Source organism: Rana temporaria, chromosome 9 (genome assembly GCF_905171775.1).
Source record: "Rana temporaria chromosome 9, aRanTem1.1, whole genome shotgun sequence".
Classification (NCBI taxonomy): domain Eukaryota; kingdom Metazoa; phylum Chordata; class Amphibia; order Anura; family Ranidae; genus Rana; species Rana temporaria.
In genome coordinates this window covers 80,842,302-80,914,390 of record NC_053497.1, presented here as the reverse complement: position 1 = coordinate 80,914,390, position 72,089 = coordinate 80,842,302, and the positions used below count along the sequence as shown (strand labels likewise).

At 42.9% G+C, this 72,089-nt stretch overlaps 2 protein-coding genes and 1 pseudogene across 2 annotated transcripts; 2 read left to right on the top strand and 1 right to left on the bottom strand.

Moving 5' to 3' along the window:
• Window positions 1–17,817: 17,817 nt before the first annotated feature.
• On the bottom strand, window positions 17,818–32,810 carry TMEM185A (transmembrane protein 185A). Its single transcript, XM_040323797.1, has 7 exons — window positions 32,658–32,810; window positions 30,286–30,462; window positions 25,398–25,608; window positions 23,830–23,913; window positions 23,507–23,683; window positions 21,618–21,741; window positions 17,818–19,809 (listed from the first exon to the last, which is right to left on the bottom strand). The coding sequence occupies exons 1-7, from the start codon at window positions 32,693–32,695 to the stop codon at window positions 19,565–19,567; spliced, it is 1,056 nt and encodes a 351-aa protein (XP_040179731.1). The 5' UTR covers window positions 32,696–32,810; the 3' UTR covers window positions 17,818–19,564.
• Window positions 32,811–37,706: 4,896 nt separating this feature from the next.
• On the top strand, window positions 37,707–64,886 carry IDS (iduronate 2-sulfatase). Its single transcript, XM_040323796.1, has 9 exons — window positions 37,707–37,877; window positions 41,771–41,907; window positions 48,772–48,949; window positions 52,559–52,647; window positions 55,454–55,654; window positions 57,259–57,429; window positions 58,866–58,992; window positions 59,075–59,245; window positions 64,281–64,886. The coding sequence occupies exons 1-9, from the start codon at window positions 37,760–37,762 to the stop codon at window positions 64,766–64,768; spliced, it is 1,680 nt and encodes a 559-aa protein (XP_040179730.1). The 5' UTR covers window positions 37,707–37,759; the 3' UTR covers window positions 64,769–64,886.
• LOC120913665 lies at window positions 44,233–46,136 on the top strand (annotated as a pseudogene).
• Window positions 64,887–72,089: the final 7,203 nt, after the last annotated feature.

Here is a 72,089-nt window from a genome sequence, read left to right as displayed (position 1 = left end):
TAATGCATTTAGACAGGTTAGACGTTGTTTTAAAATGCTGGTAGATCATATCCATACAATTGGTTGACATGCGTTTTCCTGCACTGTCCTATTGATGGCTGAGACAGAGCATGAAAAACAAAATTTTGGCTTAAAGTGGAACTTCACCCAAAAAGATGCAGGGACCAAAGCCTGATGAAGAAATCGGGGAAGGTAAGTGTCCCATTATTTAAAGTCAGCAGCTATAGTTTTTGTATCTGCCGACTTCATTTTTGAACAATTGACTGGACGACCACTTGCCGACCAGCCGTCGCAGATATACTGCGGTAGGGCGGCTCTGTTGCACAAACCACCATACCTGTACAGCGGTTTGGTTAATAGCTATAGCTGGCGTGTGCCGATGTCCACCGGTCACCCGCAACTCACTCCACAGAGAGAAGCAGAACGGGAATCTGCCTGATGGGAGTACAGTACAATAGTCATCAGGAACAGCGATCTCTCTGTACTCCCAGTCAGTCCACTCCCCCCACAGTTAGAAACACCTCCCTAGGACACAATTAACCCCTTGATCGTCCCCCTAGTGTTAACCCCTTCCCTGCCAGTTTCATTTATACAGTAATCATTGGCTATTTTTTTGTAATTATTGGTGAGATACTCCCAATAGAAACATATCTAAAGGGATGCAGGCCCAGGAACATATCCCTAAAGGGATGCAGGCCCAGGAACATATCCCTAAAGGGATGCAGGCCCAGCAGCCTTCCTCATTTGTGCTCTGCAGCTGCCACAGCTGACTGAGAATTATGAAACCACTCCCATTAAACCCACTTAGTGCAGAGGCACAGACAAACACATATGGATTTCTTCTTTATAACAAAAAGGTAGGAATCTGCAACAAAGGTTGTTATAAAAAGTATATATATAAAATTATATTGCGCTAAACAAATCTAAGTGTATATATAGTGTGAATAGGCAGCCAACATACCAGTGGATAAGTGTAAACAGAAAAAAAGGAAATAAATGTAGCGCCAACACTATAAAGAAAAAAAGTAACCACTGAATGGTTATGAGGATGTGACCTCTATAGTGAGAATAGTATTAAGAAGACAAAATCTTATAGATTGATCTTAATAAATACCAGAGCTAGATTTAACTCTGAGTGCTAAAATATACTTAAGTGGCATATAAAAGCATACAAAAGAAAATTCTTATGTAATAAATGATTGTAAGTGTAATTAAACACAAAAAACACAAATAAACGTTCTGAAAAATCAGAAGGGGGGGGGGGGGGAAGGGAAAAAAAATGGGGCACTTCCAAAGCTTCCCCAGAAAACTGATAGTCACTTCAGTTCAAAAAGAACGCCTCTTCTATAACAATGGAGAATCCTTTCCCTCAGAAAATACGCATCTTCAATTCCTTGGCATATAAAAGTTAAGGTACCCTTACCAGCTTTCGTTGACCCACAGCTCACCATATGGTGGGTAGGTCCTCAAGGCTTATATATGCTGGCCGTCCTTCAGTTGCACCAATAGGTCGATGGATATCCCAATTCCGATGTTCCGGATGGATCCCAGGAGGAAAGTAGGTAACAGCAGCCAGAGGAACGTCACATAAGATGATAAGGAGGAGGAACTCCCGATTTCATAGGTGATATGAGAAAAGAGGGAAAAAACACCTCCTCATAGTGTAGAAATTTATTTAAAATTCTTGATCAAAGAATGTTTATAACAAACACAAGGAGATAGTCCAAATCTCATAAAAATGAAGTACACAGCAGGAAAATCGTCCACAGTTTAAAAAAGTAAAATTGTAAAAGGACCCAAACGATAAAGACACTCGTTCACCACGGCACATCAAAAGGAAAAATCCACAGCAGGCAGATAACATGAACTGGCACAGTATTGGTAATATGGATCAGACTTTTAACCGACCGGTTTCGTCTCCACAGACATCAACAGGGTTATAGAGCTGACCCACACATCTACCTGCGCCTATATATAGCCCTATGATTAGCTTACCTGTGATCTACACCTGACACTCTGTTCCCCTCGGGCGTGCGTTTCACTCACTGCTATTTCCTCTTCCTGCGTTCCAACCACCGGAAGTGGAACAAGAACGCGGCTGAGGATACCAATCGCAGTGCTGCGATGTATGACGTCATCTCCTCCCGTCCCACATGGCAACCTCTGTCCAATGTGAGGATGCGGGACAAGGGAATTGTTCCGCCCCCACCTGACAGCGAATCAGGGTCACAGACTGAACATCCATGAAACAACTCGCTGAGGGGGCTGGCGGTGATGCGCGCATAGTCAATTGGCCACGACGGTATGCGTGTCAGCTGACGTCGGGCGTGATGACGTATGCGTTCCATCTAACGCATCCCAGGGGAATCATTGATGAATGAGAGGCATGAGCTACAACTATAGACCTCTGTAGTGAAAACGATTCTTAAGCAATAAATATAATGCATAAGGTCCCCGGGATAGTGTATACAGATTGATCACAGGTAATATGCATCCCCAATAAATTGGTTAATACAAGCAATCATATTTGTATTAGATGTATGGTAATTTGTCATAAACATCCTCTATATATAAAAAATATAATAAATAAACACAAAGAAGGAGATAATAATGTATACTAATAAATAACCAGGATGGAGATTCATGATTGATTTATGAATGAGTTCACGTCCCACTCCACGTTAAGGCCGTGGGGCGTATAACTCTTTAGCTGGTATATCCAGTATACCTCTAACTTAGATACACCACGCGTACCTGGTTCACCTCTCCAATGAGGTACAAAGTGGTCTATAATTTGGAACAAAGTTCCCTCGACCTTCTTATTGTGGTGTTCCAAGTAGTGTCTTGGCACAGTGTGTTTAGGGTACCCCGCCAAAATCTTGGCAATATGTTCACCTGCCCTTGTGGAAAAGTTCCGTATGGTACGCCCCACGTACTGTTTTCCACAAGGGCAGGTGAGAAGGTAGACAACATACCGAGTAGCACATGTTGAAAATTGTTTAATGGGGAATTCAACCCCTGTAACAGTGGATCTAAAATTAATAGATTTCTTCTTGGTAATGTTGTATGTACACACCTTACACCTCCTGCATGGGTGATAACCCTTAGAGAGAGGGAAAAAAATGGGTTTGACTGGGGGGTCTGGAACATTTGGCGCGATCTGATTTCTCATTGACATTGCCCCTCGATATATTACAGATGCACTATTAGGCAGAGTAGGTCCTAAGGTGGGATCGCTCCTTAATACGTTCCAATGTTTTTGGATGATTGACCTAATCTGCCTATATTGCATAGAAAATGCAGTGAAAAAAGAGTTCCTAAACCTACTATCCTGTACCGTTTTGACTTTCTCTCGTGTCAGGGTGGCCCTATCAATCATTGAAATTCTTTCAATTTCATCCTGGATAAGATTCTCTGAGTATCCTTTATCTACAAAGCGATTCTTGAGAATCTTTGCTTGTTCTTTAAAGTCTGCCACATCAGAGCAATTCCGTCTAATCCGCAGAATTTGACTGCGTGGAACAGACTTCAGCCAGGAGGGGTGATGACAACTGTCAACTGGGATAAACCCGTTACGGTCGGTTTGTTTAAAGTGGGTTTTGGTTTGTAAACTGTTATTTTGTACAAAAATTTCAAGATCCAGAAAATTTATTTTAGAAGTGCTAGCCTCATATGTTAAGTTGATTCCAACCTGATTATCATTAAGATGACTCATGAAGGACTCCAACGACCCAAGGTCACCACGCCATAGGAGGAGGATGTCATCTATGTACCGCGCCCAGAGAACTATCTCCGGTCGGGCGGCAACACAGACGACATCCTCCTCCCATTTGGCCATGAAAATGTTTGCGAGACTGGGGGCAAATTTAGCCCCCATCGCAACTCCCTTGTGTTGTAAATAAAAATCCCCCGCATGCCAAAAATAATTATGCGTAGTCGCAAATCTGAGGAGATCCATTATAAACAATCTTTGCAGAATAGGGAGATCAGATGACCTATTGAGAAAACATTCCACCGCTTGGAAGCCTAAGTGATGGGCTATACTGGTGTAGAGTGAAGCCACATCAGCTGTGACAAGAATAATGTCACTAGTGTATATCACTTCCTCAAGTTTGGCAATAGTGTGCCTGGTGTCCTTGAGGTAGGAGGGAATGTTTTTCACTATGGGTTGGAGATGGAAATCAATGTATTTCCCCAATCTGGAGGTGACAGAGTTAATACCACTGATGATTGGTCTTCCTGGGGGACATGTGCTATGTTTGTGAATTTTTGGCAAGTAGTATATAACAGGGATACGTGGTACCCTAGGTATCAAGAAGCATCGTTCCTTGTTGTTAAGGATGCCTCTCTGTACTCCCTTCTCCACCAATTTCTTTAAGGAGTGGGTATAGCTGCTGGTAGGATTAGATGGTAACCTAACATAGGTCACATCATCCTCCAGTAGTCTTGACATCTCTGCGTTATAGGCAGATTTGTCAAGAACTACTATGCCCCCACCCTTATCAGCAGGGCGTATAACAAGGTCCTTTCTCTCACATAGGGATTTCAAGCCATTCTTAATATTGGGATCAGAATAAAACCTTTTTAAAGGTAATTCTTCTAGGTCCTTCAAAACCAGGTCTTTAAAGACTTTGATACTCGGTGCCAAAGGACAGGGAGGGTTAAAAAGGGAAGGGTTCGATAGACCCGTATGTTTAAAACCCGTTGTGTCCTCCGCAAGATTTGGTCTAGTTGGATTGGAAATGAAGTATCTTTGGATACTCAATTTTCTCGTAAATTTTTGTACGTCTATAAAGGTCTGAAATTTGTTAAGTCCCTTCGGAGGAACAAACTTCAGGCCTTTATCTAGAACTATTCTTTCAGCATCATTAAAGGTAGAGGTGCTTAAATTAAACACCCCAGTACCTGTTATGTTCTCGGCCTTTTTCTTCCGGGCGCGCCGCCCCCCTCTCGACCCCCGTTTGGTTCTCCCCCTTTGGGATGGTTGCCCTGTCCCTTGTGAAAATCCCCCGATTGGGTGTAATTAGGTTGAACCTGATTATAATTGTAGGGTGGTCTATCAAAATGATCCTCCTCTCTTTCTAAATATCCATAATAGGGGTCATAATGTCTGGGTGGGTAGTCCTTCCTAGGTGTGTATGGTCCACCCCCACCCCTGCCCGGTGTTCCATATCCCCTTGGAGGGTGATAATAGGATTCATTCCTTCTCCGAGGTGAATGATCATTAGTATGATGTTCACGGGATGGGTCTCTTGAGCGGTGTGAACCCCTTCTCGGGCCTTTACCTTTCCCCTTAGTCCTTGGGGGAGGACCCCCTTGGGACCGATTAGGGGTTCGAGGACCGGAATAATAACTATAACCAATATCTCTATTGGGGGGACCCGATGAGGGTATAGACTGAGAAAAAGTGAGAACTTTAGCCTCATTCGTAGATGGTTGGGAAACATCCATTTCCACACTTGAGGGGCCTATACCCACCCCAGTGTTCTCCTTATTCTGCCAACTAAAAATCGAATGGGATCCGTAGTCAGCAGAATCTCTTGTGTATTTTTTCTGTTTTTTATGTTTCTGTTCCCGCTCCTCTTTCTCCAGATGAATTTTCAAACTGGCAGATAAGGTGATGTACTCCGTGGTGGTTTTAAAGGGAATAAGTTTCTCCTTAATTTCTTTGATTTCTCTATCTAAATTGGACAGTCGGGTCTTTTTCCTATCGATTAAAAAATTTAAAAGGGATACCCCTTTAAGGTTAAAAAACTGGTACCAGGACTCAAGATCGGGATCTCCCTGTTGGGGGTGTACATCCCATCTTAACCCTCTAGGGACCATGTTCTCCTTAACGTATTGCTCCAGGAACGCCATGTCCCATTGGAGGTGGAGTTCCGAAGTCATTATGTTCTTAAGTCTCATAAAGAGACCACCCGTTTCTGAGTCTGTTTTCAGAACAGTGAATACACCTTCAGTGTTAAGAGTGCGACTAGTACGATAGTCGAACACATCCATTGTTGTATGGCAGCAATATATAAAAATCCAAGTGCAAAAAAGTATATATATAAAATTATATTGCGCTAAACAAATCTAAGTGTATATATAGTGTGAATAGGCAGCCAACATACCAGTGGATAAGTGTAAACAGAAAAAAAGGAAATAAATGTAGCGCCAACACTATAAAGAACAAAAGTAACCACTGAATGGTTATGAGGATGTGACCTCTATAGTGAGAATAGTATTAAGAAGACAAAATCTTATAGATTGATCTTAATAAATACCAGAGCTAGATTTAACTCTGAGTGCTAAAATATACTTAAGTGGCATATAAAAGCATACAAAAGAAAATTCTTATGTAATAAATGATTGTAAGTGTAATTAAACACAAAAAACACAAATAAACGTTCTGAAAAATCAGAAGGGGGGGGGGGGGGAAGGGAAAAAAAATGGGGCACTTCCAAAGCTTCCCCAGAAAACTGATAGTCACTTCAGTTCAAAAAGAACGCCTCTTCTATAACAATGGAGAATCCTTTCCCTCAGAAAATACGCATCTTCAATTCCTTGGCATATAAAAGTTAAGGTACCCTTACCAGCTTTCGTTGACCCACAGCTCACCATATGGTGGGTAGGTCCTCAAGGCTTATATATGCTGGCCGTCCTTCAGTTGCACCAATAGGTCGATGGATATCCCAATTCCGATGTTCCGGATGGATCCCAGGAGGAAAGTAGGTAACAGCAGCCAGAGGAACGTCACATAAGATGATAAGGAGGAGGAACTCCCGATTTCATAGGTGATATGAGAAAAGAGGGAAAAAACACCTCCTCATAGTGTAGAAATTTATTTAAAATTCTTGATCAAAGAATGTTTATAACAAACACAAGGAGATAGTCCAAATCTCATAAAAATGAAGTACACAGCAGGAAAATCGTCCACAGTTTAAAAAAGTAAAATTGTAAAAGGACCCAAACGATAAAGACACTCGTTCACCACGGCACATCAAAAGGAAAAATCCACAGCAGGCAGATAACATGAACTGGCACAGTATTGGTAATATGGATCAGACTTTTAACCGACCGGTTTCGTCTCCACAGACATCAACAGGGTTATAGAGCTGACCCACACATCTACCTGCGCCTATATATAGCCCTATGATTAGCTTACCTGTGATCTACACCTGACACTCTGTTCCCCTCGGGCGTGCGTTTCACTCACTGCTATTTCCTCTTCCTGCGTTCCAACCACCGGAAGTGGAACAAGAACGCGGCTGAGGATACCAATCGCAGTGCTGCGATGTATGACGTCATCTCCTCCCGTCCCACATGGCAACCTCTGTCCAATGTGAGGATGCGGGACAAGGGAATTGTTCCGCCCCCACCTGACAGCGAATCAGGGTCACAGACTGAACATCCATGAAACAACTCGCTGAGGGGGCTGGCGGTGATGCGCGCATAGTCAATTGGCCACGACGGTATGCGTGTCAGCTGACGTCGGGCGTGATGACGTATGCGTTCCATCTAACGCATCCCAGGGGAATCATTGATGAATGAGAGGCATGAGCTACAACTATAGACCTCTGTAGTGAAAACGATTCTTAAGCAATAAATATAATGCATAAGGTCCCCGGGATAGTGTATACAGATTGATCACAGGTAATATGCATCCCCAATAAATTGGTTAATACAAGCAATCATATTTGTATTAGATGTATGGTAATTTGTCATAAACATCCTCTATATATAAAAAATATAATAAATAAACACAAAGAAGGAGATAATAATGTATACTAATAAATAACCAGGATGGAGATTCATGATTGATTTATGAATGAGTTCACGTCCCACTCCACGTTAAGGCCGTGGGGCGTATAACTCTTTAGCTGGTATATCCAGTATACCTCTAACTTAGATACACCACGCGTACCTGGTTCACCTCTCCAATGAGGTACAAAGTGGTCTATAATTTGGAACAAAGTTCCCTCGACCTTCTTATTGTGGTGTTCCAAGTAGTGTCTTGGCACAGTGTGTTTAGGGTACCCCGCCAAAATCTTGGCAATATGTTCACCTGCCCTTGTGGAAAAGTTCCGTATGGTACGCCCCACGTACTGTTTTCCACAAGGGCAGGTGAGAAGGTAGACAACATACCGAGTAGCACATGTTGAAAATTGTTTAATGGGGAATTCAACCCCTGTAACAGTGGATCTAAAATTAATAGATTTCTTCTTGGTAATGTTGTATGTACACACCTTACACCTCCTGCATGGGTGATAACCCTTAGAGAGAGGGAAAAAAATGGGTTTGACTGGGGGGTCTGGAACATTTGGCGCGATCTGATTTCTCATTGACATTGCCCCTCGATATATTACAGATGCACTATTAGGCAGAGTAGGTCCTAAGGTGGGATCGCTCCTTAATACGTTCCAATGTTTTTGGATGATTGACCTAATCTGCCTATATTGCATAGAAAATGCAGTGAAAAAAGAGTTCCTAAACCTACTATCCTGTACCGTTTTGACTTTCTCTCGTGTCAGGGTGGCCCTATCAATCATTGAAATTCTTTCAATTTCATCCTGGATAAGATTCTCTGAGTATCCTTTATCTACAAAGCGATTCTTGAGAATCTTTGCTTGTTCTTTAAAGTCTGCCACATCAGAGCAATTCCGTCTAATCCGCAGAATTTGACTGCGTGGAACAGACTTCAGCCAGGAGGGGTGATGACAACTGTCAACTGGGATAAACCCGTTACGGTCGGTTTGTTTAAAGTGGGTTTTGGTTTGTAAACTGTTATTTTGTACAAAAATTTCAAGATCCAGAAAATTTATTTTAGAAGTGCTAGCCTCATATGTTAAGTTGATTCCAACCTGATTATCATTAAGATGACTCATGAAGGACTCCAACGACCCAAGGTCACCACGCCATAGGAGGAGGATGTCATCTATGTACCGCGCCCAGAGAACTATCTCCGGTCGGGCGGCAACACAGACGACATCCTCCTCCCATTTGGCCATGAAAATGTTTGCGAGACTGGGGGCAAATTTAGCCCCCATCGCAACTCCCTTGTGTTGTAAATAAAAATCCCCCGCATGCCAAAAATAATTATGCGTAGTCGCAAATCTGAGGAGATCCATTATAAACAATCTTTGCAGAATAGGGAGATCAGATGACCTATTGAGAAAACATTCCACCGCTTGGAAGCCTAAGTGATGGGCTATACTGGTGTAGAGTGAAGCCACATCAGCTGTGACAAGAATAATGTCACTAGTGTATATCACTTCCTCAAGTTTGGCAATAGTGTGCCTGGTGTCCTTGAGGTAGGAGGGAATGTTTTTCACTATGGGTTGGAGATGGAAATCAATGTATTTCCCCAATCTGGAGGTGACAGAGTTAATACCACTGATGATTGGTCTTCCTGGGGGACATGTGCTATGTTTGTGAATTTTTGGCAAGTAGTATATAACAGGGATACGTGGTACCCTAGGTATCAAGAAGCATCGTTCCTTGTTGTTAAGGATGCCTCTCTGTACTCCCTTCTCCACCAATTTCTTTAAGGAGTGGGTATAGCTGCTGGTAGGATTAGATGGTAATCATCAATGATTGGTAATCATCAATGATTCCCCTGGGATGCGTTAGATGGAACGCATACGTCATCACGCCCGACGTCAGCTGACACGCATACCGTCGTGGCCAATTGACTATGCGCGCATCACCGCCAGCCCCCTCAGCGAGTTGTTTCATGGATGTTCAGTCTGTGACCCTGATTCGCTGTCAGGTGGGGGCGGAACAATTCCCTTGTCCCGCATCCTCACATTGGACAGAGGTTGCCATGTGGGACGGGAGGAGATGACGTCATACATCGCAGCACTGCGATTGGTATCCTCAGCCGCGTTCTTGTTCCACTTCCGGTGGTTGGAACGCAGGAAGAGGAAATAGCAGTGAGTGAAACGCACGCCCGAGGGGAACAGAGTGTCAGGTGTAGATCACAGGTAAGCTAATCATAGGGCTATATATAGGCGCAGGTAGATGTGTGGGTCAGCTCTATAACCCTGTTGATGTCTGTGGAGACGAAACCGGTCGGTTAAAAGTCTGATCCATATTACCAATACTGTGCCAGTTCATGTTATCTGCCTGCTGTGGATTTTTCCTTTTGATGTGCCGTGGTGAACGAGTGTCTTTATCGTTTGGGTCCTTTTACAATTTTACTTTTTTAAACTGTGGACGATTTTCCTGCTGTGTACTTCATTTTTATGAGATTTGGACTATCTCCTTGTGTTTGTTATAAACATTCTTTGATCAAGAATTTTAAATAAATTTCTACACTATGAGGAGGTGTTTTTTCCCTCTTTTCTCATATCACCTATGAAATCGGGAGTTCCTCCTCCTTATCATCTTATGTGACGTTCCTCTGGCTGCTGTTACCTACTTTCCTCCTGGGATCCATCCGGAACATCGGAATTGGGATATCCATCGACCTATTGGTGCAACTGAAGGACGGCCAGCATATATAAGCCTTGAGGACCTACCCACCATATGGTGAGCTGTGGGTCAACGAAAGCTGGTAAGGGTACCTTAACTTTTATATGCCAAGGAATTGAAGATGCGTATTTTCTGAGGGAAAGGATTCTCCATTGTTATAGAAGAGGCGTTCTTTTTGAACTGAAGTGACTATCAGTTTTCTGGGGAAGCTTTGGAAGTGCCCCATTTTTTTTCCCTTCCCCCCCCCCCCTTCTGATTTTTCAGAACGTTTATTTGTGTTTTTTGTGTTTAATTACACTTACAATCATTTATTACATAAGAATTTTCTTTTGTATGCTTTTATATGCCACTTAAGTATATTTTAGCACTCAGAGTTAAATCTAGCTCTGGTATTTATTAAGATCAATCTATAAGATTTTGTCTTCTTAATACTATTCTCACTATAGAGGTCACATCCTCATAACCATTCAGTGGTTACTTTTTTTCTTTATAGTGTTGGCGCTACATTTATTTCCTTTTTTTCTGTTTACACTTATCCACTGGTATGTTGGCTGCCTATTCACACTATATATACACTTAGATTTGTTTAGCGCAATATAATTTTATATATATACTTTTTTGCACTTGGATTTTTATATATTGCTGCCATACAACAATGGATGTGTTCGACTATCGTACTAGTCGCACTCTTAACACTGAAGGTGTATTCACTGTTCTGAAAACAGACTCAGAAACGGGTGGTCTCTTTATGAGACTTAAGAACATAATGACTTCGGAACTCCACCTCCAATGGGACATGGCGTTCCTGGAGCAATACGTTAAGGAGAACATGGTCCCTAGAGGGTTAAGATGGGATGTACACCCCCAACAGGGAGATCCCGATCTTGAGTCCTGGTACCAGTTTTTTAACCTTAAAGGGGTATCCCTTTTAAATTTTTTAATCGATAGGAAAAAGACCCGACTGTCCAATTTAGATAGAGAAATCAAAGAAATTAAGGAGAAACTTATTCCCTTTAAAACCACCACGGAGTACATCACCTTATCTGCCAGTTTGAAAATTCATCTGGAGAAAGAGGAGCGGGAACAGAAACATAAAAAACAGAAAAAATACACAAGAGATTCTGCTGACTACGGATCCCATTCGATTTTTAGTTGGCAGAATAAGGAGAACACTGGGGTGGGTATAGGCCCCTCAAGTGTGGAAATGGATGTTTCCCAACCATCTACGAATGAGGCTAAAGTTCTCACTTTTTCTCAGTCTATACCCTCATCGGGTCCCCCCAATAGAGATATTGGTTATAGTTATTATTCCGGTCCTCGAACCCCTAATCGGTCCCAAGGGGGTCCTCCCCCAAGGACTAAGGGGAAAGGTAAAGGCCCGAGAAGGGGTTCACACCGCTCAAGAGACCCATCCCGTGAACATCATACTAATGATCATTCACCTCGGAGAAGGAATGAATCCTATTATCACCCTCCAAGGGGATATGGAACACCGGGCAGGGGTGGGGGTGGACCATACACACCTAGGAAGGACTACCCACCCAGACATTATGACCCCTATTATGGATATTTAGAAAGAGAGGAGGATCATTTTGATAGACCACCCTACAATTATAATCAGGTTCAACCTAATTACACCCAATCGGGGGATTTTCACAAGGGACAGGGCAACCATCCCAAAGGGGGAGAACCAAACGGGGGTCGAGAGGGGGGCGGCGCGCCCGGAAGAAAAAGGCCGAGAACATAACAGGTACTGGGGTGTTTAATTTAAGCACCTCTACCTTTAATGATGCTGAAAGAATAGTTCTAGATAAAGGCCTGAAGTTTGTTCCTCCGAAGGGACTTAACAAATTTCAGACCTTTATAGACGTACAAAAATTTACGAGAAAATTGAGTATCCAAAGATACTTCATTTCCAATCCAACTAGACCAAATCTTGCGGAGGACACAACGGGTTTTAAACATACGGGTCTATCGAACCCTTCCCTTTTTAACCCTCCCTGTCCTTTGGCACCGAGTATCAAAGTCTTTAAAGACCTGGTTTTGAAGGACCTAGAAGAATTACCTTTAAAAAGGTTTTATTCTGATCCCAATATTAAGAATGGCTTGAAATCCCTATGTGAGAGAAAGGACCTTGTTATACGCCCTGCTGATAAGGGTGGGGGCATAGTAGTTCTTGACAAATCTGCCTATAACGCAGAGATGTCAAGACTACTGGAGGATGATGTGACCTATGTTAGGTTACCATCTAATCCTACCAGCAGCTATACCCACTCCTTAAAGAAATTGGTGGAGAAGGGAGTACAGAGAGGCATCCTTAACAACAAGGAACGATGCTTCTTGATACCTAGGGTACCACGTATCCCTGTTATATACTACTTGCCAAAAATTCACAAACATAGCACATGTCCCCCAGGAAGACCAATCATCAGTGGTATTAACTCTGTCACCTCCAGATTGGGGAAATACATTGATTTCCATCTCCAACCCATAGTGAAAAACATTCCCTCCTACCTCAAGGACACCAGGCACACTATTGCCAAACTTGAGGAAGTGATATACACTAGTGACATTATTCTTGTCACAGCTGATGTGGCTTCACTCTACACCAGTATAGCCCATCACTTAGGCTTCCAAGCGGTGGAATGTTTTCTCAATAGGTCATCTGATCTCCCTATTCTGCAAAGATTGTTTATAATGGATCTCCTCAGATTTGCGACTACGCATAATTATTTTTGGCATGCGGGGGATTTTTATTTACAACACAAGGGAGTTGCGATGGGGGCTAAATTTGCCCCCAGTCTCGCAAACATTTTCATGGCCAAATGGGAGGAGGATGTCGTCTGTGTTGCCGCCCGACCGGAGATAGTTCTCTGGGCGCGGTACATAGATGACATCCTCCTCCTATGGCGTGGTGACCTTGGGTCGTTGGAGTCCTTCATGAGTCATCTTAATGATAATCAGGTTGGAATCAACTTAACATATGAGGCTAGCACTTCTAAAATAAATTTTCTGGATCTTGAAATTTTTGTACAAAATAACAGTTTACAAACCAAAACCCACTTTAAACAAACCGACCGTAACGGGTTTATCCCAGTTGACAGTTGTCATCACCCCTCCTGGCTGAAGTCTGTTCCACGCAGTCAAATTCTGCGGATTAGACGGAATTGCTCTGATGTGGCAGACTTTAAAGAACAAGCAAAGATTCTCAAGAATCGCTTTGTAGATAAAGGATACTCAGAGAATCTTATCCAGGATGAAATTGAAAGAATTTCAATGATTGATAGGGCCACCCTGACACGAGAGAAAGTCAAAACGGTACAGGATAGTAGGTTTAGGAACTCTTTTTTCACTGCATTTTCTATGCAATATAGGCAGATTAGGTCAATCATCCAAAAACATTGGAACGTATTAAGGAGCGATCCCACCTTAGGACCTACTCTGCCTAATAGTGCATCTGTAATATATCGAGGGGCAATGTCAATGAGAAATCAGATCGCGCCAAATGTTCCAGACCCCCCAGTCAAACCCATTTTTTTCCCTCTCTCTAAGGGTTATCACCCATGCAGGAGGTGTAAGGTGTGTACATACAACATTACCAAGAAGAAATCTATTAATTTTAGATCCACTGTTACAGGGGTTGAATTCCCCATTAAACAATTTTCAACATGTGCTACTCGGTATGTTGTCTACCTTCTCACCTGCCCTTGTGGAAAACAGTACGTGGGGCGTACCATACGGAACTTTTCCACAAGGGCAGGTGAACATATTGCCAAGATTTTGGCGGGGTACCCTAAACACACTGTGCCAAGACACTACTTGGAACACCACAATAAGAAGGTCGAGGGAACTTTGTTCCAAATTATAGACCACTTTGTACCTCATTGGAGAGGTGAACCAGGTACGCGTGGTGTATCTAAGTTAGAGGTATACTGGATATACCAGCTAAAGAGTTATACGCCCCACGGCCTTAACGTGGAGTGGGACGTGAACTCATTCATAAATCAATCATGAATCTCCATCCTGGTTATTTATTAGTATACATTATTATCTCCTTCTTTGTGTTTATTTATTATATTTTTTATATATAGAGGATGTTTATGACAAATTACCATACATCTAATACAAATATGATTGCTTGTATTAACCAATTTATTGGGGATGCATATTACCTGTGATCAATCTGTATACACTATCCCGGGGACCTTATGCATTATATTTATTGCTTAAGAATCGTTTTCACTACAGAGGTCTATAGTTGTAGCTCATGCCTCTCATTCATCAATGATTCCCCTGGGATGCGTTAGATGGAACGCATACGTCATCACGCCCGACGTCAGCTGACACGCATACCGTCGTGGCCAATTGACTATGCGCGCATCACCGCCAGCCCCCTCAGCGAGTTGTTTCATGGATGTTCAGTCTGTGACCCTGATTCGCTGTCAGGTGGGGGCGGAACAATTCCCTTGTCCCGCATCCTCACATTGGACAGAGGTTGCCATGTGGGACGGGAGGAGATGACGTCATACATCGCAGCACTGCGATTGGTATCCTCAGCCGCGTTCTTGTTCCACTTCCGGTGGTTGGAACGCAGGAAGAGGAAATAGCAGTGAGTGAAACGCACGCCCGAGGGGAACAGAGTGTCAGGTGTAGATCACAGGTAAGCTAATCATAGGGCTATATATAGGCGCAGGTAGATGTGTGGGTCAGCTCTATAACCCTGTTGATGTCTGTGGAGACGAAACCGGTCGGTTAAAAGTCTGATCCATATTACCAATACTGTGCCAGTTCATGTTATCTGCCTGCTGTGGATTTTTCCTTTTGATGTGCCGTGGTGAACGAGTGTCTTTATCGTTTGGGTCCTTTTACAATTTTACTTTTTTAAACTGTGGACGATTTTCCTGCTGTGTACTTCATTTTTATGAGATTTGGACTATCTCCTTGTGTTTGTTATAAACATTCTTTGATCAAGAATTTTAAATAAATTTCTACACTATGAGGAGGTGTTTTTTCCCTCTTTTCTCATATCACCTATGAAATCGGGAGTTCCTCCTCCTTATCATCTTATGTGACGTTCCTCTGGCTGCTGTTACCTACTTTCCTCCTGGGATCCATCCGGAACATCGGAATTGGGATATCCATCGACCTATTGGTGCAACTGAAGGACGGCCAGCATATATAAGCCTTGAGGACCTACCCACCATATGGTGAGCTGTGGGTCAACGAAAGCTGGTAAGGGTACCTTAACTTTTATATGCCAAGGAATTGAAGATGCGTATTTTCTGAGGGAAAGGATTCTCCATTGTTATAGAAGAGGCGTTCTTTTTGAACTGAAGTGACTATCAGTTTTCTGGGGAAGCTTTGGAAGGTTGTTATAATCCTTGCAATGTACATAGATCACCTAGAGGGGAATGTTTTTTTTCCTCAACAAAAGTACACTTACATGCCAAGAAGAAAACTTCTTTAATGACTTGGGTGTAGAAAGTGGGGAATATGCTGTGCTTACAGAGGACCCTGCATATTAAAGCGGAGGTTCACCCAAATCACAACCTAGATAGACAATTGGGCAAAGATTTTTTATTTTGACATTTAAATACCTAATTAAGAATTTCCGGGTTTCCCTCCCGCGGGAGTAGGCGTCTCCCCAGCGCCGTAGTGTTGTCTGGGAGTTTACGCAGTGTGTACTGGGAGCACAGTGTCGTGCTTCCCAAGAAACAACGCAAACGGCCTCCTTCGTGATCCCACAAGATTTTCTAGTAAGAAGCGAAGCGTGACGCCGGCGTAGCTGAAATCGGCATTTTAGAGAAGGGCATGCAGGTGAATATCGAATGCCATCACAACGGGGCGTGCACTTTCAATGATGCCGCGCATGAAGTGTTGACGGCGCTGCTCACCGTCAACACTGCTCATGCTCAAGATAGAGCGGTGAATGCCGGGAGATGAGCATTCACCGCTTCCAGGAAGTCAGTGCTTGTGGGCTTCACAATGCCCACAAGCAAAATGGGAAATGCCTAGATCGATTTTTTATAACTTACTCTTTTGCACGAAAACGGACAGGGGGTGTTTGCAGTCACAAAACTTGTGAGTATTACTTTCTAATGTTAAAAGCCATTGCATTAAAAAAAAAAAATTGATTTGCCGCACAACCTCCGCTTTAATAATATGGATGGTAATGATTAAAGCAGTAGTAAACCCGCATTAGCTTTTTATCATACATACCTGAAAGGCATAATGAGCTAGTATGAACCGCATACTAGCTCATTATGAAATACTTACCTTGGAACGAGGCGTGGGGAACTTACCTGGTCTACACCGAGGGAGATGTCATCTTGCCTCGGGGTGTCTTCTAGGTATCGCCGCTCCGGCGCTGTGAGTGTCTGGAGCGGCATTGTCGTCACTCCCGTGCATGCGCGCGGGAGACTTCTTTCCGGCAAGGTCCGGCGGCCGGGCCTTTAGCTAAGGAACCGCCCCCCTGCGCATGCGCCGCTGCAGTCAGCGACTCATTGCGGGGGGGAATATCTCCTAAACCGTACAGGTTTAGGAGATATTCTTTTTACCTACAGGCAAGCCTAGGTAAAAGTGGTAGTAGAGTTTACTACCACTTTAAACCAGTTCTCTGGAACTCTATGGATAAAGAAGCTGCTGCGGTGTCTCATTAGCAAGCCCATAGGGATCTAGGCTTCCTTTGTCATGCAGTGAATGTTTTATTTGTAAAATAAGGCTTGTATACATATAGTAATTTTTATATACAGGTGTGTGTATTTTATTTATGTGTATGTATATATATATATATATATATATAAAAAAAATGTGTGTGTGTGTAAAGCAATAGTGAATTTGCGCTTCCCCAAAAAAAAGGGTGTACTTATAAATAAACCACAAAAATCAAGGTGATAATAAAGGATTAAATTGGGTTAAGCAGGACAACACCTGCTAATTAACCTCAAATTATTCAGTGGTTAAAAATGTGAAATGGTAGAACAAAGGTGAGTGAAAAAAACTTCATAAATATTGGGACAGAGAAGACTCTGAATAGGTGCTGTAAAATAGGTATTGCTGGAATAGGCAGCAATAAACAGAAATAGTAAAAAGTGTAAAATATAGCGCAACCCCCAAAAAAATTATTAAGTGAACATATAAAACAACAATTAAAAAATTGAATATTGTGGGCAAACTAAATATATATATATATATATATATATATATATATATATACACACACACACACACACACACACACACACACACAACTAATTAAAATAAACAGTGAAATGTTTACTATAGGCAATACCTCCGCTTTACTATGTTCCATATCTCATCAGCTCCAGTATGTTTGTAAATAACAGTTCAAACACCAAAAGATCTTAAGACATTCAAAGAGTTTACTGAACACTTGCAACAGAAACATGTTAATAAAAGGTTGGCCAGTAAACTTTACAAGCAACACCGTTTCAGTGCATAATAAGTAACATTCAATTTGGATAGTGATTTTCTAGATCAGTGTGAAAAACAAAACAAAATAGAACAAAAACACAAAAAAAGTACTGGCTTTTCGTTTGTTGATGATACACATCCAACGGTATTTAAAATTATAAATGACAAATCTGGAAACATAAGCTTTATTTTTTTTTACAAACAAATCTTATTTAAAAAAATATTTTGTATTTAACAATTTATACTGTACACAAGTATAATTTGAACAGAATATATTACATTGCTAAAACAATTTTATAAATACTATACAAACAAGCAAGGCTGCAATACCTACAAAAAACTAAAAAAAAAAAATCCTAGGGTTAAGATTGGGTCAATGTCTGCTTCTCAAATACTACAATCTTTTTAAGTGTCATTAAAGGGTATTTCTACTTAGAGATGATCAATGAAAAACAAAATGTCATTACGGTCACTGACCCAAAACAATGCAGAAAAGGATTGGTGACTTTACTGGTGGAATACTACTCAAATAATCTTCCTTCATACCAAATTGCATCAAGATGCAGTCACCCATCAGATGCCCAGGGTAGATTGCAAGTTCTAAAGGCAGGCACATCAACAAAATGGATTTGCCAGGCTAAACTAAAGTTCCGTTTTGCTTTCTAAAAAGGGTGAAAGGTCAGTCCCTCGACCCAAAATGTATTTTATGAGCAAAAGCCATCTTCCTATTTATTGTTAAAATTCACTAGGTAGACTGAAGTCGTTTTTTTTACATATAATAGCACTCATGGAGTGTTTCATTTAAACTGGTTAGCAGCTCTAAATAGGGAGAGATACCCAGTCTAAGTGGTAAAAGCATGCCTCCGTTCAATTCATCCAGGCCATGCCCCCATCCTGTTTTTTTTCCTGCCCCTGAGGCGAAACATTTTGAGACATGACCTGGATAAATGAAGCTGATAATGCTTTTGTAACCACTCAGGCAGGGTGAAGCGTGCAGCAGCTGGCCTCTCTCTTCCCATTTCTACAGCATGCTTTGGGTCTGGACAAACCTTTCCCCAGTCAGCATCAGACCTTAACAGCCTGAGCGGGGTCCCCTAAGCATTTCTCGTAGGTTATGATTGGCTACTCTATTCAGTTTCTCTAGCAGGTGAAAAGTGGGGTCCTGGTTCCATGAAACGGGAGAGAGGCCAGAAGGTGATCCCCTAATTACTATTACAGAAGCAGTGCTCAGGTTTTAATAAATCAATATTTCATACATAAAAATACACTAGTGGTATAAAGTAGGTAATGCAAGAGTTTTGTCCAAAGCAGAAGGAGCCTTGCATAATAGCTGCACATCAAACACAAGAATAACCTTTACAGGTATGCCAAACAGCATTTCACAATAACATTAATTTATTCTCTTAGAAGTTCAAGCATGTAATGAATAGCTACATTGATCATCTGTTAGCTGAGCTGACATGGTCAGGGAGAGAAAATTGCAATGCAGCAGCACAGATATGTAATGTTATGCTGCATTTTAAAAATAAAGTTTTTAAAAACAAAGCAAAAGAAACAAAAATGAAGTAAGGTCAGTAGCATAGATAGTCTGGTCTCATTGTGAAGAGCTGCTTTTACCCTCGGGCTGGAAACAGGCAAGTGCACCTAGGCAAGTTCTTCATGTCTTGAAGTCCCTTTAATCTGGCATATCTATGTTCAGCTTGGGAGGAGGCACAACATATTTGCCCGGGCTTTGTGTAATTACTACGCCAGTCTTTTTTCGAAACATTGGGGCAATTTTGGGAGGTTCTGGTACAGGCGTTTCCTCTGCATCTTCACTGTCCTCATGATGAATATCATAGGATATATTGCCGTATTCCCGAAGGAAAGGGAAGATCTCTAGCAGGAACTGACAGAAGTCTTTCCGAATGCCAAACCACCCTGGAAAAAAAAAAATAGATTTGTTAGGAAAGTATTGGCTATACAGTACCCTATGCTCCAAATTGTGCTAAGGCACCTCAATCTAAGACAATCTAAAACTTTCTTATCAAATAGAATTTTTGTACTCCCCACACAATTCTTCCCTTGGAAGTTCATTGGGTGACACAGGAAGCCTAAGGCCCCTTTCACACATGCGGACCGTATGTCCGCTTTTTCATCCATCCATGTACAGATGAAAAGGGGACATACATTGATCCCTATGAGATAGCGGATGTTCTTCCGCTGACACCCGATCTCATCCGGGTCCGTAATCCTCCGATTCTGCAGACGAAGGAAAATCCTATTTTTCCCATCCGTCTGCAGAGCGAATCGGGTGAACACGGACAGACGGTCAGTGTTCATCTGATCCCCCCATAGGGGAGAGCGGAGAAAAGACAGGGCGGTCCCTGCACAGTGTGCGCGATCCGCCGTCTCAGCGGGATCAGTGTTGCCACTGATTTGATAATGTCAGTTTTTGTGCACTGGGATGCGTTCCAGATCATTTGTTTTTAATGGGCTAGTAATTGCAACGCAATGAGTGGCAGTGTGGACAAGCCCTTTAACCACTTCATTACTGGGCACTTAAACCCCCTTCCTGCCCAGACCAATTTTCAGCTTTCAGTGCTGATGCATTTTGAATGATAATTGCGCAGTCATACAACACTGTACCCAAATAATATTTCTATCAGTTTTTTTCCCCACAAATAGAGCTTTCTTTTGGTGGTATTTGATCATCTCTGCGATTTTAATTTTTTTTCGCGTTAAACAAAAAAAAAAATTTAGAAAAAAAAAAACAATATTTTTTATTTTTTGTTAGAATAATATCCCAAATTTTTTTTTAATATATTTTTTTCCTCGGTTTAGGCCGATACGTATTGTTCTACATATTTTTGTTAAAAAAATAAAAATAAAAATCGCAATAAGCGTATATTGATTGTTTGCGCAAAAGTTATAGCGCCTACAAAATAGGGGATAGATTTACAATTTATTTTTTACTAGTAATGGTGGCGAACTGTGAATTTTTTTGTCAGGCCTGCGATATACGGCGGACATATCAGACACAATTTTGGGACCATTCACATTTATACAGTGATCAGTGCTATAAAAATGCACTGATAACCCCTTTCCTGCCAGTCACATTTATACAGTTAACACTAGGGGGTGAGGAAGGGGTTAAATGTATTCCCTGGGTGGGGACTGACTGGGGGAGGTGACCGATGCTGTGTCCCTATGTACATGGGGACACAGCATCGGTCTCCTCTCTCCCTGACAGGATGTGGAGCTCTGTGTTACACACAGAGCTCCACCTCCCTGCTGTCACCGCCGATCGCGGGTACCTGGCGGACATTGCGGCCGTCAGGCACGCGCTTCGGCATCTCAGCGATGCGCCGGGCACAGTGTTTCCCCGCTGCGCGCCCGGGAAATGCACATAAAAGGACGTCCAGGGACGTCCACCCGGCAGTTGAGAGCCGCGCTGTGGACGTCTTTCGTCTATAGCGTGGCTCTCAAGTGGTTAAAGGACAACTTTACCTTTAAAAAGAAATAAATAGATGCTAAACATGTTACACTCTAAAAATGGGCGTAACATGAACCATGTTCACAAAGGTGAATTTATCCTTTAATGTCATGCTACCAAGCAATTTTAAAATAATTTGTATATCTGAACCCTAAAAAGGTTTACTTCAATTAGAAGGGTGCCGATCTAAAGCTTCACTATAGGCCAGGATTTTATACACTTAAAACGATTTGCTCTAATGATTACTACTCACAGTGATTGCCTCCTTTTTGCCCAAATGTTGTTGCCATCAGAGTGATTAAAGAAAGCCATAAAGGGACAAAGATTGGGATGTAGGAGAACAAGTTATGGTCATCTAGTCGATGTACAAGCAGAATCTAAAAGATAAATATAAAAACATATAAAATTATCAGTAAAAGTCAATAACCTCACCTTCTTTTGTCTAAACACAAGATAACACAAATGTGAACTGATAAAAAGTCAACTCGGCTATTCCAGGAGGAATAAACAAAAATATTCACCATCCAGTATAATTCAACCTGGAACACTTAAAGGATCGTCTAAGTGGAGGGCGCTACAGCACTGTGCACCCAGTGTAATGATGCTGAGGACAGTCCTGACATCACATCAGTGCAGCTCTGCATCACTGAGGACTGCCCACTACAAATGAAGGTCCAAAGAGCATTCAGAACATTACAGGATGATGGCCTGAGGAAGACCTAAGTTGGGCTTTAACATCAGCTGACTTTAAGGTAACCCTGTCAGAGAAACAGAGGCTCTGTAACAGCTGACCTATCTGTTATGAGATATAATGAATACTGAATACAAAATGATATACAAATAAATATGTGTAGAGTGCAAATTAATAAAGTCCCAATGTAAAGGGTGAAAGTCCACAACTGGTGAATATTGAACAGTCAAACGTAGAAATAGCATTGAAAATAGGTGAATCCACCACCACTGAGGTAAGAAAGCCGCTCCTCAAGAGGTACACCGGGAAGAAGAATGAGTATAAACACCCTTACCGGAAAGGATGGACCCCCTGTTAGGCAAGGTCGTATGCGCCTGCAGAAATAGCCCTTTGCGGGGTATCAGGATATCACAATCGTATGCGCCACTCCGCTCATATCGGTTCCTTACGGCTGTACAGATCGGACTCAGCATGCCGAAAAAAGCGAAAGAAAAACTTGAGATGGTGTAATACCGTAAACACTTCCTCGGTTTATTAAAAGAAAAAAGTAACACAAGTTCCGAAGAACTAATTTAAAATTGCCGGCAGAAAAAAATAATTAAAATAAAAACATACGCCCGTGCTTCCGGGGTCACGTTGAACGCAGTGACATCAGTGCGTGGCTCCGCCCTGACATGTTTCGTCATAAAAGACGTTATCAAAGGGCACGCTACGTTTTATTTTAATTATTTTTTCTGCCAGCAATTTTAAATTAGGGGGTCAATCCTTTCCAGTAAAGGTGTTTATACTCATTCTTCTTCCCGGTGTACCTCTTGAGCAGCAGCTTTCTTACCTCGGTGGTGGTGGTGGATTCACCTATTTTCGACGCTATTTCCATGTTTAACTGTTCACTATTCACCAGATGTGGACTTTCACCCTTTACATTGGGACTTTATTCATTTGCACTCTACACATTTAATTGTATATAATTTTTTATTCATTATATCTCATTGATTATGCATGTTTATTATCAATTCGTGTCATTAGATTTAATTTAGCGCGACCACATCCCCCCTTTTCCCCCCCCCTTTATAATTATTTCATGAGTATCGCATGTTTTTAGGTGTCGCAGCTTCGTTTTCACCAACACTTTTTCAATTTATTTACCTTTAGCGCAGTATAGTATTTTTTTGTAACTATCTGTTAAAATGCCTGGCGGTCATACTGACATTCTCGCTTCAATGTGCTGGCCCAGACCAAGAATGCAGGTTAGAACTTCTGTCTTTTCTCAGATACACCTTATCTGCGTATTTGTTTATAAGCCAGTGACTCAATGTATAAAACCCATTGGTTCAAAATAAGCAGGTAAGACTTACAATCCAGCATTTACATGCATTTGGGTAAATGGCATTTAAATGTGACCATATTAGCATTAGAAATATTTTTGTTTGCATTCTAAACATTAAAATTACCTCAAAAGTGAGCAACGGCACAACTATAGCCATCCAACTAACTGCCATGGTGATATGTGTCCGTCTTTGTTCGGCTATGACATCCATTGATCGCAAGAAAAGGACGGACCACACAATATAATACAAAACCACCAAACACAGGAAGGACATAAGAATCCAAAGAGGCACACACACCACCTAAATAGAAAACAAATGGTTAAATGACACATAAAAACTACCACATGCAACTAATTAAACCTCAGCTATCCAAGAATGTTTAAGCTGTTTCAGACACACATGGCTTAAATCAAAACTAAGGGGAAAAAAAAAAAAAAACCGCTTACCAGCCATGGCCAAGTGATGATGCCATCCAGTCTTAGTGCAATGAATATGAACTGCAATATATTAACAGAGCACAAGATCTCCAACTGCAAAAGAGGGGAAAACGGAAAGGTTTTCTATATCCAAATAAGTGTAGTGTGAGAGTTACTTTATATATATTCCACTACCCCCAATTATTATTACTATTATTATTATTAAGGTACTTCTATAGCGCTGTCAATTTACGCAGCGCTTTACATATACAATGTACATTCACATCGGTCCCTTTCCTCAAGGAGCTTACAATCTAAGGTCCCCAACTCACATTCATATACTAGGGCCAATTTTAGACAGAAGCCAATTAACCTACCAGCATGTCTATGGAGTCAATTGAGTGAAATACCATCTGTGTGGCCTTTCTCAGAACAACACAGCCACTTGTCATAATCTTCTCTGCTGGGCCTGTGCATGAACTTTACAATTTGTATTCAATCCTTTTCCGCTTACAGATGATCAGACATTCCGACAACAAAACTGTGGATTTTTTTCCAGCGGATGTTGGCTCAAACTTGTCTTGCATACACACAAATGTCGGAAATTCCGAACGTCAAGAACGCGGTCAAGTACAACACTACGACGGCACTATTAAAGGAAAGTTTAATACCAATCGTGTTAGTGGAAGTTTGGTGAGAGACGATTTGCGCTTTTCAGCCTTGTGCTTTTCAGTCCGTTACAGCGTGACGAATGTGCTATCTCCATTATGAGCGCTAGTTTTACCAGACCGAGCGATTCCGTCTCGTACTTGATTCAGAGCATGTGTGGATTTTTGTGTGTCGGAATTGTCTACACGAGATCAGAATTTACGAGAACGGATTTCGTTGTCGGAAAATTTGAGAACCAGCTCTCAAATTTTTGTTGTCGGAAATTCCGACAGCAAATGTCCGATGGAGTATACACACGGTCGGAATTTCCAACAACAAGCTCCTATCGAACATTTGTTGTCGGAAATTCCGAGCGTGTATACGCGGCATTAGACTTTGTGATACTGCCTTTCCAGGGTGCCCAAGAAAGCTTGTCTGGTCTGTGGAGAATTTTACGCCTCTAAATCATAATTAGCTAGATTTCTGGACTGCACGATTCTCTACACTGGAAAATGTAGGCAATATCTGAAACAATTTGTTCATTCTCATCCACAGGCGTTCTCCGGTAGTGGTAAAGGGTGACCTGGGGGGGGGGGGGGGGGCTGTTTTAGACAGGTCACCCTTTACCACTACTGGAGAAGGCACTGTCCATAAGAAATTCGGCCCCCCTCCTCCTTCCTCTGCCACCGGGCCAAATAGAAAATGCAGAGCGCTTTGCAGATGCGCAGTAGCAAACCGGTTGTCACTGCCGGCTTCCCTTACCAGGAATAGCGGAGACAGAAACCAATCAGAATATCGGCTGGGGTGCCGACATTGCGGGAACCCAGAACAGGCAGGTGACCCAATATTAAAATGTCAGCATCTACAGTATTTGTAGCTGTTGACTTTTTAATTTTAGGTAGAAAATAATTACATATAATGCTTTATACTACTAGTTCCATTCTACTTACTTCAAGAGAACGGTCATGTCGGAAGCCCCATACACAAGCAGCAACTGAAACTGGAGACACAAAGAATAGAGGCATAAAGACCAAGAGCCAGAAGTAGTGGTTTCCTCTCTCGATTCGATCACAGACAAGAACTTCAAACATTAGGAGCAGCAGGTGAATCCCCACCGCTATAAGCATTGCTTTAAACTCCACACAGGTTTCACCTTCTGCCCTGCAGAAACAGAGAGAAAAAAAAAACGTTACAGCAAACATCTGAAGAAGAACAAGACTGAACATTTAATGCATACTGAAAGATCCATTATAGAGAACACATCACATACAGTATTAGAAAAAACACTCAACTATAAAAACCGTGTGCTTGCCTGTTCTGACCAATGAATACTCTTATCTTTATACCGACTAGAGTTTAACTGGGTTCTGGTAATAGATAATAAAGTCCATCAAATTCCTCTCATCTTAGACATTAATATGGAAATCCATCTGTAAGCCCCGTTCACACCTGTGCGACTTGTCATGCAATTTGACCGATCCACATCGCATGACGATTTTACAGATTTTACCAGAAGTCTGCACTTTTGGTGAGATACTCCCAAAGGAAATCTCATCTAAAGAGATTCAGATCCTGCAATTTTATTCATTAGAGCTCTGCAGGTGCAGCAGCCGATTGATAATTACAAAACCACCCACATACAGATTCACTCTGAACACGGACTATAAAACTCCTCTTTATCGAGAATAACAAAAAGGTAGGAATCTGCAACAAAGCTGGTTACAATCCTTGCCATGTACATAGATCACCTGGAGAGTTAATCTTTAAGTTTAAAGAGCAATGTAGGGAACACATAATAAGAAAATGGGGCGAACAATCATCCGATTTACCTCGTTGTTTTACAGCAAATCGGAACCAATGAACGAAAATTCTTGTACGACAAAGGCTTTTATTTTCTGTTGTGGTTTATTGTTTCTGATCATGAGTAGTCTTTCTTTTCTGATTTTTCTTGTATGAAAATGGTACACATAAATCACTTGGAGGACCGCCGCACGCAGATATACGTCCAGAATGGCACGGCAGGACAGAAGGTCGTACATGTACGTCCCCCTTTAAGAGCCCAGCCGTGGGTCTCGCGACCCGGTCCTCTTCTCCTTGACCATCCACGCGGGAACAGCAGACCCGATCGCCGTTGGTGTCCCGCGATCGGGTCACAGAGAGGAAGAACAGGGAGAGGTAAGTGTAAACAAACCTCTCCCCGTGCTTCCTAGTGGGGCTGTCAGTGATCGTCTGTTCCCTGTGTTAGGGAACGACGATCAGTGACTTCACATGCTAAGCCACCCCCCCCCCCACCACCACACTTAACCCCTACAGCGCCCCCTGCTGGTTAACCCCTTCACTGCCAGTGTCATTTTTACAGTAACCAGTGCATTTTTATAGCACTGTTTGCTGTAAAAATGACTGGTCCAAAAATTATTATTGGATGTGGCACCTCATAGAGACACAGACCGATAAATTGCTCTTGGTCCCAAAATAGTGTCAAAAGTGTCCGATGTGTCTGCCATAATGTCACAGTCACGATATATATTAAAAAAAAAAAAAAACTGCTATTAATAGAAAAAAAGAATTTCTAATAAAAATGCCATAAAACTATCCCCTATTTGGTAGACGCTAAAAAAAAATTGTGCAAACCAATCAATAAACGCTTATTGTGATTATATATATATATATATATATATATATATATATATATATATATATATATATATATATATATATATATATATATATATATATATATATAGCAAAAAGTAAAAAAATATTGCATTTTTTTTCAAAAATTGTCGCTCTATTTTTGTTTTTTAGCATAAAAAATAAAAACCGCAGAGGTTATCAAATACTAGGGTTGTCCCGATACCACTTTTTTAGGACCGAGTACAAGTACCGATACTTTTTTTCCAAGTACTCGCCGATACCGAATACCGATACTTTTTTTTTAAATGTGTCCCCAAATGCAGCCATGTCCCCCCACAAATGCAGCCATGTCCCCCCCACATATGCAGCCATGTCCCCCCCACATATGCAGCCATGTCCCCCCCCACATATGCAGCCATGCCCCCCCCCACATATGCAGCCATGTCCCCCCACACATATGCAGCCATGTCCCCCCACACATGCAGCCATGTCCCCCCACACATGCAGCCATGTCCCCCCACATATGCAGCCATGTCCCCCCACATATGCAGCCATGTCCCCACACATATGCAGCAGGTGTAATGCTCTTTGCAATCTCCTGTAGAAAAAAAATAAAAAGTTGCACTATACAACAAAATATACGTGCATTTATTATTATTTTCCCCGAAAGGCAATTTAACCTTTTAAATCACTCACACATGCCTGGGTAGCCTAAATTAAGCCAATAGACACATTGTGAACAGATTGAAAGCAAAAATCATTTGAACACAGGTTATAATTTCATGAAATAAAACATTTCCTGTTCCTCATATGCCTCAGAAATTCCAACAGCAGAAAATCAAAGGGGATCACAGTCCCATACCATTGGACAACATTGGAAATCACATCTAGTACTGCAGGGTGACTGAAACATGTGAGACAGGTCTCCTCCTGTGTGTGTGTGTGTGTGTGTGTGTGTCAGCAGGCTGGGATCGCTACTATGGGGACAGATTGTATAGGAATGCATGGGGAGATCTTCACCTGTGATCAGTTTGTTTTTTCTACTTCTGTGTCACAATAGATGTCATCTATTGTGACACAGAAGTAGAAAAAACAAAACTGATCACAGGTGAAGATCTCCCCAAGCATTCCTATACAATCTGTCCCCATAGTAGCGATCCCAGCCTGCTGACACACACAGGAGGAGACCTGTCTCACATGTTTCAGTCACCCTGCAGTACTAGTATTACAGGTCACAGACAGACAAGCAACGAACAGATCATTACAGAGGAGCTATGTTGGCGGGGACCCCCGGCCTCCTGAGCGACACTGCAAGCTACGGCACCAGCAGATCCGGTCTGTGAGCGGCAATGGGGTGACTCCGGGTGTAGGACACGGCGCACTATTACCTGCCTGGGTGTCAGCAGAGCGGGGGGTGCTGGGATTGGAGGATTTCAGGAAGCAACATCTAGAATAATGCGCAGCCGGCAAAACCGCCCTGTCTGCTATTGGTGAGCACTGCGGATTAACCCGTGCGACGCCGCCACATTCTGCTGTCACATGTGCGGCATGGAATGGTTTACAGTGTGCGGGGAATATCACAGCTTTCATTTGAATAGCTGTAGTCTTTCCCGCGCGCCGCGTATAGACACTCCCCCTTGCTCTGGATTGGACAGTTCACCTGAGCAAGGGGGAGTGTCTATACGCGGCGCGCGGGAAAGACTACAGCTATTCAAATGAAAGCTGTAATGTTCCCCGCACGTAATAACCAAGCGGGGATGCGGCTGCGGCGGCGGTGGCGGCGGGGACGGCGGCGGGCGGGAAGTATTCTATTTCGGTATCGGGGGTATTTGCAGGAGTACGAGTACTCCCGCAAATACTCGGAATCGGTCCCGATACCGATACTAGTATCGGTATCGGGACAACCCTATCAAATACCACCAAAAGAAAGCTCTATTTGTGGGGAAAAAAAAGGACATCAATTTTGTTTGGGAGCCACGTCGCACAAACGCAAAATTGGCAGTTAAAACGACGCAGTGCCGAATCGCAAAACCTGGCCGGGTCTTTAAGCTGCATAATGGTCCGGTACTTAAGTGGTTAAACGAAAATCGATCATTCTGTTCCCGTAAGAGAAAAATTTGGGAGTTTGTCCCTTCGGGAATTTTCGTACGAAAAGTCATCAGCTTTTGAAAATTTAGTACACTATAAGAAAATCATACAAAAGTTCCTCAGACAAAAATGGTCGCCCGATTTTCTTATAGTGGATAATATAGGAGGTTGAATTGACTGCAGTTGCATAATTTTGCCCAGAGATTACTGAATGCGATGAAGCTTTATTTTGTAAAGATACCCAATAAGGTGCAAAAAACAAACAGCAGTTTTGCTTGCACATGATTGGATGACGGAAATCAGCAGAGCTTTACCACATTTGTTAAAGTGGAGTTCCACCCAAAAATGGAACTTCCACCTTTCAGAATCCTCCCCCCTTCGGTGTCACATTTGGCACTTTTTCAGGGGGGAGGAGGGAGCAGATACCTGTGTAATACAGGTATTTGCTCCCAATTCCTGGCATAGATCACTGCGGTGATCTATGTCACTTCCTGTGCCTACACTGTGCTCCCCCGCTGTCTTCTGTGAGACACACAGGTCCCAGAAGACGGCAGTGACCAGTGAGGATGCGCAGCCCGACTTGCGCATGCGCAGTAGGGAACCAGAAAGTGAAGCCGCAAGGATGGCGGTGGCAGCATCAGAGAGCCGAGCGACTGATCGGCTTCCGACATCGCGGGCGCCCTGGACAGGTAAGTGTCCATATGTTCAAAGTCAGCAGCTGCAGTATTTGTAGCTGCTGGCCTTTAATATTTTTTTTTTTTTTTTTAGGTGGACCGCCGCTTTAAGCTCTGGGGAAAATGAGTGCAATTGCACTTGTAACGGACACAGTCTATTCGCCTTTAGTAAATTAACCCATTGTGTTTATGCGCACTAAAATAGTGTAATTTGTAATGAAAACATGCATTTTGATAAATATGTGCACCAATACCATGTGACATAAAAAACTGCATCTGCCACCATTTTATTCTCCAGGGTATTTGCATTCAGGAAATATATAATGTTTGGAGATTTTAATTAATCTCCAGGCCTAAAACTGCACATTTTAAAAATGTATGCACAAGCAAAAACAAAAAAAGGCTCTGGTGGAACAGAAGTAAATAGCTGCTATTACAATACCTGTACTGAGGGTTTCGTGCCCATACTCCGGTCCCCACAGAGGCGCCAACAATTACCATTAGTTTCCATAGCCATATTGGTGCAAACACTGCCCAGTAGCTCCACTGTATAATACCATCAAGGCGCAAGGAGAGGAGAACAGAAAACAGCAACAAGCAGGCGTAGATGAGAAATTTACTGCAAAACAGAAGACAGTAAATATTACAGGACGACCGTTACCAGCAATATGGCGTATTCAATCCATGAAGACGAAGCAATGTCTCCTCTATAAAAACAAAGGAAGGCTTCTCTATTCTGCATCTCATTCACAACAGTTTTGTTTACATTGTGATCATGTGATGGCCCGACCGCTTTACCGCTAACACTAATCTGTTGTACCCAGTGGACACAGCGGTCACAGGAGCAGCGTGCCCATGTACATGTATGCAACTCTGCCTGATTGTGCCACTTGCCTGCCTGCAGCAAGTACTGTGGGTGGGACGGCAAAGTGGTTTAAACAAAACTACTACAAAGGATTTATAAAGGCTGCCGCTTACTTTCTGAGCCAAATTCTTGAGTACCAGTTTGACCCCCGCACTTCCCCCAAACTGATAGACTTCTCCATGCCAAGTTAATGCCCAGTAATATCAGGCATGAGGGAGCTTGTGACTCTCTACCTGTACCAACGATGCAGTGCCAGGTCTGTAAGATCTCTGGGCCCTCCCTGTGTGCTGTGGATCCTTCTGCTTCCTACATGATGAGGAGTGTAATATAGGACTGTCATTCCACCACAGCAAACTGATCTCTACAAGACACAGAGGATCTGTGCCAGTGCTTGCAGAATAAATCAGACCACCATACCATCTTCCTTCACCCCTTCCAGGGCACTAAGGCCCCCCTACATACTGGGCAACCAACCCCCTTCCCTCCATACCAGGGTACCCAGCTTCCCCCCCATGTCAGGGCACCCAGACCCCTTTTGCCCCTCCATACCAGGGGACCCAGCCCCCTTACCCCCCACATACCAGGGCATCCAGCTTCCTTTCCTCCATGTCGGGACACCCAGCCCCCTTCACCCCATACCAGGGTAACCATAACCAGTCCCCCATACCCGGGCACCCAGCTTCCTTTCCCCACGTCGGGGCACCCAGCCCCCTTCACCCCATACCAGGGTAACCAGTCCCCCATACTAGGGCACCCAGTTTCCTTCCCTCCATGTTGGGGCACCCAGCCCCCTTTGCTCCATACCAGGGCACCCAGCCCCCCATACCATGGCACCCAGCGTCCCCCCATACCAGGGCACCCAGCTTCCTCTCCCCCCCCATGCCGAGGCACCCAGCTTCCTTCTGCCCATGCTCGGGCACCCGGCCCCCTTCCAGGGTACCTGGCCCCTTTCCCCCCTTACCAGGGCACCCAGCTTCCTTCCCCCCATGCCAGGGCAACCAGCCCTCTTCCCCCATACCAGGGCACCCAAAAATCCTCCCCCCATACCAGGGCACCCAGATTCCCCCCCCCCATAGTTATTCCCCCCATGCCAGGGCAACCAGCCCTCTTCCCCCATACCAGGGCACCCCACATTCTTCCCCCATAGCAGGGCAACCAGCCTTCTTCCCCCATAGCAGGGCAACCAGCCTTCTTCCCCCATAGCAGGGCACCCCACATTCTTTCCCCATACCAGGGCACCCTGCATTCTTTCCCCATACCAGCGCAACCAGCCCTCTTCCCCCATACCAGGGCACCCAGCTTACTTTCCCCCATACCAGGGCACCCAGCTTACTTTCCCCCATACCAGGGCACCCAGCTTACTTTCCCCCATACCAGGGCACCCAGCTTACTTTCCCCCATACCAGGGCACCCAGCTTACTTTCCCCCATACCAGGGCACCCAGCTTACTTTCCCCCATACCAGGGCACCCAGCTTACTTTCCCCCATACCAGGGCACCCAGCTTACTTTCCCCCATACCAGGGCACCCAGCTTACTTTCCCCCATACCAAGGCACCCCGCATTCTTCCACCATACCAGGGCACCCCGCATTCTTCCCCCATACCAGGGCACCCCGCATTCTTCCCCCATACCAGGGCACCCCGCATTCTTCCCCCATACCAGGGCACCCCGCATTCTTCCCCCCATACCAGGGCACCCAGCTTCCTTCCCCCCATGCCACGGCACCCCGCATTCTTCCCCCATACCAGGGCACCCAGCTTCCTTCCCCCATGCCACGGCACCCGACATTCTTCCCCTATACCAGGACACCCGGCTCCTTCAGGCATTGCAGGCTCCGTCTATCCGGTCCCCCTCACTAGGCCTCAGACTCCTCGGCCTCTCCTATGCGCCTTCCGCACACTCGGAGTCTCGGCTCTCCTCCCTCTCAGCTCTGTACACAGCGGCTCACCTGGGGTTGAAGTCCTGGAAGAGGCCCCGGAGATTCATGGTGTCCCCCCTCCCTCTCCGGGCTCTACACACAGGACATGGTCCGCTCCACCGACACCGCTCACCGCCGCCTTCTTCCTACAACATGCGCACACACCCGGAGCAGTCTGATACTCCGGCCTCCTCTATATCAGTCATTACGGTACAGAGACCTGCGAGCTGCAGTAGGCGGAGGAAGAGAGTTGTCACTGAAGTTTATCACCGGGGACATCGGGGGAGGGGGTATCAGGGGACATAAGTGCTGGGGTATCAATGATCGGGGGAGGGGGTATCAGTGATCAGGGGACATAAGTGCTGGGGGTATCAGTGATCGGGGGAGGGGGTATCAGTGATCAAGGGACATAAGTGCTGGGGGTATCAGTGATCAGGGGACACAGTGCTGGGGGTATCAGTGATCAGGGGACACAGTGCTTGGGGGTATCAGTGATCAGGGGACACAGTGTTGGGGGTATCAGTGATCAGGGGACACAGTGTTGGGGGTATCAGTGATCAGGGGACACAGTGCTGGGGGTATCAGTGATCAGGGGACACAGTGCTGGGGGGTATCAGTGATCAGGGGACACAGTGCAGGGGTATCAGGGGACACAGTGCTGGGGGTATCAGTGATCAGGGGACATAAGTGCTGGGGGTATCAGTGATCAGGGGACACAGTGCTGGGGGTATCAGTGATCAGGGGACACAGTGCTGGGGGTATCAGTGATCGGGGGACACAGTGCTTGGGGGTATCAGTGATCAGGGGACACAGTGGTTGGGGGTATCAGTGATCAGGGGACACAGTGCTGGGGGGTATCAGTGATCAGGGGACACAGTGCTGGGGGGTATCAGTGATCAGGGGACACAGTGTTGGGGGTATCAGTGATCAGGGGACACAGTGCTGGGGGTATCAGTGATCAGGGGACACAGTGCTGGGGGGTATCAGTGATCAGGGGACACAGTGCTGGGGGGTATCAGGGGACACAGTGCTGGGGGTATCAGTGATCAGGGGACACAGTGCTTGGGGTATCAGTGATCAGGGGACACAGTGCTTGGGGGTATCAGTGATCAGGGGACACAGTGCTGGGGGTATCAGTGATCAGGGGACACAGTGCTTGGGGGCATCAGTGATCAGGGGACACAGTGCTGGGGGTATCAGTGATCAGGGGACACAGTGCTTGGGGGTATCAGTGATCAGGGGACACAGTGCTGGGGGTATCAGTGATCAGGGGACACAGTGCTGGGGGTATCAGTGATCAGGGGACACAGTGCTTGGGGGTATCAGTGATCAGGGGACACAGTGCTGGGGGTATCAGTGATCAGGGGACACAGTGCTGGGGGTATCAGTGATCAGGGGACACAGACAGTGCTGGGGGTATCAGTGATCAGGGGACACAATGCTCGGGGTATCAGTGATCAGGGGACACAGTGCTGGGGGTATCAGTGATCAGGGGACACAGTGCTGGGGGTATTAGTGATCAGGGGACACAGTGCTTGGGGGTATCAGTGATCAGGGGACACAGTGCTGGGGGTATCAGTGATCAGGGGACACAGTGCTGGGGGTATCAGTGATCAGGGGACACAATGCTCGGGGTATTAGTGATCAGGGGACACAGTGCTTGGGGGTATCAGTGATCAGGGGACACAGTGCTGGGGGTATCAGTGATCAGGGGACACAGTGCTGGGGGTATCAGTGATCAGGGGACACAATGCTCGGGGTATTAGTGATCAGGGGACACAGTGCTTGGGGGTATCAGTGATCAGGGGACACAGTGCTTGGGGTATCAGTGATCAGGGGACACAGTGCTCGGGGTATTAGTGATCAGGGGACACAGTGCTTGGGGGTATCAGTGATCAGGGGACACAGTGCTGGGGGTATCAGTGATCAGGGGACACAGTGCTGGGGGTATCAGTGATCAGGGGACACAGTGCTTGGGGGTATCAGTGATCAGGGGACACAGTGCCAGGGACAGGAAGGATGCTGAGCCATGTCTGGGAACAGGTTTGGTGGACAGGAAGGAACATACAGTTACACTATATTACCAAAAGTATTGGGACGTCTGCCTTTACACACACATGAACTTTAACGGCATCCCAGTCTCAGTCCATAGGGTTCAATATTGCGTTGGCCCACCCTTTGCAGCTAGAACAGCTTCAACTCTTCTGGGAAGGCTGTCCACAAGGTTTAGGAGTGTGTCTATGGGAATGTTTGACCATTCTTCCAGAAGCTCATTTGTGAGGTCAGGCACTGATGTTGGACGAGAAGGCCTGACTTGCAGTATCCACTCTAATTCATCCCAAAGGTGTTCTATTGGGTTGACGTCAGGACTCTGTGCAGGCCAGTCAAGTTTCTCCACCCCAAACCTGCTCATCCATGTCTTTATGGACTTTACTTTGTGCACTGGTGCACAGTCCTTTGGAACAGGAAGGGTCTATTCTCAAACTGTTCACACAAAGTTGGGAGCATGAAATTATCCTAAGTGTCTTGGTATGCTCATAGCTCCAAACTGTCCCTGATTTGGAGCAAAGTCCCTCTGTCCTCCTCATTTGTCCCTCATTTTGGTCTGATCTATATAGTTGTATATAAAATGCACTTTGTATCTATCAAAAAGTGTTTCCGAGCGCTAAACCTTTCATTCAGTTTCTAAATTGCTGCATTTGTAAATTCCAAAAGCCAATATAAAGGAATAGTAGTGATAAAAAAAAGCCCTTGTGTGTCTAACCCAGGGTTTCTCAACTCCAGTCCTCAAGGCGCCCCAACAGGTCATGTTTTCAGGCTTTCCATTATTTTGCACAGGTGATTTGATCAGTGCCTTAGTAACTACCACAGGGAAATCCTGAAAACTTGACCTGTTGGGGCGCCTTGAGGACTGGAGTTGAGAAACACAAGTCTAACCAATCTTGTTTTTTTGTTGTTGTACAATTCTCCTTTAAAGGGGCGTGGCAAGGGGTGTGTCCTATGCCTGCATACTTTTGCTGATAGGTGTCCCTCATTCCCATCTCAAAATGTTGAGAGGTATGTATGCTGATGTCCAGGTCCAGCCCAACCCCACACCATAATCCCCCCTCCACCAAATGATTTGGACCAGTGCACAAAGCAAGGTCCATAAAGACATGGATGAGCGAGTTTGGAGTAGAGGAACATGACTGGCCTGCACAGAGTCCTGACCTCTGCCCTAGAACACCTTTGGGATGAATTAGAGTGGAGACTGTGAGCCAGGCCTTCTTATCCAACATCAGTGCCTGATTTTACTAATGCGCTTCTGGAAGAATGGTCAAACATTCCCATAGACACACTCCTAAACCTTGTGGACAGCCTTCCCAGAAGAGTTGAAGCTGTTATGGCTGCATAGGGTGGGCCAACTCAGTATTGAACCCTATGGACTGAGACTGGGATGCCATTTAAGCGGAGATCCGCCTAATAATAGATAAAAATAAAAGTCAGCTAGCTGGATTCAGGTACATTGCCGCATCTTTGCGGCGGCGTAGCGTATCGTATTTACACTACGCCGCCGTAAGTTAGCTAGGCAAGTACTGTATTCACAAAGTACTTGCCTGCTAAGTTACGTCGGCGTAGCGTGAATAGGCCGGCGTAAGAGCGCCGAATTCAAATGAGGATGTGGGGGGCGCGTTTTATGTAGATTAACTGTGACCCGACGTGATTGACGTTTTTTAAGAACGGCGCATGCGCCATCCGTGTACATATCCCAGTGTGCATTGCGGCAAAGTACGCCGCAAGGACGTATTGGTTTCAACGTGGACGTAAACTACGTCCAGCCCTATTCACGGACGACTTACGCAAACAACGTAAAATTTTCAAATTTCGACGCGGGAACGACGGCCATACTTAACATTGGCTACGCCACCTAGGGGGCATGTTTATCTTTAGGCCACGTATCTCTTACGGAAACGGCGTATCTTGCCTGCGACGGGCGCATGTACGTTCGTGAATAGGCGTATCTAGTAATTTACGTATTCTACGCCGAACGCAATGGAAGCGCCACCTAGCAGCCAGCCTAAATATTGCACCCTAAGATACGACGGCGCAAGCCGTCGTATCTTAGATAGGTTTAAGTGTATCTCAGTTTGAGAATACACTTAAACTTAGGTCGGCGCAGATTCCGAGTTAGGTCGGCGTATCTACTGATATGCCGGCCTAACTCTTTCTGAATCCACCTAAGCAGCTACAAATATTACAACTGCTGACTTTTAAAATAACGACACTTACCTGTCCAGGGCACCTGCCTGGACAGCGGGAGTTCCATTTCTGGGTGGAACTCCACTTTAAAGCGGGGTTCCGGGCATAATTTATTTATTTATTTTTTGCAAGCTAAAATGAATCACATTAAATAGTCCCTAAAACATATTGATAGCCTCCTAATCGTTCCAGAAATCATTGCAAACACTTGCCTTATATCCTCCAGCTCATGTTGTGGCCGTATCTATCATATGTGTGGCATGTGAAGCCCAGTTCCTTTTTCTTCCTGGTTTTCAGGGAGAGGTGCATGCTGGGTGATTTTTAGGCACAGTAATGCTCAGAGACTCCTGGGAAATGAGTGTCATCATTTCCCAGAAGGCAATGGGGTCTTAGGACAGGAAGTTGAACCACCTAGGACCAGGAACTAGGCAGATTACGAAACCTGCCTAGTAACAGCCAGATAGAAGTGAGTATTTTTTTTAATTTTTTTTTTACATTAAAGGCAAGCTGTTAATAGAAAGTTCATTTTTAGGGTGGAACTCCGCTTTAACGTTCATGTGTGTGTAAAGGCAGGCGTCCCAATACTTTTGGCACTATAGTGTATAATTCTTCAATCAAGATAATTACATTTCTATTAAACTGCATAATAAAAAGACAGATATATCTTGTATTAGATTTTATCTTTGATATAGTCTCCTTTATTAGATTTATTGTTTGTAATCTTGTAAATAAGGACATACATGAGCTTGTCACCTTAAGTAGAGCCATGAGGATGGACCAATAAAAATGTCCCATACATCAGTCAGCATACTGAAGCAGCCAATCGCAGGAGGTGTAAGTGGTGGACCAGGAAGTGCAGTCCTCCTGTGGATGGGACATGTGATGAGGTGTGGATGGAGACGAAACACACACAGAGGGATGAATCCCCGACATGTTACTTCTTCTTCCTTCTTCTGCTCGGCCACTCTGCTTCCTGCACTGTAGGCGGAGAACAGCTGCAATGTGCTCCAGGTTGTATCACAGACACGCTTTATACAGTATATATATATAGTGTACTCCTATCCCTCTATGGAGTCTAGAACACACTATCCCTTCTTATGGGTCTCATTTCACACTCCGGAAACCGTGTATCCGCTCAGGAATGTGTTTATTTTGTACTCACACCTTCTGCCATCATGTGGCTGAACACCAGAACTGCATGCAAGCGGCTTGTTTTTACACTCACTCTCTATCTGTATTATTATAATAGAGGATTTATATAGCGCCAACAGTTTATGCAGCATCATTGGAGTTATAACTTCAATTCGTAACTGAAACACTTTTCTTTCTAATTTTAAATGATTTCAGCTGTTCACATTGATTGTGAACAGCTGAAACTGCGGCTTTGAAAATTGTGCGTCTTCATCTAAGATGGCGCGATTTCAAAGCTGCATGTCAGTGCGACTATTTCAAGGCTGCATGTCAGTGCGACTATTACAAAGCTGCATGTCAGTGCGACTATTACAAAGCTGCATGTCAGTGCGACTATTACAAAGCTGCATGTCAGTGCGACTATTACAAAGCTGCATGTCAGTGCGACTATTACAAAGCTGCATGTCAGTGCGACTATTACAAAGCTGCATGTCAGTGCGACTATTACAAAGCTGCATGTCAGTGCGACTATTTCAAAGCTGCATGTCAGTGCGTCTATTACAAAGCTGCATGTCAGTGCGACTATTACAAAGCTGCATGTCAGTGCGACTATTTCAAAGCTGCATGTCAGTGCGACTATTTCAAGGCTGCATGTCAGTGTGACTATTTCAAAGCTGCATGTCAGTGCGACTATTACAAAGCTGCATGTCAGTGCGACTATTACAAAGCTGCATGTCAGTGCGACTATTACAAAGCTGCATGTCAGTGCGACTATTTCAAAGCTGCATGTCAGTGCGACTATTTCAAAGCTGCATGTCAGTGCGACTATTTCAAAGCTGCATGTCAGTGCGACTATTACAAAGCTGCATGTCAGTGCGACTATTACAAAGCTGCATGTCAGTGTGACTATTACAAAGCTGCATGTCAGTGTGACTATTACAAAGCTGCATGTCAGTGCGACTATTACAAAGCTGCATGTCAGTGCGACTATTACAAAGCTGCATGTCAGTGTGACTATTACAAAGCTGCATGTCAGTGCGACTATTTCAAGGCTGCATGTCAGTGCGACTATTTCAAAGCTGCATGTCAGTGCGAATATTACAAAGCTGCATGTCAGTGCGACTATTTCAAAGCTGCATGTCAGTGCGACTTGGAAGACATCTGTACGGCTTCATGCACAGATGTCTATTCAAGTCGCACCCAAAATCACCAAAAGTAGTGCAAGAACTACCTTTTTTGAATCAATGCGGCACCGCAAAGTTGCCGCACTGATTAGAACAGTGTGATTGCTGGCAATTGGATACGACTCGTCATAAAATTTGACAAAGTCACTCCAATGTGAACGAGGGCTTAAAGTGTTACTAAACCCAGGACTATATCTGGTCTCACACACAACATGCGGAGTTTCACCTAAAAGTGGAACTTCTTCTTTACCACTTGCTTACTGGGCACATATACCCCCTTCCCGCCCAGGCCAAATTTCAGCTTCCGGCACTGCGTTGCTTTAATTGACAATTGCGCGGTCGTGCGACGTGGCTCCCCAAAAAAATTGACGTTTTTTCCCCACAAATAGAGCTTTCTTTTGGTGATATTTGATCACCTCTGTGGTTTTTATTTTTTGCGCTATAAACAAAAATAGAGCGACAATTTTGAAAAAAAAAACACAATTTTTTTAACTTTTTGTTATAATAAATATCCCAATTTTTTTTTAAAAAAAAATATTTTTTTTCTCAGTTTAGGCCGATACGTATTCTTCTACATATTTTTGGTGAAAAAAATAAATAAACGCAATAGGCGACTGGTTTGCGCAAAAGTTATAGCGCCTACAAAATAGGGGACAGAATTATGATTTTTTTTTATTATTATTTTTTTCCTAGTAATGGCGGCGATCTGCGATTTTTATTGTGACTGGGACATTATGGCGGACATATCGGACACTTTTGACACATTTTTGGGACCAGTCACATTTATACTGCGATCAGTGCTATAAATATGCACTGAATACTGTATAAATGTGACTGGCAGGGAAGGGGTTAACACTAGGGGGCGAGGAAGGGGTTAAATGTGTGCCCTACATGGTGTTTCTAACTGTGGGGGGAAGGGACTGACTGGGGGAGGTAACAGATCTGTGTCCCTATGTACAAGGGACACAGCATCGGTCTCAAATGATGAATAAAGGAATATATCGTGGACTTTTTTCATTGCATTTATGTTTTTAGGTTTTGAATTAAAAATGCAACTGATCTTTTACTTTTTTTTTTATTTTACTATGCATACAACTCTTTGAATTACAAATAAGCACACTGATCAGCACTCGCAGACATTGGCTGCAAGCACTAATCAGATGCTGGTTTTCAAGCGTGTCCCTTTGACAAAAGCAGGTCCTTAGACCCAATAGCTCAGCGGGGGGAGTGTACTGTACTAACATCAGATCGTTAGTACAGCGGCTCCAATCGGAGCTGTCGGTTTTGAATGAAAAAATCTCAGTGTGTACTAGGCTTTAGGCTTTTTTTTCTTTATTTTGATCTGGGAATCCTGTAAATAACAAACTTTCTGTCCCTTGGTGGCTAACTACCCAACCTACTATATACTTTAAACATGTTTGCTTTTGCACATTTGCTTTTATATGGAGGTTGATGGAATTAGTAGATTACAGAAGGAAGATAAGCTTGTTTTTGTTTTTTTGTTCATCTGACAGGAAGTGACAAGAACACTGCATTTCTATGGGTTCATGCACACTGCAGCTAACAAAAAAAAAGCTGCTTTAACAGGCATTTGAGCTTTTATTTCTCTGCCTAAAACCTTGAAGAAGCTTGTGCTTTTTTGTACGTTTTTATTGAGCTTCTTTGAGCATAAGCATTTTTCTTCCCCCACAAACCCTTTTTTATGTGTTTTTACGCACTTGAGCATCTTTTCTCCTCGTAAGCTTTTCTCAAAAATGTACATTTGATATTTGTTTTTTTTCTGCCTGTAAACTTCTGAAAACGCCATGGACACATTGACTTAGGCCCCGTACACACGAGAGGATCGATCCGCTGGAATTGATCCACCGACCGGTTTCAGCGGATAGATCCCCTGGTTTGTACGATCCAGCGGATATTTATCCGCGGATATTTTTCGGGCCGATGGATTTCCAGCGGATAAAAATTTCTTAACATGCTAAGAAATCTATCCGCTGGAATCCAGTCCAGCGGATTGATCCGATGGTCTGTACAGACTCACTGGATCAATCCGTCCGAATCCATCCATAATGATTTGACGCATGCGAGGAAGTCCTTATAATACAGCGTCGCGCACGTCGCCGCGGCGACACGTCTTTGCGGAGGGAATTCCGCGGGGATTTTGATCTCATGGTTAGTACAACCATGAGATCAAAATCCGCCAGAGGATTTATCCGCGGAAACGGACCTCCGGACCGTTTCCGCGGATCGATCCTCTCGTGTGTACTAGGCCTAACATGGAGGGGAGTTTCCAGGCAGAAAAAAATGAGAGCTCAAAAAAAGCTCAAGAGCCTGTAGGAGCCGCTTCTTTGAGATGTGCATGAGCCTTATAAGAAGGCATTTTCTGTACTTGCTGAAAATATTCTTGGCCAGAAACTTGAAAACTGATGAAGCCACCACATCTAAGGACTCACTTATACCGTAAATGAAATATACTGTGCTAATTCACGTCTTGTCTCATGCAGTGTGGAACGGGCATACATCTAGATGTGATAGCATAATTCTTAGAATAAGTTATTTTCTGAACAAAGTTTAATTTATCTTCTCTTATAGGTAATAAGAATGTCCTAATGATCATTGTTGATGACCTCCGCACAAGCCTAGGCTGTTATGGTGATGATATTATCAAGTCTCCCAATATTGATCAGTTGGCTTCTCATAGTATTTTATTCACCAACGCTTATGCGCAGGTAAGCAAATATGACTATAATATTTTCATTTCAGATATCATAGTAGCCATCATGAAAGATCTAAATTTCCTTTTGTAGGGTATTTATATGGATTCTCTACTCAACTCTCTCTTATGGCTTCCACCCCTACCCCATTTTCTATGCTTTGGAATCCACCATTATGTGGATTCGTATAAAGGCTACCCTAAGTGTGTCTGTTGTATGGGAATTTGCATTTACTGAATATAAAATCCTAGTGGTATGAGTGTACCACACAGTGTACAGCTGTCTTGGGAATGTAAGGTATAGCACAACCTATGAACCAGTTGTTTAGGGAATGTAGTGTATAGAGGTCGACCGATATTTGGCCGTTTTTATGAAATCGGCATTGGCCGATTATTGTGAAAACCTGGCCGATTCGCGTCTACAACAATATCCGGCCCGCATGGCCGCCTGCAGTACTGACCAGTGCCACCGCTCCCGCAGCATGTATTCATGAATCCTCCATCCGTACGGTCACTATAGAAGGGAAGGAGAGATTTCACTGGCATCACACCACCCCGCCCCCTCGTGGGCTGTATGAGAGAAACAATCATTAGCATATTACAAGCCTCTGCCGCCTGACTAATAACTCCCCCCAGCAGGAGATCGTGGCCAGCACTATCTCTTCTTTCCCTGCTGAAGTGGAGCCTGCTGGCTGCTTGTATTACACTTGTTCAGTGATTGACTTGTCAGCTCATCAGCATGCACCTAGCCCTATCAGGTGCATGCAGATAGATACCAGCATGTATGGAGGGTAAGTTGCAAAAATAGTGTGCTACTGTGCCCCCCTGCAGACTTTATTTAATCTCTTTTTAAAGTGAAACCTGGCTGAGGCTGGCATTGAGAAAATGGATGAGGATGACTCTGGGTGTATATCAGAGTTACATTGTGGAGATCCTCTTCACAATGTAACTTACATCCTCATTCATTTTCACAATGCAAATCAATCATCTTCATTACCACAACACAGCACCACCACGCCTAGCACCACCCATCCCTCTCCACAACGCAGCACCACCCATCCCTCTCCACAACGCAGCACCACCCATCCCTCTCCACAGCGCAGCACCACCCACACCCAGCACCATCCATCCCTCTCCACAACGCAGCACCACCCATCCCTCTCCACAACGCAGCACCACCCACGCCCAGCACCACCCATCCCTCTCCACAACGCAGCACCACCCACACCCAGCACCACCCATCCCTCTCCACAACACAGCACCACCCATCCTTCTGCACAGTGCAGCACCACCCATCCCTCTCCACAACGCAGCACCACCCATGCCTCTCCACAACGCAGCACCACCCACACCCAGCACCATCCATCCCTCTCCACAACGCAGCACCACCCATCCCTCTCCACAACGCAGCACCACCCACGCCCAGCACCACCCATCCTTCTGCACAACGCAGCACCAGCACCACCCATCCCTCTCCACAACGCAGCACCACCCATCCCTTTTCACAACGTATCCCCACCCACACCCAGCACCATCCATCCCTCTTCACAATGCATCCCCACCCGGTACAGAGAGGTGGCTGTGGAGGAGGGGGGGTACAGATAGGTGACTGTGGAGGAGGGGGGTACAGAGAGGTGACTCCACAGCCACCTCTCTGTACCCCCTCCTCCACAGCCACCTTTGTACCTCCCTTCACAGCCACCTCTCTGTACCCCCCTCCTCCACTGCCACCTCTGTACCCCCTCTACAGCCACCTCTCTGTACCCCTGTGGCGGTGCATCCATATGGGGCACCTCTCTTCTGTCACTTCTCTATCACCATAGATAAATTCATGCACACCTTGTCGGGCTCCGGGCACCTGAATTACAGCGCCGTGGTATTTTTTGGAAGCACCTGATTTGAGCCATAGGCTCTAATAGACGTCCAAAAAGGTGAACAGCAGGCGCTATGCTGGGCGCTCGCTGTTCACCCAGAGTTGTGTTATGAATGCGATTCATTCGCTTTCCTAACACCGAACTGCCAATCAGGTGCTCGGGTCTGTTACCTGTCACCTGATTGGCTGAAGCGACAGACGCTGTGATTGGACGCCTATACAGAGGACGGGAGAAGACATTGAGGATCGTGAAGGACACCGCCGCCTTGACCCGATGCCCCACCGAGGTAAGTGCCAGGCCGGGAATGCACACTGGCGGCAATTGATGGGGCACACTGGTGGAAATTGATGGCACAGTCAGTGGCTGCGCTTGGTGGGCACAGTGGCTGCGCTTGGTGGGCACAGTGGCTGCAATTGATTTTTTTTTTCAGTTTGTTTGCGCCCCCCAAAAATTTTTGAGCACCAACCGCCACTCTTTTAAAATGACTAATATTGTATTTTTTTTCTTTTTTAATAATTACAGTGTGATGATGGCTGAAAAGAAATCAAACCTAGTATGGCAGTATTTCAGTGAGCCAACATCAGGGAAGGCCAATTGCAATATCTGCCAGAAATTGTTGAGCATGGGAGCAGAAAAGGGAAAGGCTAAAATAACCACAAATATCTGGAATCATCTGAAAGTCCACCACCTCCAAGCTTATAAAGATGCACAGAGGGAGAAAGAAGATGCAGCTTCTTCTTCAGACATGTTTGAGAAAATGGCAAAATACTGATCCCCGGTCCAAGAAAAGTGATACCCTAATCACAAAAAATGATTGCCACAGACAACCAGCCCTTTACAGTTGTTGCAGACATTGGCTTCCAATGCTTGCTGGCATCAATAGAACCAAGATATTCAATCAAAAGTGAAAAATACTACCGCACTGACATGCTGAACAGTGTATAAAAAAAGGTTACACAGTGAATTAAGACACTAATTGCAACAGAGAATGCTGGCCCCTATTTGTCCTTCACAACAGACTGTTGGTCTGGAGAAACAGAATCGCTTATGAGCCCAACATGTCATTTTATAGGCAGTAACTGGGAAAGGAAACAAGTAATTCTAAATGTCAAGGCCATGTCTGGCTCCCATACTGGGGACTATATCAGGGAGATGTTTCTTAGCATGCTCAATGATTGGGACATCAACCAAGACAGAGTGGTGCAGTGCACACACATTACAGCTTGTGGTGAAAGAGGGCATCAGCAGTCAGCGAGTAGTGGGGGACATCATTGCCAAATTAAAGACTTGTGCTATACACTTTAGCCACTCTGTGCTTGCAAAGCAGCGTCTTGGAGACATCCTGGCCTCCCCCAGCACAGCATCACTCAGGATGTTCCCACCCGCTGGAACTCCCCATTACATATATTCCAGAGGATGCTGGAGCAGAAGCGTGCCCTAAATCTCTATGTAGCAGAACATGGCAAGTTTACCACACCTCCAGCAGAACAATGGGATATTATCTCAAATTTAATAGATACACTGGGCCCTATTGAGGAAGTGACTTTGGATATCAGCAAGGCAGAGGCCTCCATCTCCTGCATCATCCCATGCATAGCTGTGCTGAAGATGGTGCTCCAGGCAGAGGGTCACACCACAAAATCACTTAGGGAAACCATGTGGCAAAGCTCGGAGAGACAATTTTCAAAGATGGAGGATACCAAATGTTGGTGCTGGCAACACTGCTTGATCCTTGGTACAAGGGTCATGTATTTGCAGGGAACACACTGAGCAAAGCAAAAACTTGCCTGCGAGAAGAGCACGCTATTGTGTCCGAGCAACAAAAAAGAACCACCAGTGGAGACGAAGGACCAAAACGGAACCAGGACAAGGGTAGAAGGGTATCCCTCTGGTCTTCTGGAAAAAATATATGCAAACATTTTGGGGTCTCATGGAACTCCTGCTGAAGAGAGTGACGAGCACTTCATTGATGAGCAGTTGGAAAAGTACCCCTGAGAGCCACTGATAGACAGATGGACTGATCTGCCACTGAAAAATGCTTGAAAAAGAGGTGTAGCCTTTTTTTCCATCAATGGCTTGCTAGCTTCGAAACATGTCGCATGTGTGTGATGTCATTGCCGGGCGCCGTGCTGTGATGCTCCTCTAGTCTCACTCTGAATACACGGCCGTGTTTATTTTTCAATCTACAGAGACAGAGTGCACACCAAAGCCACAGCGCGGCTTGCCATAACCACTCACTCTTGTCACTCTCCACTACACCTTTTACCTGGAACACATATTCTTATCGGATGGATTTTTCCCGATAGACTTAGGCCCCGTACACACGAGAGGATCGATCCGCTGGAATTTATCACTTACACCTGTCGGATCTTAGGGAGATCTATGCGGAACCTGATTCTATGAATCAGCCGCATAGATCCGACCGACGGAACTCAGAGATACGACGGCGTATCAGGAGATACGCCGTTGTATCTCTATCTGAATCTGGGCCTGTGTCTATAAATGGAGAAAGTTCAGTACTGCTGCTACTCTCCCTAGAAGTGGCTGTCCTGTAAAGATGACTGCAAGAGCACAGTGCAGACTGCTCAATGAGGTGAAGAAGAATCCTTGAGTGTCAGCTAAAGACTTACAAAACTCACTTGCATATGTTATCGAATCTATGAATTGCTCCTGACCATTGTGCACGTCTGATCTGCAACTACAGGAAACGTTTGGTTGAAGTTATTGCTGCCAAAGGAGATTCAACCAGTTATTAAATCCAAGGATTCACATACTTTTTCCACCTGCACTGTGAATGTTTACATGGTGTGTTCAATAAAAAACATGGTAACATTTAATTATTTGTGTGTTATTAGTTTAAGTAGACTGTGATTGTCTATTGTTGTGACTTAGATGAAGATCAGATCACATTTTATGACCAATTTGTGCAGAAATCCATATAATTCCAAAGGGGTTCACATACTTTTTCTTGCAACTGTATCTGTGTGATATTTTTAAGGGGTTTTCAAAAGTAAACATCCATTATCTCAGTTGGCAATCATATCCAAGCATCCAGAAATTCTCATACCTAGAAGCTGAAAGCTTCATATACATTGACCAAGAAAAAAAAGTGATTTGTAAAGGCTCAAGGTTTTTTGTCTTTTATGCACTAGATGCCTTCGTATATGCATAAAGGTAAAGAATCTTCTGTGTGCAGCAGCCCCCCCCCCCAATACTTACCCAAGCCACATCTCGATCCAGCAATGTGCACGAGAGCAGCGACTCTACTGGTTCTCTTCCTACTTATTGGCTGAGACAGCAGCAGGAGCTATTGGCTACTATTAATCACAGCCAGTGAGCCAATGAGGAGAGAACAGGGCGGCACCGAGTCACGCTCTGTATGTGAGTGGACACACACAGCAGAGGCTTGGGAGCGAACCTGCTCAAGTCCCCCCATAGCAAGCTGCTTGCTATTGGGGGCACTCAGCGGAAGGGAAGGGCCAGGAGCGTTGACAGGGAACCCAAGAAGAGGAAGGTCAGGGCTGCTCTGTGCACAATCATTGCATAGAGCAGGTAAGTATAACTTGTTTGTTATTAAAAAACAAAATCTGCCTTTAATATCACTTTAATGGTCAGGATCTTGTGTTGTGCCCCATTTTAGAAAAGTACCTAAACACAAAAACACATCTTTTATAGTAAATTAATAAACATAATTGTTTTAGCTGTGTATTTAATTGTTTTCAGCCCCTGAATTGCCTCTTTTAAAGTCCATGGTATTTTTCTGACCTGGATTTAGGGTGCGTTCCAAACGCATGCCAGATGCAGGAAAATGTAGCCTGTTGATATGAGCCCTTATACACAAAGATTTTCCAATATGTTTTTTATGGAGAAAGTTAAACAATGATTCATTGCCTTACAAAATGATTAATGTGAGAACAGTGAATTAAGTGACAATCAGATGTCTCCATGTCCTGTGTTCCCAGTGAGTGATCTTCCATTGTCAATATCACTGCTTAAAGGAGTTGTAAAGGTACAGTCCCCCCCCCCCCCCTAAATAGCTTCCTTTACCTTAGTGCAGTCCTCCTTCACTTACCTCATCCTTGCATTTTGCTTTTAAATGTCCTTATTTCTTCTGAGAAATCCTCACTTCCTGTTCTTCTGTCTGTAACTCCACACAGTAATGTGAGGCTTTCTCCCTGGTGTGGAGTGTCGTGCTCCCCCCCTCCCTTGGACTACAGGAGAGTCAGGACACCCACTAACACACAGCTCCTTTCTCTATATGCAACGTAGGGAGCATCCTGACTCTCCTGTAGTCCAAGGGAGGGGACGAGCACGACACTCCACACCAGGGAGAAAGCCTTGCATTACTGTGTGGAGTTACAGACAGAAGAACAGGAAGTGAGGATTTCTCAGAAGAAATAAGGACATTTAAAAGCAAAATGGAAGGATGAGGTAAGTGAAGGAGGACTGCACTAAGGTAAAGGAAGCTATTTAGGAAAAAAAATTGTACCTTTGCAACCCCTTTAAAGTTACAGAATGGAAAAGGGATGTTTTCGTGGTCTTCTTAAATTTTTCTAATAACCTGTGTATGAAATAAGGAAAACCTTGTTTACCATAGACATACCTGTTATTATTAATGAATATAGTGGATAACACTCACGCCTACTACTGTCTCTTGTTTCTAGGAAGATATTTGTCTGTTCTACCTTTTGTCTTTCTTAAAAATAAATGAAGAAAACTGTGAAGCTCTATGGGTGACATTGGGTTAGGTCCACAGAAATATGTTAAATACTATCAATCTTTGAACATTGCTATACTTATCTCCAGACTAATATAGCAGCTTGACACTCATTAATTTATCATTTTGAAAGAGGTGGATATACTGCATAGCAGCAAGCCATTAAAATGACTGACATCTCTGCATTTCGCTGAGCCAGGTAGTGTTACACAACTGGAACATTGTTTCTATTCTTATTATCTTGAGCACTGCCATTACTAATAAGCCTCTTTCTTATTCTTTCTTAAAGCAATCGGTGTGCGCGCCCAGCAGAGTCTCTTTCTTAACTGGAAGAAGACCTGATACCACCAGACTGTTCGACTTCAGCTCCTATTGGAGGAAGCATGCAGGGAACTACTCCACTCTCCCACAGTATTTTAAAGAACATGGCTACACAACTATGTCAGTGGGGAAAGTTTTCCATCCAGGTTAGCTTTAGTTGTCAGAATCGGAGAACGTCAGTGGCACTCATGTCTGTTATAAGAAAGCTTTTAAGAAAACTCTTTACACTGCATGTGAAACTAATTGTATTTTATGCAAATACCTACTTTTCTACGATTTTGCTGTCTGTGTAAATGTATTTGACAGTTTGTATGTTTTTTTTTTTTTTACCCTCAGGTCTCTTTCTTTCACTATCTATCTGTCTATCTGTCTTGTTTAGGTCACCTCTGGGCTCATGGTCAAGTGATATAAGCAGAGGTGCTTCATGATGTTGTTGGAAAGCTAACTAGCATAATTCGGATCAAGGCTTGTACCCCCCTAAATTTTCCATATTGTCATGTTACAACCAAAAACATAAATGTATTTAATTGGGATTGTATGTGATAGACCAACACAAAGTGGCACATAATTGTGAAGTGGAAGGAAAATGACAAAAATGGTTTTCATTTTTTTTTACAAATAAATAAATGTGAAAAGTGTGGCATGCATTTGTATTCAACCACCTTTACTCTGATACCCCTAACTAAAATCTAGTGGGACTAATTTCCTTCAGAAGTCACATAATTAGTAAATGGAATTCACATCTGTTATTTGAAGCCCTCAGAGGTTTGTTAGAGAACCTTAGTGAACAAACAGCATCATAAAGGCCAAGGAGCACACCAGACAGGTCAGTGATAAAGTTGTGGAGAAGTCTAAAGCAGGGTTAGGTTATAAAAAAAAATCCCAAGCTTTGAACATCTCACGAGCACTGTTCAATCCATCATCCAAAAATGGAAAGAGTATGGAACAACTACAAACCTACCAAGCCATGGCCGTCTAGGAGAGCATTAGTTAGAGAAGCAGCCAAGAGGCCCATTGTAACTCTGGAGGAACTGCAGAGATCCACAGCTCAGGTGGGAGAATCTGTCCACAGGACAACTATTAGTCGTGCACTCCACAAATCTGGCCTTTATGGAAGAGTGACAAGAACAAAGTCACAGCAATCCAGTGGAAGAAGGTGCTCTGGTCAGATGAAACCAAAATTTTAGTTTTTGGCCTAAAAGCAAAACGCTATGTGTGGCGGAAAACTATTAACCTGAACACACCATCCTCACCATGAACCATGGTGGTGGCAGCATCATGTTGTGGGGATGCCTTTCTTCAGCAGGAACAGGGAAGCTGGTCAGCATTGATGGGAAGATGGATGGAGCCAAATCCAGGACCATCTTGGAAGGAACCCTGTTAGAGACTGCAAAAGACTTGAGACTGGGGTGGATGATCTCCTTCCAACAGGAATACAGCCCTAAACATACAGCCAGAGCTACAATGGAATGGTTTAGATCAAAGCATATTTATGTGTTAGAATGGCCCAGTCAAATGTTTAAATCCAATTGAGAATCTGTGGCAAGACTTGAAAATTATTGTTCACAGACACTCTCCATCCAATCTGACAGAGCTGCAAATAAGAATGGGCAAAAGTGTCACTCTAGATGTGCAAAGCTGGTAGAGACCTCTCCCAAAAAGACTTACAGCTGTAATTGCAGAGAAAGGTGGTTCTACAAAGTATTGACTTAGAGGGGTGAATACAAATGCCCCCCACACTTTTCACATATTTTTATGTAAATACAAAATTTAAAAACCATTTATAATTTTTAAAAGAGGTGTGAATACTTTTTCAAGGCACTGTACATAGTATTTCTGTGTGAGGAGGCTTCCTATTCCCTCCCATTGATTGGGGGTCCTAGAAGACACCCAAAGGGTAGAACTAACATACACAGTAGGGCACAGTTCCCAACTAAAGGTGCAGATAACACTGCAGCCATTGTTTCAGACCTGTAAGTAGCTGCACCCACAACATTTCTGCTTTACTCACTTTTAAGGCTGTATTTATACAACAAGCCCTAAATAAAGTTAGCATATTAAGCCATGTTTTTACAGGTAAATCTTCAAACAGGGAAACATTTAGGACATCATTAACACGTGGGATTTTTCCCTTGTGCTTTTCTATGTTTTATTCACATAGGGTTTTGCTTTACAAAGATTTTTATTACATTTTGCAATGTAAAATAACAAAAGGTAAAAAAGTAATGCACAAAGGGTACAGTAAAATGAGAGGCATAGATAGCAGGATTACAGCATTGAACATGAAACCATTTTCTCCAACCGAGGGCACAGTCAAAAAGTATGCAAAAGCAAAACCGTAAAGGCACACAACGCAGATCAGTAGGAAAAAGTGTTGCCTATGTAGTTTTACACCCTCTGGGAGAGGAAAAAGGAGCAAGAAAGAAGAAAGGGAAAAGAGGGGGGGAAGAGCTCCAACTCCCAGCATAAGTTGTCACACGTAGGGTTTTGTTTAAGTTGAAGAAAAACATAGGCATTCGGAATGCTTTACTTGTTTAATGTTTCTGCTGGACATTTTTGTAGAAAGAAATGTGAAGCTCATTCCCCAAGCAATACCAACCCAGCACACCCAAATTCCTGACTGATACTATTTAAAAATAGGAAAACCAATCGGCGCAAACAACCAATGTGAATAAATGAAATGAAATGCTAGCTGAACACAAATAGGTAATCACAAGCCTATAGAAACAATACAAAAACAATGGGTATGTGCAGCGCAAAAAAAGTAATAAATGAAACAGTGATATGCAAATCACAATATATATGTGAAGTGGACCTCTCTGTGGGGGAGGTCCATCTTTTCTGGTAAGCACATTGTGTGTGTGGTGGAGGATTCTGTTGTCACGCTCACCAGCAGAGGATTAAAACTCACCTTCTTCACGAGGGACTTTATCCTTACCTTGGTCTTACTATTGGGACATTATATATATATATATATATATATATATATATATATATATTGCATATCACTGTTTCATGTATTATTTTATTTGTGCTGCAGATACCCATTGCCACATATATTACTCCAGTGAAACTACAGCTGTATTAAGATGTATTTTTTATGTGGGCATTTGGATTTTTAGATTGATAAATTCCTTCACTGTTAATTCAAGTAGGCATACTTTACAATGACCACATTTATATGTGCTCTTTGGTTTTTCTAGAAGTTCTGCTTTGTATTTTTGATTAGGAATCACATTTCCCCCCTGCCAAAATTTTATTAATGGATTTTGGGGCAAAATTGTATGCAAATCCTTATTGTCCATTACATTCACCAATATTCCCTTTTATATACAGTATATTCTCTGACTGGCACAAGTAATTATTTGTGTCCAATGGGGGAGGTGTGTCTGTGACCATAGAGGTGCCAGTCTGTACGCTTGTTTTGCCGAGTTGTGATAAAGTTACAGATTCAGCTCAGGGATTTTAAGTACCATTCATATTTGCATATAACTACAAATGTTTGCATGATATTTCAACTGACAATTAAAGATTGATCCTATGCACAGCATTTTTGACTGTTTGGCTCACTGATTTATTGAATCAAACTTATAGTGGCTTATTTATAATAAACTGGAATAAAAAAATGTGTCTCTCGTGCTAGGCATATTCAAGGCACTCCAAGATAAATTTTCTTTCCGACCATCTTAAGGCTCTAACTTTATATTTTATAGCATTTACATTTTATCGCTTCATATTCTTTCTTTGTATTACAGGAATTTCTTCTAATCATAGCGATGACTATCCATACAGTTGGTCAGTCAGACCTTTCCATCCATCTTCTGAGAAATATGAGAATATGAAAGTGAGTACAATATTAACCTCCCTGGCGGTATGATTCTTTCAGAAAAAACATGCTGAAAGCGGTACCATTATTTGCAAGGAAATTTGGCGTTTTATATTGTAGGTCTGTCATTTTTAGGAATAACTCACTTAAATCTGACCAAACAAGCTTCTAATAGGCATCCCGGGTATGACATTTTTTTAAAAACAAAATTATAAATTATAATATAATAAATAATTATAAATAACTATAACAAATAATAATGTAATTATAATAAAAATTATTCAATAATGTAATCAAATCAAAATCACTGAAATTTGCTCAGTTGCAGAATTGTTGCTGTCATTATTTTTTTTTTTATGACGAATTTCCCCACAAATCGCTATCGCACAATTCTGCAAGTGATTATAATTTATTATCGCTGTTTTTTAGCTGATCTAAAACTATTTTTGACATAAAGGGACACTTTTGGTTGCTATGGACAATCTACAGTTTGCAGGGAGAAAGAAACGTTTTTATTATATAAAATGACATGCAGGGCACTGGACAGACCACTAGGGACAAGGGGGGTGTGTTTTTTTTACATACAGTACTGTAATCTATAAGATTACAGTATACTGTATGTATAGTGTTTGTTTACTTTTTTGAATTTGGCGCCGTTCTCCATCCCCGTGCGTCGTAACGTCGCAGGGAACGGAGATCGGCGTCACACGGAGGCACTGTGTGAATCGAGCGAGGTCCTGCTCGCTCACACAGCGCGGTGGCATCGCTGGATCCAGGGACAAGGTAAGTAAAACTCCCTGTACATCCAGCGAGGCGAGCCCGAGTCTGACTCGGGGTTACCGATCCTAGCCCAAAAATCTCACCCCGAGTCAGACTCGGGAACACCGCCCAGGAGGTTAATAACTAAAATATAGACCAATAATATATATAAAACATAGAGAAGGAAAATTGTGACTTTTCAAGACAATATTTAGAAAAATAGAAAATGTATTTTAATTAAAAATTCATAGGTGAAAATATAAAATACAGTATGGGCCAGATTCACAGAAAAAGTACGCCGGAGTATCTGCTGATACTCCGGCGTACTTTCAAATTTGCCGCGTCGTATCTCAAACCAAGATACGACGGCTTCTGGCTTCGATCCGACAGGCGTACGGCTTCGTACGTCTTCGGATCGTAGGTGTAATACTTCGGCGCCCGCTGGGTGGAGTTTGCGTCATTTTCCGCGTTGGGTATGCTAATTAACTGTTTACGGCGATCCACGAAGGTACACGCGGTCGTCGCATTCTCTTACGTCGTCGCTAATCGGCTTTTCCCTGCGTAAAGTTACGGCTGCTATTTCGTGGCTTATATTTAGACTAGCCATGTTAAAGTATGGCCGTCGTTCCCGCGTCGAATTTTAATTTATTATTTTTTTTGCGTAAGTCGTCCGTGAATAGGAAAGGACGTAACGCACGTCGCCATTCAAAGATTACGTTGGTGCGACGTCATTTCGCGCAAAGCACGGCGGGAAATTTGAAAACAGAGCATGCGCAGTACGTTCGGCGCGGGAACGCGCCTAATTTATATGATACACGCCTCATTTGAATTAGGCGGGCTTGCGCTGGACGGATTTACGCTACGCCGCCGCAAGTTTACAGGCACGTGCTTTGTGAATCAAGCACTTGCCCGTAAAACTCTCACAGGCGTGTTTGGCATCTTCTCAACACTGCTTCATTTTCTATTTTGTTTTTATTTTTACTGAAAATTTAAGATCTGATAAACAGTTGCACAAATATCATGCAGCAATCATTTTATACTACAGAACTTTGTTTTCAGAAAATAGATAATGTTTTTGTGTTTAAGTAATTTTCTAGCCAGAGAAGAACTGGTTAAAATCTAATTTTACAATGTATTTTGCAGTCAGGTAAATATGAAATATTATATAATAATATTCTGTATTTATTTTTGTTTTAGCTGGTGGATGTTTAAAGTGTTTGTAAAGGTTCGTCTTTTATTTTCTAAATAGGTTTCTTTAAGCTAGTGCATTGTTGGTTCACTTACCTTTTCCTTCAATTTCCCTTCTAAATGTTTTTTTCTTTGTCTGAATTTCTCACTTCCTGTTCCTCCTCAGTAAGCTGTTCTAGCTGACTAACCCCCAGCCAGAACAGTTTACTGAGGAGAAACAAGAAGTGAGAAATTCAGACAAAGAAAAAAAACATTAAGAAGGGAAATCAAAGGAAAAGGTAAGTGAACCAACAATGCACTAGCTTAAAGGAACCTATTTAGAAAATAAAAATGAAACCTTTACAACCCCTTTAACTTGGTTTGTTTCCACGTACAGTATGTTCTTCTCTGTTTTCACAGATTGTTAAGAAAACCTATTGTTTTTTAGAACTCAATAGGTGATTTGAGGTTTAGGTGCACCAGTCATCCCAGTGACTCGTGTCATATCGGATAGCTCAGTCAAACGTTTCAGTGGGGCAAATACTGTTTCAAATCCTTGCTGTTCTACCGCTTTATCTAACCCATAGTGCTCTTGGGCTCTTTTGCCATATATGAAATGTTTATTTATAAATCAAAGCCGCAGCTGATCTTTTCCCTGTTACTGTCTTGTCATACCTTTTTTTTGCACAGTTGAGGCAGGGATCCTGAGAGATGCAGGGTTTTTTCTGCAAATCTTTAACAATAATTTAAGACAAAAGGTCGATTTTGCAGGTTTCTGTTTAGGCACATATAACATTTCTGGATGTTGCCTCTATGGTAGCAAATCTAAATCTAAAATGATAAATCTAGTCATTCATATCTTCTGGCTTTGAGTGGAATTGTATATCTTTTTGTGCAGACCTGCAAAGGGAAAGATGGAGAGCTACATGCCAACTTAGTATGTCCAGTGGATTTGTCTGATGTACCAGAGGGGACATTACCAGATATACAGAGCACCGAAGAAGCCATCAGACTACTAAAACTTGAAAAGCAGCTAAATTCTTCATTCTTCTTGGCTGTGGGCTACCATAAACCTCACATCCCATTCCGATTTCCAAAAGTAAGAAGGGCTGACACATCTGTTATATAAATTTGGAAAAAAAATATAAAGTGTGAGGGAAACACTGTCTTTTGGATTGCGCTTTCCTTTTTTAAAGGTTATAGTTAGAATTTTAAATGTTGTAGACTTTGCTGACTGTTGACTGTTTCATTTTTGGACATTGCAGCTAACCAAACATGTTACAAAATGAAGGTGCAATCTCCTAAATCTCAAAATTTTGAGTTAGGACTGCAGATAATACTGTGGTGCCTTGAAGTGGCTCTGCAGTTTACGCATGTATTTAAAAAATGTGTGCAAACTAAGCCCCAGTTTTTAACACTGAGGCCTCGTACACACGACCGAGGATCTCGACGGGCGAAACACATCGTTTTCCTCGTCGAGTTCCTTGTTAGGCTGTCGAGGAACTCGACAAGCCAATTTTCTCCATTCCCGTTGAGGAAAACATGCTCTCTTTTTGGCTCGTCGAGTTCCTCGACAGTTTCCTCGTCGAAAAATGTATACACGACCGGTTTCCTCTGCAAAAAGTTCCCGAGAAACTTGGTCGTGTGTACGAGGCCATACTGTTAGACAGGATAATTCAGTTGGTTGCAGGATGGTCGACAAGTTGAGCTGGGATTAGTATTTGGTTTTGTTTGACATGCATTGCCTTTCCATGTTCTCCTTGTTACAAAGGCCAGTTAGAGGTGGGGGAAGTGGCCATTTGTTTGCAATCTCCTTATTCTACCAACAACTATATGCAGTGTGGGGACCTTTCCAATTGGATACACATTGAATGGATTGTTTGGGTTGGTCCTTGCATTCATACCTTGGGTAACTCCAAAGCAACCCATAGATGATTTGATTTGATTGCTGAATTCCCCCCATCATCACATTCATTGTTGATTGGGAATGTTTCCTACAGCGCTATTGTGTTCTGCCAGTGGGCATGGGGAGCCCTCCCAACCAGCAGAACACAATGATTATTGCTAGTGGCTATAGCTTGTAAAAGATCTGTTGGATCAACTTGGGTACAATCAGCCTGCCCAAAATGGATCGAATCTTGGCTGGTCCCTGCTGAACGAGACACATTTTGATTCATGTATGGCCTGCTTAAAGAAGATTCTTCAATAGGTCTAATAATTTAATAGGTCTCATTTAATAATATGGCTCAGTTCATGAATCTATAAAGATTGGATTATTCAACCCGCTTAACAATCATAGCTGCATTGGTGAATAGGTGAGTCTGTGGAGGACAGCACCTGCTTTTTAATTTTTAGGCTGCTCTAGGGGAGCTTTTTTTCTGTTTTTGTCTTGAGCTTTAAGCTCTCATTGGTTGAGAGTTCTAAAAAAAGGCCTTTCAACTTAGTGAATTGAGTCCATTTTTTATTTAATTGCAACTATTCAGAAATTAGTAAATAATTCAATAAAAATAATGAAAGCTTCTGTGGCATGATTTATAGTTTTGCGTATGTTGTTTGTACTGTTATTAATGCAGAATCCTAGCCAAAAAGTTAAATGCACTTTTTAATTATGTACATATGAACAGTCTTACTTGCAAAAAATATTTGTTAATTCTGTTGCTTAGTTCTCATTTATTGCTGTACTTTTTGTATACTGTCCCACAGGAGTTCCTAAAGCTGTACCCAATTGAAAACATTTCCTTGGCACCCGATCCAGACATTCCTAGAAATCTCCCTCCTGTTTCTTATAATCCATGGACAGATATTCGTAAGCGAGAAGATGTGCAAGCATTAAACATTAGTTTTCCATATGGACCAATTCCAGAACATTTCCAGGTATGCCTTGGATGCTTCACTGTCATAGTCATGAAGCTAGCAGGCCACACGACAATGCATTACCATTATCAGCAGACATGGAACATGGAGGCTTAACCTCTTGCCAACCACTTAAAGGGGTTGGCAAGAGGCCGCTCTCTGCTGAAAACAAATAACAGGAGTGCAAAACAAAATGCACTCCTGTGACCCAGAGGAGAAGCCCAGCCTAAAAATCTCAGGCTGGACGTCTCATTTAATATGCATTCATCAACTTAACAAACCCCCTCACATGCGCTCACTTTCCCCTGTTGGAGTGGTCCTGAGCTCAGCGATGCTGCAGTAGAATATGACAGTAGGCTACACGTGTGGGGGTTTGAGAGCTTGCTCCTGTAATGGTGGGGGTGAGTAGTAACAGCTGTGAGTGTCCTAGCAATGTCATATCAACAAGGTAAGGTGGGGTGTGATGCCATCTCTGGAAGTTTCTCAGTCAGGCTTCATGAGATACATACATGGCCTGCACCTATAACAAGGGCATTATCCAACTTTTGTTTTTAATCTACAGGTGACCTACAGCACATTTTGGGCCAGATCCACAACCAGCGGGCGCAACGTAACTTTTGGGATTTAAGTTACACCGCCGCAAATTACACAAGTTAGTGCCCGATCCACAAAGCACTTACCTGGAAATTTTCAGCGGTGTAACTTAAATCCGTCCGGGGCAAGGCGGGCCAATTCAAATGGGGCGAGTCCCATTTAAATTAGGCGCGCTCCCGCGCCGGACGTACTGCGCATGCTCCTGATGCTATTTTCCCAACGTGCTTTGCGTTACGTTACGTTGCGCCGAGTTTTGTGAATCGCGGCGGGAACATTTTTTTTTTTTAAAGAAATTTGACAGCGACGCGGGAAAGACGGGTATACTTTTACATGGTGTACTAACTTTACACTTTGTAAAAGTAGCCCTATCTTTGCGACGGCAAACTAACACTTACGGAGACTTAACGAAGGGAAAAAGCTTTGTGGATCTCCGTAAATGCTCATTTGCATACCCGAAGCTGGATTTCGTCGAGAAATGCCCCCAGCGGCGGCCGCAGTACTGCATCCTAAGATCCGGCAGTGTAAGTCCATTACACCTGTCGGATCTTAGGACTAGCTATGCGTAACTGATTCTATGAATCAGCCGCATAGTTAGAAACAGGGATACGACGGCGTATCCCTTTTGTGGATCTGGCCCTTTGTTTTTATCTACAGGTGACCTTACCTGTGCAAGCAGTTTTTTTTGGGGGGGTGAAGTTGAATCAACCCTTTAAAGCAAATGTTTTGCTTGTTCCTGCATGGGAAATACATAGGCTTGCTCTAGGGAATTAAAATGATGCATGCGCTATGTTTTTTGTTTTTGAATTTGAAGCTTAAACTTTATTCTAGTTTATTACATTTATTGTTATGCTCTTTTCCTGCAGCGCCTTATCCGTCAAAGCTACTTTGCTTCTGTTTCATACCTGGACAGTCTGGTTGGAAAGCTGCTGAATACAGTGGAAACTCTTGGGTTGTCCAATGACACCATCATTGTGTTTGCCTCTGATCATGGTACCTATGAGCAGATATATGCTGCTTCTTTTTGATTGCTCATTGATATATAACTGATTTGTAATGCTTTTTATACTTTCAGGGTGGTCCTTAGGAGAACATGGTGAATGGGCAAAGTACAGCAATTTTGATGTGGCTACTCGAGTTCCACTGATGTTTTATGTCCCGGGTGTGACTCGCAGGGGCCAACCACAGCAGAACGTCTTTACATACATTGATCCTCTGAGCCATGAACTAGAGAGAAGCATTCCAGGTATTATAATAATCCTTATACATGTTTTTCTTTGCAATGTAATCTGTTTAAAGCGGACCTTCAGTAATTTTTCAACTTTCATCTGATAAATAATGTGCCCTTGTTGTTTTAACTTTGCATAGTAAAACATTTTTTTTTCTGACAGTAAATACCTTATAAGGCCTGTTTTTGTTTGGTAAAAAGCCTAGGCTTATGGCATCATGCACAGCTCTCTGTCTCACTCTCCTGAGAGTTATCCAGGAAGGGAGGGGGATGAGTCATAAGAGGGCCAATTAGAATTGCAGAGCTTGAGGTGTGCTTCTGTGTAATTCCAATAAGTGAACAGGCAGCAGCTTCAGCTGCCCACAGTTAAAATAGATGCAGCCAGACTTAGTAGAGGAAGATTTATGCAGCATATTTTACAAGTACAGAATCACAGTATATATAAAACAATATGCAAAGTGGTTGAAGGGAAGCTTCAGAATGGCAAAGATGTTTTTATTACAAATTATGTGAGCAGACTGCAGTTCCTCTTAAAAGTGTATGTCATGGCAAAATTGCATGTTTTATCTCTTGAAAAAGCCGGTTCACACAGGGGCAACGCGACTTCGCGAGACGACTTAGACACGACTTGAGCGTGAATCACAGCACAACTTGGGGCGACTTGCAACGCTACTTGAAGTCGCCTCTGTTGTAATATTAATATATATATGTAGGTATTTTATATATTGTGTTAAATGTATGACATAATATATATGTGTTACATACAGGCATTTAAGATTACACATCAAAGGGTGTTTGCTGACCAAAGGGGTTAGTGGCCAAACAAGATTTACTACACATATCAAAGGTACAGCTTTGTACCTTAGATGTGTTAATCTTGTGCAAGACTACCTAGGTGTGTAAGGTATGGCCTGTTAACCTCAAAGGGTACATTGTTTACATACGTAAGGAAGTATTTATTGATGGTAATTAGACTTGAGGGGGTATTCATTCATGGGAAACATTTGGTTGACCTGGCTGAACAGAAACCCCCCCCCCCTCGAGTGTGAGACCAGTATTTGAGACATTCAAGCTGGCATTCAGTCAGTCTTTTCACTCTGTATGAATATGAGGGCACAGGTCTAGGAAAAGATGACTCTAAATCTACTTTTCGTTGTCATATTTACCCTGTGGATTTGTATCATCTGTGGACTTTGGACTTTGTTCTATGTTGGAAGTCAAATAAATTGCACTCTCTGGAGAACTTGGGTGTTGCTGCGGAACATAACTTATAGTCATCTTACTATACTTAGTGTTTAATTTAAGCTATGATTAAACACAAAATATAGTGTGAAACAAGTCAGCTCTGCCGGTGTGCTGTGACATGTAGTGTTGTTTTTCTATTTGGATTTACAATAAAGACAATTTTTATTCAGAGTGCGGCTGTCCAGAAGAATCCGTTTTTTTGTTTTGCAATCTCACATGCATTGCCTGCACCAGTGGTTCTGGGAGAAGCAATTATTTTGAAGATTTCCACACCTGAGCGGCATCTTTCTCTTATAGTCATCATACTAATACCTAAATATCAATTATCTACTGGACACTATACTACTTCCCTACAGCCACCAGGAGGGGGAACCTCCATGCCAAATTTTAAATAAAAAAACGGCATGGGTTCCCCCTCCAGGAGCATACCAGGCCCTTAGGTCTGGTATGGATTTCAAGGGGAACCCCCTACGCTGAAAAAAACGGCGTGGGGGTCCCCCCAGAATCCATACCAGACACTTATCCGAGCACACAGCCTGGCCAGTCAGGAAAGGGGGTTGGGACGAGCGAGCGCCCCCCCCCTCCTGAACCGTACCAGGCCGCAATGCCCTCAACATGGGCGGGTTGGTGCACCTTGCAAAGCACCTTGTCCCCATGTTGAGGATCTGCGGGTCTGTGAGCAGGGGGCTTATCGGAATCCGGGAGCCCCCTTTAATAAGGGGGCCCCCAGATCCTGGCCCCCCACCCTTCTTCCGGGGGTCTTCTTCCGACTTCAGTCCAACTCCTCCAGGATGGCACATCAATACGTGCCATTGACAGATGATTTGCTGTGTCTCCCTGGAGGAGATTCCAGTAGACAAACAGTTACTCTAGGGGAGCTGGACATGGTCGTAGAAGCTCCTTAACCCATCAGCAGGACTAGTATGTGCTCATTTTTGCAAGAAGGAAAAGCATGAGCACTGCCAGAGCCCTACAAAATGACCTCCAGCAGGCCAAGTAAAATTATGAAATGACAAAAATGAATCAAACCTCTGGACTTCACTTTGTATATTTTGTATAATATAAATATCAATAAAAACTAGAGAGACTTTTTTTTACCTCATTTAAAATACAGCCACGTGTTCCTTGTTTACCAGAACAGCAAAACAAATTCTAGTTGTAAGTCTGAAATATAAGGACTACTAGAAGCAATATATATAATTAACTGGTGTTGTATAGTCTGCAAGAATAGAGGGTGAGTAAAAGTGGAGGTCAATTGATGATTGCTCTGCTTGGCTCCTCCTGTTCCCCTCAGTGGTCTGACCCGCTGAGTCCTGTGATTTTTGCCAAATCCAGGCAACCTGACACCCCCCAGTCCGGATATACACAGCCCTCTATCCTCCCGCTCCTAGCGCCATCTTCCACAGCCTCTGGGCTGCTTTGGACCAGATTTCCATCCTTTTCAACATGGACATTGGTCTGTGGTAACGTTGAATAACTTTTATCTGTCCATTACATCATTGTTTTTTACCTGTTTCCCAGCTGATTTTTAGACTTTAATTTTAGACTTTGTATCAGCTCATCATATCTATGATGGAATAAACATTGTTGGATTATCATTCCATGGTTACAAGTGTCTGTTTTTATGACTAGTACACTTTAGATCTTACTCATAGAGCACTGCTTATAGTTATTTTTCCATAGAACCCTGGATGAGAAAAACTGGCTTAGTCAGACACCAGTTAATCTATAAGAATGTTTTGGGAACTGTAAAGTAGGGTGATCAGACATCCCCGGCTTCTGGGGACTGTCCCCGGATTGAGGACACTGTCCCCGGACAAAGTCTGTCTCCGGTTTTATCCCAATATAAGATTTAAACAGGGGCTGGGGAAATTTCAAAAACAGTCAGTGCAGAATAATAATAATAAAAAAAAATCGGAATTATACACCCTCGTTCCGCTGCACCTACTAGTTTAGGGGGGGTGTATTTTTTGCATTATCTGTGCCCCTTTCTGATGATCATGTGATGATCAGAGCTGAGGGATCATTTCTTCAGTTTCGGGCGCATGCCCATTCAGCTCCACTCGCATGTTCTTCTGCCTTGGCTCAAGTCCCGGCCAGCTGCCTGTTTATCTCCTTGCCTTCCCTGGCGGAGTGATCTTCCTCCGCTCCCAACCCAGTATTAGCCGGGGCCCGGAGAGTGATTCCGCGTACACACGACTGTTTTTCATGACGTGAAAAATTACATTTTTTAAATTGACCATTTTTTAAATTGGTCATTAAAAACGATCGTGTGTAGGCTCCAGAGCATTTTTGTCGAAGTGAAAAATGGGTATTAAAAATTTAGAACATGCTCAAATTTTTTTGCGTCATTTTTCACGTGGTCATAATGCTGATGATGTTAACCAGTTTCTGATCACCTGATAGCAGATTTACTGCTACAGGGCATTCGTGCTGCGTGGGATCACTTATATAAGTGATCCTGCATTCCTGGGTATAGGAGCCAATCAGCGGCTCGGGCGGACTCGATGACCACCGGTACCCGCTGATCTTTATGTACAAAGGCATAACGGTGGTCTGCCTATGTAAAAAAGGCAGATCACCGTTCTGTCAGTATGGAAGACATTGATCCTGTGTTCCTGCAAAGCAGGTGCAGGGATCTATGCCTTCCCTTAGTAAAAGCACCTTCCCCACAGTAAAAAAACACTTGTTAGGCACACATTTAAACAGTTGCCCTAAATGTTATCCCTGTCCCAGCCAGTGTCATTAGTACAGTGACAGTGCATATTTTTAGCACTGATCACTGTATTAGTGTCACCGGTTCCCACAAAGTTTCACTTAGTGTCCAATTTGTCCGCCACAATATCGTAGTCCCGATATGAGTCGCTGGTCGACGCCATTACTACAAAAAAAATATGTCCCCGGATTACATTTTTTAAATCTTGTCACCTTCTGTAAAAAGACCAAAACATTGCAGGAAACCCAGAGAAAACATACAGATTCTATGACAGCAGTATCACTAGTTGAAATTGACCCCAGGAAATTTGTAACTATTTACAAGACGCACTTGTTATTTAACCAGGCGGGTAACACATGTAGTACTGATAAATAGCAGTTCAGTTCCTTTATCACCTCTCCATGTCCAGCCACATTGCTGGACAGTAAATCAATATTGTCACTTCAGATAGCTGACCTCAGAAGCTGTAGGGCTCCATTCACACCTAGGCGATTTGAATCGCAAACGCAGGACGTGTTTGCAATGTCATTACTTCTTAATGGCACCCCAATTCCGGTGCCATTTTGCTGCGATAAATCATGCTTTAATGGCAAATGGTGAAGCTTGTCGCTCAAAAGGCGCAGGAGCTCCTTTTGGGCAACATTGTCGCACGTTGCTATTTGCAGCGCGATTTATCGCACCGTGATTGGGGTGGCATTAAAACGTAACGACGTCACAAAAGCATCCAGCGTTTTACCGCAATTTGGAATTGCAGGTAGATTCGTGACGATTCCACCCGCAATTCTGCCGGTGATTCATATCACCTAGGTGTGCATGAAGCCTAAACCTGACCCAAGAAGCTGTAATGGTAAATCGGGAATTAACAAGGATCTCATTGACTATCAGGGGTATGTGTATCACAAAAATGGCTTCCCGTTATTACAACTACTGTTATTTTTTGCAGGTAAAACAGTAAACCTATAGCAATTCAACCACATATTTCGATATTCACTTATATTTCTAAATCGGTCATAACACTCAACAATACTGAAATGTCCCTTTTGGAAATAAATGAGGTTTTATATTTATTTATTTACTTTTTATTTTTTATAGATATAGAAAACGTCAAGGAGGATCCTGTAGAGTTAGTTTCACTCTTTTCAACCATTGTTGATCTTGCTCAACTTCCACCACTATCAGAGTGTCCTGTTCCTTCATTCCACATAGAAATTTGCACTGAAGGACAAAGTTTGTCTCCGTACTTGATCACTTCACAGGACACAAGAGGAAATGATGAAAGAGTTGCTTACAGCTCCTATCCCAGACCCTCGGATACTCCTCAGTGGGATTCAGACCTGCCTGATCTCAAAGACATTACAATTATGGGATATTCCATGAGAACACCTGACTATAGATTTACTGCATGGGTTGGCTATAATCCAATTACATTTGAAGCCAATTTTACAGACATTCATGCACAGGAGTTCTATTTTGTTGAAACAGATCCTAATCAAGACAATAACTTGTTTAACAGTTCCACTCAGTCTAATCTGCTTACAAAACTTTTTGAGAACCTGAAAATTAGAGGTTCATTCAATTGAATGTTTCTATTTAAAATCTGTAAAATCTATTTTTCTGCAATTCCTGTAAAATACAGTTTTTTTGATTATTTATTTCCATTTTCATATTTTTAATAAAGTACTTTTGTTACACAGTCAATAAGCATGTTGTGATATTTTACTCATTAGAAGTACACAAGCCTCAAGCAGGTCCCACTTGCTTCACTAAAAGTGGATGTAAACTCCTCACAAAATCCCCCGGGAAGTGAACAGCCTAAGATGATACACAAAGATGAAACAAATCTCTGTACATAAGTTTTTCCATGTATACCTACTGTCTTCAGCTTTCTACATTCTTTAAAAAAACTTTCTGTTTCAGCAGTGGGTGTGGAGTCTGGGCATATACTGTGTGAGAGCTGATTGGAGGAAAGGCACCCCCCTTTTACATAGGCAGAGGAACAAAAACTTTCAGAGCTGTGCTGTGAATAGACAAGCTCTCTGATTATCTTTCTCTAAAGAAAATTTCAAGCTGCTTTTATCTCCTGTGTCGGAGAACTTGTCAGAAGTTATCATGCTTATAACAGAGGAACAGAGCAGCAGAAAGACACAGGACTTAGGGCTTTGGAGAGAGATAAGTAAACACTACTGATATTTGTGCCCAGGTCAGATTTCATGAATGGGGTTTACATTCACTTTAATTTGCATTTCTGAATAGAATATACTTTAATAGCGAGATGCAAATTGTCCAATAGTTCAACTGTAAGTTGAGGGATGTCAGCTTTGTGTAAATGCTGGTCAAAATAAAATACAAATCTACCAGCATGAATGAAAATATCAACAGTAAAGCTGGGTAAATGCAGAGCAAATACAAATTGCCCTGTGGACTATACATACTGTACAGTATAAATATAAGGCCCACTGGGTAATTTGCATTTGCTCTGCATTTACCCAGCTTTACTGTTGATATTTTTATTCATGTTGGTAGATTTGTGTTAAATTATTGAAATTGGACTTCACCTATGAAACAGCAGGATTGAGACTTCAAGGCATGATTGCTGAGCTTTAAACTGATGGGAGCTTGCAGTTATATGATGCGGGGAATTCAGGCTGTGTTGGTATGTACCCAAAAAACACAAAAAAAAACATATTAGTAAGGACTCTATGACAGCTCATCTTTCATTAAGGGCGGGTTCACACCAGAATTGCACAGGAATTCTGTGTGCATTCCTATGCGATTCCTGTGTGATTTCCTGCAGTGCGATTTTTCAGCCCATTCAACTGAATGGGCTGAAATTGTGCCAGATTACACAAAAAGTAGTGCAACACTTTAAAAAAACACTCTGCATCAAATCGCATGGCACTGTGGTACAATGTGACCTGGTGTTGCATTTGCGATCTGCATTTGGAGTGTCATTAACAATGTATTGGCATTGTCTGGGGGGGATTACTATGAAAATAGTGTTTCACTAAAGTTAACCTGTCATGAGAAAAATACAGTGGATACACTTGCTGACTTCCTTCGCAAAGTGTTATTTGCATGGTTGTTATGCTGATCTACTAACTTCAGTATTTCTGAGTCACTGACCAACACAGTATAGAGATCAGGAAAATTGGGAAAAACGTACAGATGTCCTTAACTGCATGTTTTTTTTTTCTAGTGACTCAAAGTATTGAAGCAAGAGAGTCAGCTTGACAGCCAAGCAACTGGCATTTACAGGGCAGAACAGCAATGACAGACATCCTGTTTATTTCATAACATATTAATATGCTATTTCAGAATTGAACCACATGAGGGCAGCAGCCACTTGCAGTTTCTAAGATTTTCTCCATGCGTTCTATGCTTATTGAAAACAGAAATGAATTTTTTAAGAGGCAGTGAAGCTGGCCAAGAAAAAAAAATGGAGGGATTTTCAAAGGCAGCCATTCCATGATCAGATATTCAATCTAAAATGAGATGTTTTCTAACTTGTACTAGAAGAAGGATGGATAGACTTGGGATAGCTGACAGTAGGTTCAACTGTTTTGTGTAGACTACATTGTTAGCTATTTTTTAAGCTAAGGAAGCTTGTATCAGTTTTCTATGATATTACTGGACATGAATACGAGACAATTGCTTCTCACTGACAGCCCCTTCATTTCTATCACAAAAAATCCCTTCATTGTTATCAATAATTTAATCATTGATAACACAATCCATGTTTATAACTAATAACCCCTTAATTTTTGTCACTAATAACCCCTTAATTTTTTTCATTAATTTCTCCTTCATTTTTACTTTATCATTAATATCCCTTTAATTTATATCACTAATAATACCTGAGTTTTTATCCCATTTTTTTCACTAAGTATAACTAAGGGCATTTTCTTTTATGATTTTTTTTAGAAAATGGAGAAAGATTAGAACCCTTGTCAGGTTTTAATTGCGCGTGTTCCCCTGTTAGGAAGATTTACCCTCTTTATTTATCATTATTACTGAAAGTGAAAGTAAAGAAAAATCCAGAATTTTGGGTTGTCCCCTGAATAGGAATAGTGGGGATATCCTCCAATGGGGACACTGGATCTGGTGACCCTGGCAGTGGCAGTTGGCTGTTAGGCACTTAAGTATGATTGCACAAATATATTTTTTTGGATTTTTTTTTTATAGAATTTTGGCACCAATTGTTTATCACTTCTTTGGACTGATTTGATATATCTCTGGCACAATATTGTTTATTACTTCAAGCGCTGCATATTTAATGTTTTAGGGTTAGATCCACAAAGAAATTACGCTGGCGTATCTATTGATACGCCGGTGTAATTTCAAAATTCCCGCGTCGTATCTTTGTTTTGAATTCTCAAAACAAGATACGACGGCATCTCGGCTAGATCCGACAGGCGTACGTCTTCGTACGCCCGTCGGATCTAAGATGCAATTTTTCGGCAGCCGCTAGGTGGCGTTCCAGTTGTAATCCGCATCGAGTATGCAAATTAGCTATTTACGGCGATCCACGAACGTACGTCTGCCCGTCGCTTTTTTTTCCGTCGTTTGCGTTCGGCTTTTTCCGGCGTATAGTTAAAGCTGCTATACTGAGGCGTACTCAATGTTAAGTATGACCGTCCTTCCCGCGTACAATTTCGAATTTTTTACGTCGTTTGCATAAGTCGTTCGCAAATAGGAATTTGCGTAGAATGACGTCACTGTCGTAAGCATTGGCGGGTTCCGGATTAATTTCCCCCAGGGACGGCGCATGCGCAGTTCCAAAAAAACGTTGTTTACATCGGGTCACAACGTATTAACATAAAACACGCCCCCATTAGATCCATTTGAATTCCGCCCTTATGCCGCGAGAGATACACTACGCCGACGTAACTTACGGCGCAAATTCGTTGAGGATTCAAACCAAAGCAAAGTAAGTTACAGCGGCGTAGCGTATCTTACATACGCTGCCTCCGGCGCAGATGTATGTGGATCTGCCCCTTAGTGTTTAGGCACTTATGCCTGTCATATGGGAATAGACCAGTGTAAACTCCAAGTTGCAACTTGAATCTCACACATATCTGACTGTCTTACATGCAGACCATTTTGTCTGTTTTTCATCCACCGGCATGATGGCACCAGCATGTCCCTAGCCTTTGAGAAAGCCAGGATTGGCACAATGCATCAGGTAGGCAGAGACATCACACTGGGCGCCACGAGGATGCCTTTATGTGAGAGGATTTCTTCTTTGCAAATAAATACCCTTTTAGCAGTCTACACTATTTGTTCCTTCTCCTTTGTGACTTTACATGATTATACCTGCTGAAGGAGCGGAGGGCACAGCCTAGTGATCCAGGAGACTTGCTGGCATCTATTGTGTATGAAGCTCATTTGACCCATATGTTATTATTGCATGCAATATGGTGAGAAGACACCCATAGGGGTTTCTGGTGGGGGGCACACTGATGGTGAAGAGTGAAAAATAAGGAAGATTCGGACTGTTTATGGCACATTATCTATAGCAGCTTATTGAATTTGGTGTAACCACTTCAGCCCCGGAAGAATTTGCCCCCTTAATGGCCAGCACATTTTTTTGTGATACAGCACTGCGCCGTTTTAACTGACAATTGAGCCTGCGTGCGATGCTGTACCTAAACTAAATTGACGTCCTTTCTTTCCCACAAATAGAGCTTTCTTTTGGTGGTATTTGATCACCTCTGTGGTTTATTTTTTACGCTATAAACAAAAAAAGAGCAACAATTTTGATTTTTCTTTTTTTACTTTTACTAAGGCCAGGTTCACACCTATGCGAATTGAGTGCGGTTTAAACCGCATCTAATTTGCAGGACATTTCAAAATACATTGTTTTCAATGAGGCTGGTTCACATATGTGCGATGCATCCGCACTGCGTATTGCCTCCAAACCGCATGCGGTTTTTATGTCTTGCGGTGCGGCTCAGGTGCGAATTCAGTCCCATTATCTTCTATGGGTATGCATCTAATTCGCACATGTGTTCTGTTCTCTGCAGGAATTTCTCTCATTCAGCTCAATACAATTCTCCCCCACTCTCCTCTCACCCGGAACTTCTCCCAGGTCTCCAAATTCGCACCTGATCTGCAGCTAAACCGCAGTTGATCTGCAGAACACCCTCTAGAGAAATTCGCAAGAGAACGCAGCTCCAAAACGCAACGCACTAGTGTGATTCCGGCCTAAAACTGGAGAGTGCAAAATCAGGTGCAGATGTGCATAGAAACCAATCAGCTTCTAGGTTTTATTGTCAAAGCTTGATTGAACAAGCTGAAGGTAGAAGCTGATTGGCTACCATGCACAGCTTCACCATATTCTAAATTCTGCAGTTTTAGTAAATCCCCCTCGCTGCATCTATGGCAGCAACTCAGCTTCATAGTAGAAAAGTCTGTGTGCTTAACCGCTTAAGGACCACCTTACGTCAGCAGAATGGCACGACTGGGCACAAGGCTGTACAGGTACGTCCCCTTTAAGATCCCAGCTTTGGGTCCTGAGCTACGTGACCGCGCCTGTGGGACCCGCGGGCCTGATCGCTGCAGGTGTCCCACGATCGGGTCACAGAGCAAAAGAACAGGGAGAGGTGAGTGTAAACAAACCTTTCCCCGTTCTTCCTAGTGGCAGTGTCAATGATTGTCTGTTCCCTGTCATAGGGAACGACGATCAGTGACGTGTCATGCCAGGCTTCGCCCCCCTACAGTAAGAATCACACGCTAGGGCACACTTAACCCCTACAACGCCACCTAGTAGTTAACTACTTCACTGCCAGTGTCGTTTTCACAGTTATCAGTGCATTTTTATAGCACTGATCGCTGTAAAAATTACAATGGTCCCAAAAATGTGTCAAAAGTGTCCGATGTGTCCGTCATAATGTCGCAGTCACAATAAAAATCGTTTATTGCCGCCATTACTAGTAAAAAACTATCCCCTATTTTGTAGACGCTATAACTTTTATGCAAACCGATCAATCAACGCTTTTTTTTTAACAAAAATATGTAGAAGAATACGTATCGGCCTAAACTGAGGGAAAAAAAACGTTTTTTTTATATATTTTTGGGGGATATTTTGTTATAGCAAAAAAGTAAAAAATATTGAATTTTTTTCAAAATTGTCACTCTATTTCTGTTTATAGCGCAACAAATAAAAACCGCAGAGGTGATCAAATACCACCAAAAGAAAGCTCTATTTGTGGGAAAAAAAGGACGCCAATTTAATTTGGGAGCCACGTCTCACGACCGCGTAATTGTCAGTTTAAGCGAAGCAGTGCCGAAACGCAAAAAGTGGCCTGGTCCTTTAGCTACAAAATGTGGTTAACTGGCGTGCCTGCAGTCCAGACCTTTCATCATTTGAAAATACTTGGAGCGTCTTGAAACAATAAATATGAAAAATAAGACTCAGAACCCTTAAACATTTAAAATCCTATACCAGGCTCGAATGGGACAACATTCCTCTTCCAAAACTCTAGAAACTGGTCTCCTCAATTCCCAGATGTTTACAGAGTGTTAAAAGAAGATGGGATGCTACACTGTAGTAAACATGGCCCTGTTTAAACTTTTTTTTGCCATACATTTCAAAATGACCTTAGTTTTTTCCTAAACATTTGATATATTCTCTATTTTCTATTGTGAATAAAATATGGGTTTATGAGATTTGAAAATCGTTGCATTCTGGTCTGTATATTTTAAACAGGGTCCAATTTTTTTTTTTAATTGGGTTTGTAAATGACCTATTTAGAGATATATGGGTTGATTTACTAAAAGCAAATAAGGCTGTTCCACTTTGCAGGGGAAATTGAATCTTGCAGTGGAATCTTCCCGAGAGCTTATTAAATGTGATGAAATTGCACTTTGCAAAGAGTACTCAATCTCATGCAAGGAAAAGAGAACAGCATTTTTGATTACAAATAATTTGATGGTTGAAGTCAACAGAGCTTCACCTCATATACTAAACTTTGGGGAAAATTCCCTTGCAAAGTGAAAAGTCTATTTGCCATTAATAAATCAATTCCATGGGGGTAAAGTACACCAAACAAATAGTGCAGTTGATTCTCATATTTATGAGTACCATGCGTGACACACGATAAAATAATGTATTTGATTTACTAGTACCGGTATGTTAAACACAGGCTGTAAACTGTGCAACCATATACAAGCAAGGCATGGGTTAAGAGGACCTTTCTTCCCATTACCAGCTGTTAGAATTTCGTATAAACTCTTTATCTGAATGAAACTATTTCTGACCTTCCATGTATCTTATACTTATTTTTTTCCCAAAGACCTCTTACATCTTTAGACAGAAAGAAAGATGTGATGTGCTCCATAAGGACCCATCATTGCTTTTTGAGGGTAGGTTATTCATGCCTTGGCAAACAGAATCAAGGTCAGCGATAGTGGAGACAGATAATCTCGTTGATTGAATTTGATGGTGTAATCGCTTTCTTTCTACATTGCACCTTGCTCTCCTCTTCACTACCTCCAAGAAAATTTGGAGCATATACTGTTAAGTATAAATGCTTTTATATAAATGTGAAAGTTTTCAGTTGGTTCTACACAGGCAAGTTTGTTCCACTAACAAAATTATAACAGTAATTGTGGGTTTCCAAAAAGTGTTATAGAATTCAATGAAAAATAATACTTTTGGGGTACACATGCTAAGCAGGACATAGCAAATCCCCTTGTTTTTGGGATTGCTTACCCTAGGTCCCCCACATTTCTAGCTGAAAGTACATAAACCCTTTTAAAATTTTATTTTAAAAAGAGACATTTTAATAACAATTGTCTCAAGTAAAAGTCATTTTGAAAGATATTTTTCGACAAAAGGGGATCTTTTGATCAAAAAAAGCAAAATAGACATTGGGATTAATTTACTAAAACTGGAGAGTA

Coding starts and splice junctions, on each gene's coding strand:
- TMEM185A (XM_040323797.1), bottom strand. CDS start 32,695: ATGAATCTCCGGGGCCTCTTCCAGGACTTCAACCCCAG. Junction 25,609..30,285: donor GCACGAAACCCTCAGTACAG/GTATTGTAATAG, acceptor CTGTTTCTGCAG/GGCAGAAGGTGAAACCTGTG. Junction 23,914..25,397: donor GACATGACCGTTCTCTTGAA/GTAAGTAGAATG, acceptor CCTCTTTTGCAG/TTGGAGATCTTGTGCTCTGT.
- IDS (XM_040323796.1), top strand. CDS start 37,760: ATGGAGACGAAACACACACAGAGGGATGAATCCCCGACATGTTACTTC. Junction 41,908..48,771: donor TCACCAACGCTTATGCGCAG/GTAAGCAAATAT, acceptor TCTTTCTTAAAG/CAATCGGTGTGCGCGCCCAG. Junction 55,655..57,258: donor TCCCATTCCGATTTCCAAAA/GTAAGAAGGGCT, acceptor ACTGTCCCACAG/GAGTTCCTAAAGCTGTACCC.